General features: G+C 37.0%; 1 protein-coding gene and 1 non-coding gene across 2 annotated transcripts; both read left to right on the top strand.

Annotated features, from left to right (window-relative positions):
• The first annotated feature begins 41334 nt into the window (after positions 1-41334).
• On the top strand, positions 41335-41440 carry LOC145612822 (small nucleolar RNA R71). The gene has a single exon (XR_014106739.1). It is a non-coding gene; the product is annotated as a small nucleolar RNA R71 (small nucleolar RNA).
• Positions 41441-52991: 11551 nt separating this feature from the next.
• LOC145612540 (serine/threonine-protein kinase BSK2-like) lies at positions 52992-60688 on the top strand. Its single transcript, XM_081667892.1, has 10 exons — positions 52992-53268; positions 53563-53795; positions 54792-54927; positions 55142-55275; positions 56788-56893; positions 57880-57965; positions 59071-59259; positions 59373-59531; positions 59999-60112; positions 60242-60688. The coding sequence occupies exons 1-10, from the start codon at positions 53184-53186 to the stop codon at positions 60491-60493; spliced, it is 1494 nt and encodes a 497-aa protein (XP_081524018.1). The 5' UTR covers positions 52992-53183; the 3' UTR covers positions 60494-60688.
• Positions 60689-72089: the final 11401 nt, after the last annotated feature.

Genomic DNA, 72089 nt, shown 5'->3' with positions numbered 1-72089 from the left:
CAAAAATACAAAGTTAGAAAAATTTTTAAAAGTCAAAGTACATGATGGCGTCCGTGTGATTTGGGAAAGGAGCTCCCTTCCAGCATGCGTGAACGGACATAAAGCGTCCGTGCAAACTCAGGAAGTGGGTTCCTCCCAATATAGCAGAACGGACACAGTAAGGAATGGGAAATTCAAAAAATAACCTAAGTGTTTACCTCTTTGATTTGCTCGTACATCTTGAAACGAGCCTTGTATCTGGCCAAGTCCACCTCGGACATCTCAACCTCTGCTTTCTGGGCCGAGTCAAGCATAGCGTACGCCTCCGCTGCAAAAACAAAAAGCAAAAGTGTTAGAATATTTTTCTAAAAACTCTACGTGCGTACAAAAGAGGTTTTATATTTCTAAGTGTCCACCTTGGGGCATGTTCTGGTACAGGCCGTACGCAGACATGAAGATAGGGTCCCTAAGCCAATTGGCAAGAGGAACCCAATGGCTGGGGACACGTTCAGTTTTGTTGCCCCGCTTGACTCGATTAACTTTGAAGTACTCGAGCTGGTGTTCGTGGCTTGGGTGGATGGGCGGCTTGTCAGGCTTGTGGTCTCCGCGTCCGAGTTGAATAGGCTCTGGACGGCACCTGTTCATGCGGAGGTTGAACTCCGCGTCCTGAGTTTTGACACGGTAGAAGCGGTGCTTCCAGTCCCTCCACTTATTGACACGGTCGACCACGACCATATAGTCCCTGGTTGCACTCAAGATGAGCCAACCATCCACATCCTTTTCCAGCCGAGTAAGTGAGTGCATCTCACAAAAGACCGCAAAGTCTGGCGTAAATTTCTTAGCGATGCACGTCACTAAGTACCCAAAAATGTTCAACCAACTGTTTGGCGTCAGTTGGAAGAGGCCGATGTCGTACTCGTCCAGGACAGTCCGGACGAATGGGTGAAGAGGGAAGCGGAGCCCTACATCCAAGGCGGCCCTGTAGACGCAAAACGCCCGTTTGTGCGGCTTCTATTCATCCCAGGTAGCCACAGCAATGGCCTTCCTGGGGACTTGAATTTCGAATCCCTCCCCCAAATGCAGGGACTCCTTGTACTTCTCAAAATCCTTCCTTAAAAACTTCAGGGCTGTCTCCCCAACTGTACAGGTGTACGGGTCCCTGAAGTTATCTATGTTGGCGACAGTTTCTTCGGCCGCCGCCTCGCCTTCGGCCGTCTCACCCACGGCCTCTTTCTCAACTTCTTCTTCTTCCACTTGGTGAGAAGGGGCACTCCCAAATTCAGAAGACAACACTCTGTCCAAATTTGCTGCTTCGGCCGAGCTTCGGCCCCTTGAGCTTTGAGCGTCCATGGAAGAAGGAACGCCCTCCTCATTTAATGGACGCTTGCCTTTATCTTTGGCAGCGTCCGCTTGATTTCTCGAAGGAGGGGCGCTGCGAATAGGTAGAACGGACGGTTCTCTGATTGAGATCCCCGTTAAGGGTCTGCCCGCCCTGCCAAGTGGAAGCGGAGGTTGAGAAGAAGATGGGACGGACGAGCCAAAAGCGTCCGCCCCAGGATTGGAAGGGTTGTCTTTGCAGGCTACCAGCTCGGCCCCATCCATGACCGAACTGGCAAATTGAGGGAACCTAAGTTCCGGAGCAGGAGCGGACGAGGCGCCTTCAGCTTGAAGGCGTTCCTCGAAAGAAAAAGTGACCTCCACGGCCAAGTGATGGGAGCCAGTGGAGGCGGTCGTTGTCTGAGTGGTGGAGTTAGTCTCCACCATAGTGCTTGGATTACTAGGGTCATAGGGGACCCTAGGATGAACCAGACTGCCGTCTGGGTTCCTGGCCGCATGACACTCACGCGTACGCATGGTTCTTGCCATTGCCTGTTGGGACAGAGAAGAATAAGTGGGGGTGAGTATGTACACATCAGACATAGACTCACTCCAAGGAGGAGACAACTCTTCTCCGTCTACTCTAGATTCCTAAGTCCTAGGCGAACGGCCGGCCTCATGAGAAGAGTCGGACGAAGCCGAGTATGGATCCAGAATTGAAGTAAAAGAAAAATAAAACAAGGAAAAAATAAAAGAGGAAATGTAGACGGCTACCTCTGTACGTTCTGAAAACTTTGAAGGTGGTGGTGAAGCTCTTGAAGGTTGACCGGAAAACTCAAATATGCCCGGAAAACTCAAAGGAAATTCAAACTCACGGCGGCGCTCTTGAAGATTAGGGGAAAAATCACTTTCTCTCACTAGAATGCTCTGCCTTCTGTCCAGAATTCACAATTGGGTAAAGTGTGAAAATGAGAATTCACTTCCCATATTTATAGAATGAATTCATGGGGGTAAAATGGTAAAATCATTTTTCCCGCCTAAACATTTAAACGGTAATTTCTTGAGAAATTACTCGAACAAAGGGCCAGGACGACGTTAGGGTTCTGTTAACTTGTGAAAAAGACCAGACGGACAATTAACGGCACGTTAAAGTGAATTGAAATGAGTTAAGTGGAAAATTCAAGAATTTTACACCTTCAACACTTAGTCTCCAAAACTTGAGAAAATCTAAGAGGAAAAACGTCCGCCCAGTTCTCAGACGTTTAGTCTAAAACAGGAACTCAGACGTACGAAGCATGATTAGGAAGCCAGGAAGTACGTCAGAAATCATGGAAGCCCAGATTACCCCAAAGAAAATATGTGGCCGTTCTGGGTAGTTAGGAGATAAGCTCCTCCCAGAATATCAGAACGTCCATTCTCATCTCTGTGGCCGTTCTGGGTAGTTAGGAGATAAGCTCCTCCCAGAGTATCAAAACGTCCATTCTCATCTCTGTGGCCGTTCTAGGTAGTTAGGAGATAAGCTCCTCACAGAGTATCAGAACGTCCATTCTCATCTCTGTGGCCGTTCTGGGTAGTTAGGAGATAAGCTCCTCCCAGAGTATCAGAACGTCAATTCTCATCTCTGTGGCCGTTCTGGGTAGTTAGAAGATCAACTCCTCCCAGAGTATGAGGACGTCCAGCCTGAAAAAAATGGACGACCACATGAATTCAGAGGTTAAGCCTCTCTCAGAGTACGAGAGCGTCCATTACAAAGTATGGACGTCTAGATAAACAAAAAGCCAAGCTCATTCCAGACTACGAGAACGTCCAAGGCAAAATATATTGACGTCCACGTAGCAAAAAGAGCCTTGAATCAAAAGTGTATGGACGCCCATGGCAGATGGGAAGCAAACCCAACCCAGAGTACCAGGACGTTTAGAATGCAAGATCAGAGGTGGCGGCCAGTAAGTGTACGAGCCACCCCCTCTGAGGGGCAAATGTTTAGGGTAAAAATACCCCAGGTACGTGGCCCAATCTCATAGTGACACGTGGCCCAATAAACAGGCGACACGTGGCCCTGTGAGAGTGAGACACGTGTCCACCTGTCATGGTGACACCTGTCAGCCATCTCTAAATGCCCAAATGCTACAATCAGAAAGAGAAAAGGGCTCTGATGACCTCAGGCCCAAATCCCGAGAAAAGCCTTGAAAGCCGTAAAACGGCGCCCCCCACGACACGTGGCGACCTCTGATTGCGCAGCCAATCATGTCACGAGATTTTAGGGCATAAACCCTAGGGGGCACATGCTCCCACCCCTATATATACCCCAATCATTAATGATGGGAGGGGTGGATTTTGATGTGACATTAATACAAGAGCACTAAAACGCTCCAACTTCTCTCTACTTTCTCTCTCTAGCCTTTTCCGTTTCCGTTCACTAACTTGAGCGTCGGAGGCGAATATTCCGATCACCGGAATATTCGTTATTTTGCAGGTGTCCGAGTCTTTGTCAGCAGAGCGCGACTAGTATCCGAGGGAATCACAAAAAACCCCGAAACACAACTCATCGGAAGCGGGTTAAGTATGAAGATCGTTGTTAGGCGATTGGATATGGTTTCATTCCCTTCTCCTTTTCTTCGCTTGGGGAATTAGAGAAAGAGGCTGTTGCGTTACTGAAGCGGATTCAGAGGTTCTCGACGACGCAAGACATTGGGGCTCGTGCTGCAGCTCATATCTTCACCAGGGTAGGATTTAGCTAGAGGAGTGGGGGCCCAGATTGTATCTCGGCTTCCCACTAATTTATTGTAGGTTGTATGACTTTTGTTTTTGAGAAATAATAATAATAATAATAATAATAATAATAATAATAATAATAATAATAATAATAATAATAACATTCTTATTTTAATAAATTTATTTAGTTAGCTAGTTATGACATACTTTGTGTATTTTTGAAAATAAATACAAAGAGACTATATTGAACTATAAGGTTTTATTAGTTACAATTATTCATTTTAATTTTATATTTTATCATTAACACTTATTAAATAAGTTTTATCTTACATATATCTATAACATATGTCATAATTTCAACCTTTTTTTTTTTAATTTCTATAACCATTTGTGAACAAAAAATTATAAGACCACTATACCAAAATAATTTTAGCACAAGTAAATAATAAAAACATAAATTAGTGTTATAAAAAATTAAAACAAAAATTAAGGCCCGTTAGCCCGCGGGCAAGCCCGACCCGTTTAACAAGCGGGCATGGACAAAGTGTTAAGCCCGCATAAAAGGGTTCAGGTTTGCTACATAAAGCCTGTTGGACAAAAAAATATGCATAGGCCCGGCTCGCTACCCGTCCAAGCCCGCAAATGATCACCTCTAATTATTAAGAGTTTTGTTAGAATTAGACTGGGTAAACTTGCGTAGGCTATTTGGTTCTAACATTTGCACGTGAGACCATAAGGTCCACAATAAATTTATTATGGACCAGGTCCACCCAAGAATTTTTGTTTGAGCGGCCACTCATACCTTCTGCCTAGAATTAGAGAAATTGAACGAAATGGAGCGGCCACTTCGTATAAAAGAGCGCCCGCTCTAAAGGGTTTGCGACTTGGGCCTGATTTGTGGTGTGAATTTGTGGGCTGCTTTGTTCGGGCTTTGTGGGCGGTGGTGCATGGTTGTATGGCAAGGCAATGGTGGCGGTTTGCTGAAGTAATTATTGCGGGGTGGTTTGGTGGTTGCTACTTGTGGTTTGGAGTCGCTTTGTGAGGAGGAGATGGTGGCAGAGGTGGTGAGCTGTGAGGATGCGGTAGTTGGTGGTTGTTGCTGGCGGTTTTTGCGGTGGCATGAGGGGGCAGCTCGTGTTGATTGGAGGTGGTTGCTCTTGGGGATTTGTGGGCAGCGTTGGTGCTGTTATTATTGTTGTTGTGGAGTGCGTATGGAGATGGAGTGGTGAAGGATAAAGGGAAGCAACAGCAGCTTGTAAATCTTGTTTGACTCAATTCGAGATTCCGAACTTGATCCAAACTTGAAACTAGATTATCGATCCGAACACTCCTACAACCAAAAACAAACACGAGGGAGAATCGGGACAAAGACTAAAATAATAGAATAAAACGATGTAAAATAAAATAAAATACGAAACTAAAATAAATAGGAAAACGAGATAAAAGAGAAATTATTAAAAACAAAAACTAAGAACTTAGGCTACAAACATTATAAAGTAAGAAAAATAAACAAATCACCAAAATAAACTAAAAATTATTAAAAACTACAAAAATACTCAAATTAAAAGACAGACGGGAATAAGAAAATAAGAGAAATAAAGCCTAATACTAGGAAAATTATTAGAAACTAAACCGAAAAATAAGCATAAAAATACTCTAAAAGTGACATAAAAGTCACTTATCAGCTAGCTAGCACGACCAATATCCCCGGCCAGCGCACATGCGTGGTTGTTGGGCCAGCTGCTGAGGCTAGTCCATGGCTAGCAGCCATGCTAGCTAATGCGCCTAATCATCGATTGGCTCGGCCAATCCGTGGGTAGGTCAATGACTTGTCATATGACTTATTTTCTCGGCTTCTCGATTTTAAAAATTTACTTGACTTGCAACACTTGGTTTCGACGCTCTAAGCTCGGAATCTCACGTCTTAATTTGTTTGTAATAACTCTATTGACTCATTTAATCCTTTGGATTAATTCGTCGTTACAGATCGCTTAATTGCTTGAGTGTGACCCGAAAGGTTCAGTCAAGATTAAGTTGTAGTATTAATTATACATTAATATTACTAATCTGAAGCAGCCTCCAGCTAGGAATTCTGATCAATTGACGTCACTGAATAATTAGTATTCTAATAATTCCGAACCCTCTATCGGAATAATACACTTGTTCGAAAGACACCATTCCTATCACATATAACATGTCGTAGATGGTCATTTTAGAAGGGGGTCACTTTTAAGAAGATTAAGTGAAAAAGTGGGATTAATTTTAGTTATTTAAAAGGTGAGACTTATTTGAAAAGGCCACTTAGAATTGGGTTTTTACGTCAATTTTTCTTATTTTTTGATATTTAACAAGCCGAACCAAACCGAAATAATAAAAAAAACGAATTACTCAGTATTAGTTTGGTTTGATTTTCAATACGATTGGTTTTAAACCGAATTACTCTCACCCCTACCAACCACCCTCTCTCTTGTCTCATCAATAAATCTATAAATTCAATATTATATACTTAAGTAATCACCAGCATTATTGGTAAAGTACACATGTCGCGTTTCCAATATATTTTTTCCCACCACAAAAACCTTTTTTTTTCTTTTTTGATTAACGAACTTTTTTTTTTCTTAAAAAAATAGGATAGCTAATAATAGTAGTAGTAGTAGTAGTAGTAGTAGTAGTAGTAGTAGTAGTAGTACTAGTAATAATAATAATAATGATAATAATAATAATAATGATAATAATAATAATAATAATAATAATAATAATAATAATAATAATAATAATAATAATAATAAAAGAATATGCAGCCTAAACAACCTAAAAAATAGAACAATAACAACTACTTAAACAAATAAATTCATTAATCTCTAAAATGTATATTCCCTTAAATCTTTAATCGTTAATGTATTAAATGTAGTGTTCGTATTCTACTTTTAAAAAGGATTTTAACTTAATTTTAAATACCTTATCTAATCTATAATAATTTGATAATATAAATAGATACTTCGGACAAACTTATAGTAATTTATAAAAATAATATATTCTTGTGAATATCTGAGCGTTGCTCGAGCAAAGAAATAGTATAAATAAAATATTAACCACTCACATCATCACTATACAAGTGTCAACTTCTAATAAAATTTTTTTCCTCTACAGGTTTTGGTAACATCATCATTTTTTTTTAAGATAAAAAAAGATTTGAACTTAGTAGATTAATTGCATGTTTCCTAAATTATTTTATGTAAAATTTGACTAACTATACAACTTTTCTATAAATTAAAAATAAAAATAAAAATTAGTAGCTGGACTATTTAATCTATACTATATATTAAGAGGCGTGTGTCACATGGCACTCTTTAATGTATACGACACTATGTCACAATGCCACGTCACTATTCATGCGACACTTAAGCTTGCAACTCCATTTAACAAAATAAATAAATTATGATTTGATCTAAATTCGAACTCGGAACCTCCAACAAATAAAGGTTAAACACTTATCATCTCAACCACTATTGTTAGTGTTTTAAATTTCACATATTAACATTATATTCCTTTCTAATTAGAGGTTATTTAATTTATTTATTCTTCACAAGATTAGAAAATAAATACATATGATGTTATAACAACCGTAACATCCGAGGCAACACCCGGATCAAACACTAGCTATACAAACAATTGAACATAAGATGATTTATAAAAATATTGCTTTTTCAAAACTTATTTATGATTTTCCGTTGGAATGAAACTTATTTACGAAAATACAGTCCACGTAGGCTCGGGAATTGTAGGCGTCTTTCGAAGCGCACCTACGTTAAGCATGTGTGAATATGCTTGGCACTCTTAGGAAGTGGAAATTAACATTACGATTAGGGACACGATTAGGGACAAAACAAAGTAGGGACCCGCCAACAATTTTTTAGAGAACTTGTAAACCGTTCACAGATCATAAAAGGCAACCACGATTAAAAGGACAACGAATTGAAGGCAACAACGATTGACTTGCTTGTGAAGGTTACACCCCATTCATAATCCATGAGATTACTTACTCCATATGGTTCGGAACCACGAAAGGAGGATCGGGGATGATGGTACTAATTGAGTCATGGAGTCACATTCGCCCTTTGTCCAAATTGATTAAACATTCAATAATATTGTGATCACTTGATTAAACAACAAGATTAAAAAGGAACCTAAACCAGTTGTCCAAATCATCTTATTAGTCGTGATTTTTAATACATATTCCCTTTCAACATGCAATATGGTGATCATAAATATAATAATAGAATAAACATCAATATTGGAAGCAATTCAACCATATCGTTAGTTAAATCAAATCATACTAATCCCTAATCATGATGCTAGGAATAAAAACAATAATAAGAGTAATTAAGTGATTAATTACTCACTTTCCGCATTACCTTGAATTGCTACATCATGAATAAACTGTTAGTAACATCAATAACTAATAACTCAAACTGAAATTAAATTAAATTAAATTAAAAGTAGAGTTGATTTGGTCCAAACTCTCAGTTAATTATACCTTTCACCCCTTGGTTTAAGGACGGATCATCGGGTCAAGTATGGACTCCTTGGAGTGCTTAATGGAAGAATTATGTAAGAATAAGGAGGCTAGTGTTTAGGTTAAGAGGGAGAAGAGAATGATTTTTTGGTGTAGGGAGAGAGAGAATGATTTTTGGTGCCCCGAACTACCGAAATCAGGTCTGTATTTATAGAGAAAATGATCAGGGGGATCACACTGAACCCTAAAAAGAATAAAATCCTAATTTGGGCGCCGTGACACAGTCAATGTCTGCCGTGATACGGTCACAGGGCACCGTGTCAAGGTATTATTTACCATGGCGCGGCATAAAGTTTTGCCCTAATTTACACAGCTAAACTGATAAAGCGCGTGAAGAGCAGTACACGGAGAGTACGCAGAATAATCCTGATAAAGGAAATAATTGTGTCGTTAGACAACTACACTTAAATCAAATACAATTTATAACACTCAACTAACCTAATACGAGTATATAGCAAGAAGAGGGATCGAACTACAGGGAGAAGCACATAAACACACATTCATCACTAGACTTTAAGTTATCTCGAGACAAAGAACGGAGATTAAACTAAGAGTAAAATGAATTAAAAATCAATATAACTAAGCAACAAGGGGAATAGGTAGATGTAGGTGCCATTTGAACATGCAATAACATAAAAGCAAATCGATAGTGAGCTACACATGTATGAATATCGAAGTAAGGTCCAATCTAGCCGCCTTTCGGGGTTAATCAATTTCTCCTAACATAGCCTCTATGTTTCCACACTAGAACCATATATTGGGAGGTGCAATCAAAAAACAATCGATAATAATGAACCCTAACTAAGTCAACTTCCGTTTCATGTTAGCAAAGATTCACCTTTAATCAACCAACAATGTGCACTTGCAAGAAGATTAAAAAATATTAATCATGCAAAGGTTTTATTCACAATCAATCCAATTCCAACACTATAAGCATGAACAAACAACAACTTCATCATCCCCACACCCTTAGCTAAGTGACTACTCACAAATCATGTTGAAAACAATATCAACCATCAAATCAATAAGCATCAACATGATTAATAAGCAAAGAAAGAGAATCAAAATAAGCAAAAAAAATAAAATGCAACAAATTGCTCATTAATTGAAGTTGAAGATCTACAAAAGTTGAACAAGTTCCTTCTTCAAAATCCAAGCTCATCAATGGAGAAATCCACACTTTCTCTCTCTACCAAAGGTAAATTAAGGGGGTTTCTCTCTCTACAAAATGTGGAAAAAAAGTCTAGTACAAAGAAAAACGTCAAACCCCGAAAAAGGAAAAGTCAAGGGGTTTAAATAACAAAAGAAAACAAAGAGGGATGAAGGAGGTGGTGCGTGCGCGCAACAACTACCGTGCGCACGCACAGGTGGGTCTGCACGCACGCACCCCATGCTGCTGCTAGCTCTCCCTTCGAGCCAAAGATGTACGGCTGCTGGTGAGCTCGAGAGCGCTCTCATGCATCATGCTCATACGATGGTGATGAACAAGGCAGCCCAAAAATCTTCACTTTTGCGCACTCGGGACCATGGCATGTGATGATGTTGATGCACGAGAGCGCTAGCCATGAGTGGAAGTTTGCTCCTTGCCTTGAACTGTAGCCAACTAGACATCACGAGGCCATTTCTCGAGCATCCAAAAATCTTGGAGCTCCTTCCAAACTAGATTCCGAGCCACGAACAACACCTACAATAAAAGAGGGTAAAGTGAGTAAAGTGGAAAAGACGAAAATACCCCTAAAATGCAAGAAAACACAAAATGGACTACAAACCTTATTAGCAAGAAAACAATAGAATGAAAGGGAAAAACACGAGAAAAAAAAGCATAAAAAGGACTCTAAACTACTCCCTAAGAGTGACATAAATGTCACTCATCAAATTCCCCCAAGCTAAACCTTTGCTCGTCCTCGAGCAAAGCTAGAGCAAAAGAAAACAAAACGATATTATGGAAAGCAAAAGAAACAAATTAGAAACCAAGAGAAAGAATGTAAACTAACTCACTGGCATAAGAATCACGGTTGTTTTTAGCTATAACAAGCCCTTAAAACCCCATAGTCGCCTATGAGGACGAGTGAGGTCTCGTGAGGGTTTCCTAAGAGCTTAACCCACAACTCTTTACAAAAAAAAAAACCAAGGCAAGACAACAAAAGGAAAATAAAGAGAAACATGAAAAGAGAAAGCAAAACACAAGCTCATATATGGACAAGAGATAGGGACAAGTACTAATGAATGCAAACCTTTCTAAACAGACAAATGTATGCACGTTCCAAGATGTCAATGGTTGATTGAAACATAACACATGCTAAGCATAGAGAACTACTTAGGGCTCAATCCACCCTAGCCCCAACCAATCGGGCCACGTTCTCTCCACTAGCTTCAAATCAACCCTTAAGCTGGCTTCTCAAGGTTCCACGAAGGAACCGGAAAAAGATAAAGAAATGAAAAACTTTGAGAAGGTAATCCCGACGTCTCAACTATGCATACTCTTTCCATAGGTTTGAAGTCTATCTCCCTCTACCATTCTTTTGACCTAACCCACTAGAGTCCAAGGGTTTTTTTATTGGTTGTAACGTAAGGCTAAAGGTTAAGGCGGGGTAAAATTTTGTAATTTGGTGAATTTTCCTAAGTGAAGCAAAAACTGTGGCCAACGCTCAAAAACAAAACTCAAGAAGTCACTAAATATCAAATAAAAATACCAATAATGCCATTCCCCCAAGCTTATTTAACACAAACACACAATATTTCCCGCAAGCTTGAACAAAGCATTGTCCTCAATGCTTAAACTAGGGAAGAAAACGAAACCAATTAAAATGTTTTTGTTGTTTTTGTTTCTTCTCCATTTTTTTTAACTTTATTCATTGTCCTTGTCTTTTTTCAAACTTTGGATGGCTTTTTCTTGAAACTTCATTTGATTTTCATAATTTAGCATCTTTCTTTACAAGCTCAACTCTAACCAAATCTCAAAGTGCTTCTTATTTATGATCAACAACTCAAAACTCAAACATCACATGTCAATGCTTCACTAACTAAAAGGGTTGGTAAACAAAGGCCATTAGGTTTGTAACGTGGTTTAAACAAGAGTGGGAAACATAAGGCTCAAATTGGTTAGCAAATAGGTTTATGCAAAATAGAAAATCAAATTTGTAACAAAACAAAAAGAAAATAAAGAAAAATGAGAAAGGGTGCCCTTTTCCTCCCCTAGAGTGCTTTGGTCACGATCTTGAGAGCCATAAGTCAAAACAAGGATCAAGATATGCATAACTGAGGATCCTAATGCGCCACACAACAAAGTGATGAAGGCTAGAACATTGTTACCTTACAAGGGATTATAACTAAGCAAATACCAACTAAGGGTGCCAAATCCACTATAAAGAGCAACACCATCTTACCACAAACCTGTGAACTAGGGCTTCATGGATTCCTAAAAGTTCTTAACTCGGCTACCTTAGCATGTAATATCCTAGAGTCAACCAATGACACTCTCAAACCGTGCACACATTAACCACTTAGGAAGAAAGACATTCAAGAGTAAACAAATCCACAAGATAAAATGTCCAATCCAAGTTAAAACAAAGACACAACACCTAATTTCCTTGATTAAAATTAAAATCTTTTTTGTATTTTCAAAAAAATGGAGACGCATATACCCAAAGACATTGCAAAATTGAACCAATAGACCATCCAACATGAAATAAACGATCCCCCCTAAGCACGATAAGGCAATACCTTACGTCCAATCAACCACAAAGAATCCAAGGGAAAGGGGAAGGAGAAGTTCAATCCAATAATACCAAAATAAGTCCAACAAGGCATTGCTAGGAGGGAAAGCAAGAAAAGATATTACCGGATGAAGGTTGATGCAAGACTCACAAAAGAGCTAATATAACCTTTCAAACAAATACAATCCCTTCAAGCAATGTCGTATAGCCAAATGCGAGCTATAGTGGATCAAAACTTCGCGATTCAAATGCCGAAGAAAAGGCCAAGCAAGTAAAACAAAAGAAGGAAAATAGAGAAACTATACACAAAAGAAAGTTAGTAACTTCAAGAATAAATAAAGAAACTAAAAAAAAGAAATGAAAATGAAGAAAGAAAAACTATTCCAGAGAATGACAATCATGGGAATCAGGTAGCATAAAACATTGGAAAGATAGCATGAGTGAATCGGAAGCAGAGGATCATCAGAAAGCAATAGAGCAATGATCGAGAGAAACAACCAACGACATAAAGCATCAACAGACAAGCATCAACAAGAAGCCGACATTAACAGCACAGACCGAAAGAAAGTATGAATTAACAATCATCAACACTGATAAAGAAAATAGACCAAGAGTGAACCATAGAAGCAAAGGGGGCAAGTAAAGCGCATAACACCAACAAATAAAACCCCTAAGCCTCAAATGAACTACCCCCTCACTCAAAACCTAACAACCAATAGGCATAAAAAAACAACACCCAAGAAAAAAACCAAGTAGGGGGGTAGCCAAGATGGAATCACTCAACGCTATGGTAAGGGGTAGAATGGGCACTCCCCTCACCGGTCTCCAAAATGTCATCATTAGAGCTAGCTAAATCGCCCACCTCCACGGGAGCCTTACCCTTCAACCTACCCAATCTCCTCGCCTTATCCACCTCGAAAAAATGAGACCAATCATCCATGATTGGTTCTCTCGACAAGCCCCACCTACCAAATGTCTCGGGGTTAGGAAAAGGTGAAGGGTTCGAAGGGTCTTAAGTGTAATCACACCGGCCGGGCGTCCAATAGTCATAAGTGGCCGGGGAGGTGGCCACAATAGCACTAGGAGGGACATGGGGGCCTTCCCAATAAAGGTAACAAAGGCGAGGTCCTATGGAAGGGTCAAAGGTTTCCCATTGAGGGATAGGTCCTTGTTGGACCGGGAGGTAGGGATAGCTAAGGTATGGTTCGATCTCCCCCCTCCTAAAATGCAAATCATACACTTGGCGAGCATGATAGTCATAGCCAAGAACAAAGTCATGCCCCAAAGGCATAGAAGACAAGTGGCTCACATGCATAGAAGACAAAACATTAATAATAGAATCAATCTTGGCATGCAAAGTAGATTGCTCAAGTGAAGAAGAAGAAGTAGAGGAAGGGATAGGAGTACCTCCCCGCTTAACTGGGGGCAAAGCTTGGAAATTTGCTAAAGGGGCATTATCGGAGTTGGCACGTGACCGATTAGTCTTCCGCCGAAGAGAAGGATCAATGTTACACTTTTGGGGCCACCAAATAAGAGTATTGTTCTTCTTCCTTTTCCTTTGGGTGATCTCCTTACTTGGAATGAAACACGATTGACCTTCTATATGGAAAGATCGGGCCTCTTTGTTCGCTCAAGAAACTTTTGATTGACAAGTGCGTACATGTTGAGGGAATGCGAAGGAGACTTTTCCTTTGGGTCCATTATGGGTGAAAGGTCACCAAGAAATGTCTTGTGAGAATCATCTAGGCTCATGGCAAGAATTGATATCATGCCCCCAAGTTGAATGCTTCTCGAGAGCGTAACACCATCTCTAACATCAAGAAAACGGTTTATCAAATGTTGAGTGAAGTCTATCAATTCAAGCTCTCCCTGGTCATGGCTAGCCATCTATAGGCAACACAACTCTTCACGGGAAATAGCACCCAAAGAGTCCTTGGAACAAAGAGCATAAGTGAGGATGCAATTGAAGTAGCGCATGGCCAGATAAACAATGGAAGCGGCCTTGGAATTATGCGGCTCATAGTAATCCTCCTTAGCGATGCTACACCACCACTTTTGCTCGTCATATTGATAAGAATCGCTCATCTTGACATTGGTCGGGTACACATAGTCATCTTCATCCACGCCGGAAGGGAATCGGAAGAAAGCACCAAGTTGAGATTTCAAAATTCGATGATCATTATTGAAGAGTTGAAATGTCAATACCTTCGAATTATCATCATCATCTTCACTATTTTCCCGTTCCACTTTGAGAGAGGAAAGAAATTCAAAGGTCAAACGAGCATATGTGGGCGCATTAAGATCCAAGAAGTCTAAAAGCCCCAAATTCTTGGCAAGAATTCAGACATCTTTGTCAATACCAAGCATTGTAGTTGTTTCTCGATTATAAAATCTTGTAGACTTAAGCTTCCTCTTTGATAGTTGAATGAACCTCACCTAATGGATTTCCTTTGAAAATTCGATTCTATAAGTCTCAACTACCTTGGGAGGCGGAGGGACAACATGCCGGGATTCACTAGTGCTAGGCCTAGCTCTTTTGTTACGACGCGAAGAGGCCATCTACAAGAACAAAGGCCAAGCATGAGCAATTTACCATGAATTTGGTTCACATACAAGTGCACAAGATATAAAAGAAATCACCACCAAATAAAAATAGAGAATTGCTCATGAAATTTCAAGCACAAAATCAATCCCAACAAAGCATAAGCAATTCACCATGAATTTGGTTCACATACAAGTGCACAAGATATAAAAGTAATCATTACCAAATAAAAATAGAGAATTGCTAATGAAATTTCAAGCACAAAGAAAATCCTAACATGAATGAAACAAGGACTTGATACAAAGAACTAATGCCATGAATATAGTAGCAACATAAAAATTTGCAATTTGAATAATGAAGCAACTAATTACAATCAAAGGCAAAAGTCCATTGAAATCATACCTCAATGATGCTTGAAAACACTTGAAATTGGAATAAAAGAATGAAACAAACTAATTAGAACACCAATTTGCAAGCTTCAAGTCCAAATTGCAAAACCCCCCAAATTCGAAATTCAAACCCAAAGTCGAATTTTTTTTTTTTTTTGGGATCCAAAGTCTGCAGATTTTAGGGGGAAATTTGCGATTTTGCTGCTGCTGTAATTCGGTGGAAGGAATGGAGTAATTAAAGGGGAGAAGAAAGAAAAGAAAAGAAAATGGAGGAGAAGATGAAGGGAGGAAGTCGGGGAGAGAGAAAGAAAATGAAATAAGGAAAACAAGAGAGCCAAGACGTGAAAAAGGAGGGGGAATGGCTGCTCCTGCTGTGCGTGAGCACACACCCAACTGTGCGTGGGCACAGCAGGCAGGGGGGAAAGAAAGTGCGTGTTGGGCTAGTTTTGTGACGTACTGCTGCTGTGCTGCTGCGTTCAATTTAATTTTTTTTTATTAGAGAAGTGTGTGAAGTGTGGTGTAGGATAACAGATGGTGGGGTATAGGTTAACAGATGGTATGTGAGGTGAGTGTATTATGGTGCTCTCAATGGCGCTATCGAGCGTCATGCTCGAGTGATGCCCACGAGTAGGACAGACCAAAAACACACTAAATAAAAATTCAAAACTTGTTCAAGATTAAAGTCCATGAGAGCGCAACCACGGGAGCGTCCCTGTTCCACCTTCACTACTCCGCTTGAACTCAATTTCAACCTTTTCAAACTTCAAAAGACAACAAAATGCGTTAAAATAAAAGTCCAAAAGATCCAAGAGTCCCTAAAATCAAAGAAAACAAAGAAAAATAAGAAAAAATCCCAAGAAAATAAAAGAATGGAAAATTAAAAAGGGATAAAAAGAGTTAGAAAACCGGGTTGCCTCCCGGCGTTAGCTCGACGCTCCTCGAACTAATCAAGGAGGATTAAATTGATGATGCACATCAAGAAGAGTTGTAGAAGTTGGCTCATCAATAGGGAATCCTTCATAATAAGGTTTAAGCCGGTGACCGTTGACTTTGAATGGGGAATGCCCATCTTGAGAAATCTCATAAGCGCCATATGGGAAGACCTTCGAAATGATGTGTGGCCCACTCCATCTCGATATAAGCTTGCCCGGGAAAAGCTTTAAGCGGGAGTTGAATAGGAGGACTTTTTGGCCTTTGACAAATTTCTTCTTCATGATTTGAGCAGCATGCCAAGCCTTAGTCCTTGCCTTATACATGCTTGAACTATCATATATAAGCATTCATTCTTAACTCCTCTAGCTCATGTAGCTAGTTCAAGAAGTCTTTGCTCACCCGCACTATGGAGGTCAAAATTAATTTGCTTGATCGCCCAATGATTACGATGTTCCATCTCTACGGGTAAGTGACAATTCTTCCCATAAACAAACTTGTAGGGAGTAGTCCTTATTGGAGTTTTGAAAGCGGTCCTATACGCCCATAAAGAGTCAATGAGCTTAGAAGACCAATCTTTCCTTGTTCTAGCCACCGTCTTCTCCAATATCACTTTGAGCTCCCTATTGGTAATCTCCGCTTGACCACTCGTTTGAGGGTGGTAAGCAAGTCCTCTCTTATGAGATACCCCATATCTATCAAGAAGTCTAACAAAGGTGTGATGCTTGAAATGCGACCCCCCATCACTAATTATAGCCTTTTGAACACCAAATCACGGGAAAATCACCTTGTTAAAAAGATTAACAACCACCTTTGAATCATTTGTAGGGGAGGCCACGGCCTCTGCCCACTTAGAGACATAGTCAACGGCAACCAAAATATACTTGTTCCCATGTGAAGAAATGAAAGGGCCCATGAAATCTATAGCCCACACATCAAAAACTTCAAGCTCAAGGATGGGTTTTTGCGGCGTTTCATGCTTCCTAGAAATATTTCCCATCCGTTGACATCTATCACAAGTCTTGACAAATATCCAAGCATCCTTTAATAGAGAAGGCCAAAAGAGCAAAGATTGTAGAACCTTGGAGGCGGTCTTTTGAGCACTCATATGCCCACCACAAGGAGAAGAGTGGCACATATGGAGAACACTTTGAACCTCGTCGTTGGGGACGCATCTCCTCAACAAACCATCGACCCCTCTCTTCAACAAAATAGGATCATCCCAAATGTATCTCTTGGCCTCATGCTTGAGTCTTCAACGTTGTTGTGAAGTGAAATTCTGGAGGTATGGCACTACAAGCCAAGTAATTCACTATATCCGCATACCACGGCTCCGACTTCACCTCAAGGACATATAGCACATCATCCCTAAGAGCATCCTCTATTGGCAAACTATCGTCTTGAGATCTTGCACCACCTAGCCTTGAAATGTGGTCCGCCACCACATTTTCGGCCCCCTTCTTGTCTCTCATTTCATAGTCAAAATCTTGAAGAACTAAAACCCATCTCAACAATCTTGGTTCAGCTTCCTTCTTGCCTATAAAGTATTTGAGAGCCGAGTGGTCGGTATACACAATTGTCTTGGAACTAATGAGGTAGGTTCTAAACTTCTCAAATGAGTGAATGACCGCTAAGAACTCTTTCTTGGTAATTGTATAGTTCCGTTGAGCATCATTGAGAGTTTTGGACAAATAGTGTATGACATGAAGTTTCCCATCCTTTCGTTGCCCAAGAACCGATCCAATAGCCTCGTCGCTTGCATCGCACATGAGCTCAAATGGAAGAGACCAATGCGGACCTTGGACAATAGGAGCGGTGCAAAGCCCTTCTTTCAACCTACAAAAAGACTCTTGACAAGCATCATCAAACACAAACTCTTTATCTTGTTGCAAGAGAAATGTGAGATGCTTAACAATCAATGAAAAATCTTTTATAAAATGCCAATAGAACCCGACATGGCCAAGAAAGGATCTCACTCCCCTCACATTGATGGGGGGAGGAAGTTTCTCAATGACCTCTACCTTGGCTCTATCCACCTCAATGCCGGCATGGGAGATTTTGCGCCCAAGAACAATTCCACTTTCCACCATAAAATGGCACTTTTCCCAATTTAACACGTGGTTAGCCCTCTCACATCTTTCTAAGAAACGAGATAAATTGGATAGACAATCTTCATAGGTGGCTTCTACAACGGAGAAGTCATCCATGAAGACTTCTATCTCATCCTCAATCATATCACTAAAGATTGACATCATGCAACGTTTGAACGTTGCGGGGGCATTACAAATCCTGAAAAGCATCCTACGATACGCATAAGTACCGTAGGGGCATGTGAAAGTCGTCTTCTCTTGATCCTTGGGGTCAATCGGGATTTCGAAAAATCCCGAGTAACCGTCAAGTAAACAATAGAAGGAATGCTTTGTAAGCCTTTCCAACATTTGATCAATGAACGGTAATGGAAAATGATCTTTGCATGTACTTGCGTTGAGTTGGCGATAGTCAATACACATGCGCCAACCGGTAACAAGCCTAGTAGGAACTAGTTGATCACGATCATTTTTCACTACCGTCATGCCTCCCTTTTTAGGCACAACTTGCATGGGAGATACCCAATCACTATGACCAATTGGGTAAATAATTCCCGCATCAAGAAGCTTAGCCACATCCTTCCGCACAACCTCTTGCATGAAAGGGTTAAGCTTCCTTTGCCTTTGTCTAACGGGTTTAGCATCTCCTTCTAGATCAATTTTGTGCATGCATAAGGATGGACTTATACCTTTGATGTCATCAATGGTATAACCCAAAGCCTTCTTGTGTTTTCTCAAAACATTGATCAAGAGGGGGGTTTGCTCCTCCGTTAGATTAGAATTGACAATCACGGGGAAAGACTCATTGGAGTCAAGATATGCATACCTCTAGTCCAAAGGTAGAGGTTTCAAGTCTACCTTTGGTGCTCCCTTACCATTAGAGCTCGTTTCTCTTTCTTCAACTTGAAAGAGGTCATGAGTAAAAGGAGCCTCTTCCTCTATGCTCGCATCCTTGCACTTCTTTTTGCTTTCCTCCAGCAAATCCTCATAGAATTTTATGTCTTCCTTGTGAGCACCTATCTTGGAATTATCCAATAACACACTTTCGAGAGGATAGTAGCATGCAAATGGGAGCAAGAAAATTCATTAAGTACGGTATCAAGAACATTAACTCTAAAGCATTCACCACTTAAAGAGGGTTGTTGCATGACACTATTCAAATCAAATTCAATGGAATCATTGTCAATTTTAAAGGATATCTTACCCTCCTTCACATCGATGATAGCTCTAGAGGTAGCTAGAAACGGTCTACCCAAAATTATAGGAATCCTCTCATCCTCATCCATCTCTAGCACATAGAAATCCACGGGGAATGTGAACTTTCCCTACCCTAAGGGGAATGTCCTCAACCTTGCCCATGGGGAACTTAATGGAACGGTCCGCTAGTTGGAGAGTAATGTTAGTGGGGGAGAGGGTTCCTACACTAAGCTTTTGGTAGACGGAAAAGGGCATGAGACTTACACTTGCTCTTAAATCACACAAGGCCTTATCAAACTCAATACCATTAATAGAACAAGGGATGGAAAAGTTACACGGATCTTTCAATTTGGTAGGAAGTTTGTTGGAAATAATGGCACTACAATTGGCGGTTAAGTTCACCATTTCACACCCCCTTCTCCCACTCAAAAGGTCTTTCAAGAATTTGGAATAGTGGGGCATTTGCTTCATAGCATCTACAAAAGGAAGGGAAATATGCAAATTCTTTATCACATCCAAAAACTTCCCAAATTGGGTATCAAGCTTAGCTCTCACAAATTGTTGTCGTGGAAAGGGTAGCTTTTCCTCTGTAGGTTGGCGATTTAGGGGCAAGGGGGTATCTTCTTTCTCCTTTGGCACCTCAACATCTTTTTCTTTCTCAACACTCAATGGCTCATTGGTTCTCTCACCCTCATTCTCAAGCTCCACTTCCTCTTGGGGTTCCTCCTCAACTAAAGGGTCACTCCCTACTACCTTCCCACTCCTAGTTGTCCCGGCATACAAAGGTTTGGGGTTGACTCCTTGACTTAGAATGTGAGAAGAAGAAGAAGAAGGGGATGAATTAGATGTAAGTTGAGCAATTTGGGTCTCAAGCATTTTCATGTGAGCATTGGTGCGTTTTTGGACCTCTTCATGTTTCTTTTGGTCCTCCTCACGCATTTTCAATAGAGCATCTAATTTAGCCATCACAGGATCATTTAGAGGGGCTTCAAGTTGAAGAGGTTGTTGAGGTGGTGGATGTTGGGGTTGATGGAAACCTGGAGGCCTATTAGTTTGGGCATAGTTATAGACATATTGACCCCTATTACCTCCAGTGCCTTGGTTAGGAACATTACTTTGTTGATTGTTTCCCATTTTACCTTGATCACCAAAATTTTGATTTTGATGGTCATGGTATCGGGAATTAGGTTGTTGGTTTTGATTACCATACCCCCTTTGGTTAGAGTAGCCTCTTCCATTGAAATTGGAAGAGCCTCCCCCACCATGGTATTGGTTATCATAACCACCACCACTTTGGTTCCAGCCACAGTTTCCACCTTGATTCCAATTCCCCATTTGATTGGACTTTGGCCTCAAGTTCCCTACATTCCCCATTCTAGGAGCAAAATTCATAGCATTGACATCTTCCACATTATCAACATGTTCATGGGGAAGGGGTTGAACTTCACAAGCATATACACAATGGGAGGTATCATGATCATAGGTTTCACAATTAGAACAAAACATGCATCCTTGAGGCATTTTATTGTAAGAAGAGGGGGAAGAAGTGGTCATACCGGCCATTGCCTCCTAAAAGGAATGGTGTCCTTCAAACAACTTTATTATTCTGATAGCGGGTTTAGAATTATTAGAAAGCTAATACATTCAGTAAGGTCAAGTGATCGGTATACCTGGGTGGAGGGCGCTTCTGATCAGTAATATTAATATAATTAATATTACAGCTTAATCTTGATTGAACCCTTCGGTTCACACCCAAGCAAAATATACGAACCGACTCGACGAATTAATTCGGAAGAAATTGATTCGTCGCCCGAGTATTTAATATTTAGACGTCGGAAATTTGAGCTTGGAGCGTCAAAACCGAGCGTCGGAGAATCTAAAATATCGAGCCAAAATTTAGGATTTGGCGAGACGGGAAAATGCTTCAAGTAACAAGGAAAGCATGCCCAATAGGAGCGTGCCACGTGGCAGCACACATGGCAAAAAATGCCATGTGGCAGTACACATGGCAGCCACGTTGGCAGCCGCCACGTTGGTAGCCGACAAGTGTCAGCGTGCCACGTAGGCAGCATGCCACGTGGCAGCGCGCTATGGTGGCGGTGCGCCACGATGGCGTCACAAGTGGCAAGGTGTCGTGGACCCGAGGTGAAGAGTCATGGTCACGGGCCAAAATAAAATGGCCCAACCGAACCCAACTTGGGGCTCAAGGTTGGGTGACACATGGTTAGTTCACATTGCATGTGAAATGCCTTGGGACCAAGTGAGAAAGTGGTCCACTCCTAACCATGTGACACTTGTTAATTGTTCCTTGGTATATTTAACTAAGGGTTGAATTCACCAATCTTTCCATGTGGGATCTTTTTGTGAAAAGTCCCACATTGAAAGATGAGTGGAATCCACAAAGCATACTTCCTTATAAATAGTCATGGCATGGCTTGAGAATTCTTTGCTTGAGTGGGAGTTCGAAAGAGCATTCCATATTTTGGGAAAAACTCTTAAACTCCATTAACACTTGGGTTTTGGTCGGACCTTGCTAACTCCAAGGTAACGGACCTAAAAAGTCGTGTTCGTCCTTTGTGGGTGGATACTGTTGGAGGTACGGCATTTGCGGTGCTCAAGGCTTTCAAGTAAGAGCCCGTCTTGTGAGGGCGAAGCTCGCTTCAAGGGTATGATTCGTTCTTCCTTTTCTTGTGTTTATTTATGCTTTATGGTTTTATTAATTACGAGTGTTTCCTTGGGTCGGGGTCGTTTCCGCGGTGAGTTGGACTCACCAAACCCCAACAGCGGTATCGGAGCCCCGCTCGTTTATTTTTATAATCTTGTTTTTCAAGGTTTATTTTGGATTATTTTTCTGGTTTAAGTTACTAATTAGATTAGTAGCTCGGTGTTATTAATTTTAATCCCGTTTTGTAATGTCGAATTTGGCCCAGAACCTAGATTTTGGCCCAGAACCTAGATTTTGGCCCAAAAGTAGTGAATTTTGGGTGGGAAAGGCGTTCTATAAAGGTTTTTTGTCCCTTGGGACTGTGATTTTAGCCAAATTCTGACCATAAATGCGTTTTTTGAGGGATTTTTCGTTTTTCACGAAAAATTTTAAGTCTTTTCTAACCTTGAAACTAATGGCATAACTTGTTGATTATGTGGTTGATTATTTGCATTATTTTCTGCAATTTTTAGTCCCCTTAAAGCACACTTACTTGGTAGTATTTGATGCTTAAAGGTTGATTTATTTTCACATAATTGCAAACTAATTGCTTTTTAGTGTGAAAATTTTTGTTTTGAGGCTTCCTAAGTGTTAAAGATTCAACCTTTCACTACCACAAAATGGACAATAGAGAACGCCTAAAATGGGCAATAGAGAACGCCTTAGAGGCGTTCTTCTGAGGGGGTGCCCTATAAAGTCTACAGAACGCCTGTTAGAGGCGTTTTATAACTAATAGTATATAGAACGCCTATCTAAGATAGGCGTTTCCAATTCTATGTAAAAAACAATTAAAAAACAAGGAAAACAGAACTGTCATCTTAGGATAGGCGCTCTATATCCAAATAAATAGGGAACGCCTATATAAGATGACAGTTCTCTTTTCCTTACTATGTTTTAAACAAAAAATTATTATTATTATTAATATAATAATAATAATAATAATAATAATAATAATAATAATAATAATAATAATAATAATAATAATAACAACAACAACAATAATAATTCCATAAGAAGTAATACACCATAATTTTATCATTGTATTAATTTAAAAAGAATTACAATACAATATACAATTTCAAAAAAATTACAAGTCAAGAAATAAAAAAAAGTCACAAAATTATCTGCCAGTTTTCATTTTATAAGGCAAATGTTAATTGCTGTCGAATTCCATCCCACCTCCATAGATATTTCTTCACCCTTTCAATACCTAGGGAAAAATTATGAGCAATAATTAATTCCAACATTTGAAACAAAATTCCCCCAAAATAAAAAAGTCAATTCAATTCTATAACATTTCATGACAAATGATTAGAAAAGTAAGACCATAAATTTAGCAACTCTATGAAAATAATACTCACAAGAATTACTGTATCTTCTAACTATTTCATACTCTCAAAGTATTGATTTACCAGCAACAATGAAAATAAGAATTTTTCCTTAAAAAAAAATTGAAAATTAGAGTTTTAGATCGAAATTAAAAATCAGAAATTTTAGATCTAAAATAATGATGAACAATTTTAGATATATTATAATTGAATTTACAACCAAATCTAAAGATTAATATCAGAAATTTGAGATCTAAATAGATTGAGAATTAAACACAAACTAGTTGTTGCTAGTTCATTCATTTGGAAGTGGTAGACGGTGGTTGAATTGTGGGTGGTTGACAAGGGAATAAACGCGTCGTCAATTGTCTATCCCTAGATCAAATACAATTTATACAACCTAAACAAACCTAATACGAGTATAAGGCAAGTATAGGGGTCGAACCACAGAGAACGGTTAAACACCACCAAATGTTATCGACAATTAAGCTAGTCCGGAATAGGAGATAAATAAACTAAAGTCTAAAAATGCTAAAACAAGAAATAAAACATTAAGGGAAATGGTTTAGGTATAGCATTCACTTGAACATAAACAAATGCATAGAAATTGAATTAATTATGAACTAAACATGCTCAAATATCGAAATAAAGAGTCCAATCTAGCCGCCTTCCGGGGTCAATTGGCTTCTCCCAACATAGCCTCTATGTTTCCACATTAGAACCATATACTAGGAGGTACTATTAAATAACAATCGATAATAATGAACCTTAACTAAGTCAACTTTCGTTCCTTGTTAGCAAAGATTCACCTTTAATCAACCAACAATGTGCACTTGCAAGAAGATTAAAGAATATCAAGCATATAAAGACTTTAATCACAAATAAATCAACTCTAAACCTAGAACATGCTCAAGATCCAACTACACCACAACCATCCCCTTAATGGGGAAATTACTCACTAATCATGATAATAACATGATTAATTATATTAACAAATAACCAAGAATCAACATGATTAACAAGTAATACCAACAACTAAAACAATAATAAAAATAAAGCAATAAAAATAGAGGAGAGAGAGTTAGAGATTCTCATTGATTGAAGATGTAAATCAATAGATAAGGTGATCAATTTCTTCTTCAAAATCCAAGCTCAACAATGGTGAAAACCCTCACTTTCTCTCTCTAAACTACCCTAATCCTAAGCTAACCCTAGAGAGAGAAGCTCTCCTAAAACTAAATTAGAGAGTAGAATAAAATTATTGGTGATTGAAAGTTCTTTCTAATTACCCCAAAAATGGGTATAAATACTAAGCTAAGAAAATAAGAAAAATAAATAAAGAAAATAAAAAGAAATAAAAAGAAAAATAAAAGAGAAAGGAAAAAGGAAATAAAAATAAAAAGAAAAGAAAATAATTAAAACCCAAATCCCCCCAAAAACATCAGACCCCCCTCCTTCTTCGATTCTTTAGCTGCTCAAATGGGGTTTGATCCCCTGCTTCACGCCTCACTAATTCCATCATCAATCATCATCATCAAATCAACATCAACGGCCATAATCACCCATTCAAGAACCATCATCACCGATCTCACCGTTGATTTAAGTGGGTTAATCGCAGCCGTCCAACTTCATTAATCCGTACGATTAAACTCGATAAAAATGGAGCGGCCGCTCATACCCATTGGAGCGTCCACTCTGAGCTTCTGCCTCAAATTGGAGAAATTGAACGAAATGGAGCGGCCGCTTCGGTGGAGTGAGTGCCCGCTCCAAAGGGTATCGAGAATTGAGATGAATTGGAGCTATGGGTTGCGGGCTGCTTTGATTTGGCGCTGCTGCTGTGTGCGGCGGCTTTGATTGGTGGCTGCGGTGCTGTTAGTGTGGTGATGTGTGGTGGTTGCGAGTGTTTTGGTGGTGGGAGTGCGTGAGTGGTGTTAATGGTGGTATTGTGAGTGGAGTCGTGTTTGTGAGGTGAGGGAACAGGGGAATTGACGAGTTGTTGTTGTTGTTGTTGCATATTGCAGTTCGTGAAAAGGGGAAGCAGGGATGTTGCGAGGTGGTGTGGCTGTTTAGTTGCTGTTAGTGAATTGTGGCTTGCGTGAGGTGGATGAAGGTATTTTGGTGGTTTATTGGTTGTTTGATAAGCGTAGGCTGGCACAGGGGAAGAGCAGGGAGTGTGATGCGTAAGAACAGGGGAGTGTGGTGTGTGTGTGGTGGTGTTGCTGAGTGGTGATGTGTGTAGTGGAGGATAAGGTGGGATGTGGGGTGAAGGTTAAGGGGCAGCAGCAAGTTTGGGGCTTGAAAGCTTCATGGATTGACACCTTTGACTCGAACCTCCGATCTCCGAGCACGATCCTACACAACCAAATAAACACAAGGGAGAATCGGGACAAAGATAAAATAAAATAAAATGAAAATAAACAAAGGATGAAATAAAACAAAACCACGACAAATAAAATAAAATATAATAAAATAGAAGTAAATAAAATAAAATAAAATAGGAAAATAAACTAAAACTAATAAAATAAAGAAAATAAACTAAAACACTCCAAAATTACCAAAATAACTAGAAGCTTTAATAAAGAGAAAACAAGAGAATAAAAGGTAAAATAAGGGAAAATAAACACGAAAATAACCTAAACACTACCCCTAGGAGTGACATAAATGTCACTTATCAGTGGTGAACCCAGAAACTCAAAAAGCCCCACTTAACATATAATCACCAATTGATAAAATCGTATAAAAAGAGAAATAAAGTAGAAAAAAAAACCTGAAGATAATTTGACCATAGATCATCTTCATCGTCGGCGGAAGCTTCATCGGGATCCAACTCCTTTTTCGTCAATTGATTGCGCTTGGTGTTAAACTCCGACTTTAAAACTCAGTAAATAACTCCATTTTGCATGTGTTTGTCTGGTGCTGTGGGATGGAGCGCGAAGGAGAAGCGGTGGGTTATGCCGCTGCTAGAGTTGGTTGTGGTTGTAGGCGTAGGGTTGGTGGTTGTTGTAGTTTGCTGGCGTTAGGCTAGTGATTGCTAGCGATCTGAGGTGGTGATTAATGTTGAAGGTGGTGATTGAGGGAATGAAGGTGGTGATCTGAGGGAATGCAATGAGAAAGGAAATTAGAGTTGAGGAATTGAGGGGAATGAAACGGCTGGAGAAGAAATAGGAGTTAGGGTTTGAGGGTTTTATTTATTTATTTTTTGTTATTTGTATGTAAAGTTTTTTTTTTTTTTAATTTTAATTTTTTTTATTTTTACATGATATAGATCGGTTAACAAATAGAGGCGTTCTATATTGTATAGTGTTATATTTGGATATGTCAAATAGAGCTGTTAACTTAGATAGGCGTTCTATAGGTTTCAAGATACAAAATGCTTATCATACATAGGCGTTCTATATTATTCTAGAGATCGCCTTTGTAACTTGACAGTTATATATTGCGTGTTGCTTATTCCACTTTTTGTGGTAGTGTTTATTTGTGATAAGTGATTGAAACTTTAAAAACCACTATATTCCATGTTATTTTGTGTTAAACTTTGTTGTTTTGATCATTTTGAGTTGATTGGAAACATAAAGTTTCAATTTTTGTGATAGAAATTTGGTTATCTTCATGTTGGAAGATATAATTTTCAAGGATTCACAAAATTTAGATGTTGGAATTTTCATTTGAACATTAAAGTTCATATTTTTCCAACTTCCCCTTACTTTGTCAAATTCTCAAGTTTAATTTAAATTGATTAAATTAAAAGTGAGAAATTGCTCAACTTTGTTATTGCACCAAGCAAAACCAATTTAATTAAGAATGGTTCTTGGAATTATTTTGGTTATTTGCACTTTGAAATTTTATTAAGTTGGACTTGTTTAAAAATTTTCATTTTTGCTCATTAAGTTAGTTCTAAAATTAATTTAGAATTAATTAATTATGTCTCGCGAAATGGGATCAAAATCCCGAGGCCATGGCACGCAAAACGAGGCAAAAACCACACTTAGCTAGCCGAGTTCATGTTATTGTAGTTAACTTAGCAATTCGTTATCTTCACAAGTATCGGATACTGCTTGAAGTTAAGCTAAGTTATCGACTTACAAGCTTAAAATGAAGCAAGAAGAGCTACATCAGTTGTAAGGTCGTATGTTTTGTTTAAAGACCTTTTAAGCCAAAGGCTGGAACAAGTAATGGTTATTATGTTTCATAATCAGCAATTGATCCGTTTACACACGGAAAGACTCACATTCAAAGTAATGAGCAATAGTTGCAAGATTTATTTGAATGGCATGGTTATCCAAGCGTTGAGTCAAGAATGCTTGATTATAAACAAACATTTCCTTAACATGATAAACTCACTAAGTCTAAGTCATGGGCTTGATTTGCATTCCAAACATCTTTAGCAATGTCACGTCGACAAGAACGATAGTTGCTCGAATTGGAATCATTCTAAGACAAGCAAGTCTTACTTGTTGAAACCGACAAAGCAGAGAGCTATTGTTCTTTGTATAGACAATTGACTCCAAAGGCTAAAGAGGATTCTATTACTTCAATGTTTCACAAAGAATTTGAAAGGATATGGCTATAATGTGAACAAACTTGACCTGAGTAGCTCAAGAGTCCAGTGAAGTACAGAATCGACTTGGCAAGATATCAAAACGTCTAGATTAGATCGAGAAATGTTTGCTTGAGCCAAGCGTGACCATCTCAAAGTTATGAATGGAAATTTTCATTAAGAACTCCACAAAGAACATAGTGTGTCCTCACGGAGACCTCGATGTCATTTGAAAATGACTCGAACGATGATGGTTCACAACCCTTCCTATAAAGTTCTTAAAGATTTGCACAAATGACTAATGTTACGCTAAACAATATATCGAAGCTAAGAAAGGATGCCATATTCAGTTATGGATAGAAATAACTTCTAAAAGTCTTTTCAAGTATATGTCTAAGGCTCTTAGTCTCAGTGGGAGTTCACTAGCTCAGTGTGAGCTAAGTGGCTCAGTGGGAGCTAGGTGGCTCAGTGGGAGCTGAATGGCTCAATAAAGACTAAGATAGCTCAAGTGGGAGCTAACTGTTTGTTTCACAACAAACTTTTACCCAAAGATAATATACATGTCTCTTTGTAAGCATTCAAGTGAGACTACGGGCATTACCTCCACAACCTAATTGAGAACAAAAATATTTGTTGCTCTAAGTAGTGTCTTTCTGGAAAGTAACATGTTTCCAAAACGACAAGTGGGAGGAAAATGAACTCGATGACCATCGAGCTTAGCAACAAACTGGAACTAAGAATCTTGGAAGACCTTAAAGGACTTCATGAGAATGCTTTATCAAGAATACTCAAAAGGACTTTACAAGTGCCTTAAAAGAGAATTCATTACTCACAAAACATTAAAAATGTTGGAGTAAGATCAACATAATAAAGGGCTTTGAAAGCGCCTTAAAACTCAGTGTTTGATGCAATTACCCCGTATAGGTATAGAATTCACCAAAGGCTTGGATTGAATCCTATAAATTTTCTATTAAGTTAGAAATAAACCTAAGACTTACAAGAAAAGGAATAATGTCTTGTAAGATAGCTACGACAAATCCAAATTCCGAATGATGTTTAAAGGCCATGAAAATCCGAAATAGACTCCATGTTTGAAAATCATGTTCGAAACTTGATTAATTTGCATGAAGGATGAAAGATCCATCGATTGCAAATAACTTTTCAAGGAGAAAACTAACAGATGTGGAAATGTATATGCATACATAGCTAGATTGGTTGAAAAGGAGATTTTATTAATTTCAAGGAGTTGATTTTAATAAAAACATATTCACCAATCGGAATGCTTAAGTCTTTTCGAGATTGATCTAGCAAAATTGCACATATGAAATATGGCAAAATAGATACCAAAACCGCCTACCCAAAATAGGATTTTGGAAGTGACTATGGAATAGTCTAAGGGTTTTGTAAATCTAAATAATGCTAGATTTGAAAGTAATTAAGCACATGGAATCCGTCATGGGATTAAAGGAAGCATTGCATGAAGGAATTGGAACGTGTTTTCTCATAAAGTTAATAAGAGGATTGACTTATGGAGAAACATAGAAATTCTGATGAACAAGAAGTTTAATGGGAGCAAAAGTAATGGTCCAACAAGAAGTTTACGAACTCTGTTGTGAAACAAATATCAAATGCTAAATGCTTAGATTTGAAAGTATTTTTGACAATGGACCGAGCTAAAGACGATACTTAGTACATGTTGGGAATTAAGTACTATGGTATAGACTTAATTAAATGTTTAAATGAGTAAAAGAAATTACCATGTTAAACATGAAGGACTTTGAAAGGCTTTCGACCTATATGTATGAAGCTAAGTAAATAATTGAACTAAGTATAAGCTAGGCTAAGTACTAAGTCAAACAAGAAAGACTCTAGTAAGAGACTTTCAACCATATCATATAGCGAACAATTTGGCAAGACTCAGTGTAACTGTATGAGCTAAATGTCACATGGATGGAATAAAATTGAGAATCATTCTAGCATTAAATCCATCATGTAAAGCTATGATATGGAATCGTCAGATGACTTACATGCTTATAGCATGTGAAGTACGTATATAATACCAATCGGCATTAATCTAAGTATTAGATCAATATATTATAGTCAAGAACATCCATAGAACTTAGATAAGTAGTTGGATGAGTTCTTGACGCATGGAAACAAATATAATTTGAGTTTTGATGTTGCAAACACAAACCTTAACAAGGATTAGATCCTTAGCAAGGAAACCATTTATAAGAACGAGGCAAGAAGTGTCGTGGCTTGAGAATGGTAACATGGATATACATCCATGTATAATGTGCGGAAATTTAAGATAAATTTCCATGATCGCAAGTGATTAGAGTATTCCAAATCATTGTGAGTCGTTTGGAGTGAAATCCATGCAAGGTATCATCAAAGAGTCTACTAAAACATATGTAGAGAATATTGTTGCCTTAAAGGCAATAATAAGATAGATGTTAAATGGAAAAGTTCGTTTTTGAACGTTGATGATTGTAGGTTGTCAAGTAGAAGGTCTCAAATCATAAAAATGAGTGGGAGCCATTGCTTGGACAATAAATCCTGAATCACATGTAATCCATTAACACTCTCAAAATTTTATCATCTTATTATGGAAATGGTGGATAATGAAGATGCTAATGTTTGCAAAGTAATTATAACTAAACCTATGCAATAAGTGAACAACAACATTCATAATTTCATGAAAGAAATCAAGCATATCAAATATGAGTGTGATTTCTATGAATGTTTTATGAAGAGTACTACTCTTAAAACATTTGGGAAAAACCATTTATCATAAGATGAAACATTGTGAAGTTTCATAGTGGAATAAAATATTTCTAAATATTCCACAAAACTATTTAATTGTGGTTTAGAATTAAATAATGAGTCCATTCGATTTTAATAAATATTCAAAATACGGTATCAAGTCAATGGCTTGGATAAAGAAACACCTATTAAGTGAACATTGAATATTTTAATCGAAAATTATCCCTAATCAAGGTCATTTATTTGTGGACGATTAATGACCATTAGAGATTAGTTTGTAGTATGATTTATAGCACTGTTTCTTGTGCTATGAGGATATAAATCATTTGCACAGGTATTGGTTTAGAACCATACTGGATCGACCTATGAGAATACTTTAAGAGATTTAAAAATCGTCATAAGTATTTTTCTCATTATTACTATCGAAACTCTTTTCCTCGACCATGAGTAGTGGGAGGTCTCTTGTTTGAGTACTAGTCCGTTTTTGGTATCCGTCAAACGTCTGCCGTATCTGGAGATTATAACGACATATATTGGGCGGCTAGGTCCTCTTAGCAAGAGAACCTACATTACAAGACAGGAAATGTCCCCCTACTAATAATAGGGAACATGTCTTGTTATTTACAAGGCCTCTTGAAGAGCGAGACTATGAAAATGCATGGCCGTGCTCGGATGGATTTTAGAAATCATCTGCTTATTGACAATCAAACTCGGATTTCGAGAAACACTTCTGGACGTAACAGAGATGACGAGTAATCTTACTCTGTAGTTCATGAAGAGACATAGGAAAGGGGCTATACACTAAATGCACAAGTGGGAGATTGAATGGAATGGTGTCCTTTGAACAAGTGTATTATTCTGATAGCGGGTTCAGAATTATTAGAAAGCTAATACATTCAGTAAGGTCAAGTGATCGGAATGCCTGGGTAGAGGCCGCTTCCAATAAGTAATATTAATATAATTAATATTACAGCTTAATCTTGACTGAACCCTTCGGGTCACACCCAAGCAAAATATACGAACCGACTCGACGAATTAATTCGGAAAAAATTAATTCGTCGCCCGGGTATCAAATATTTAGACGTCGGAAATTTGAGCATGGAGCGTCGAAACCGAGCGTCGGAGAATCTCAAATGTCGAGCCAACATTTAGGATTTGGCGAGACAGGAAAATGCTTCAAGTAACAAGGAAAGTGTGCCCAATAGTAGCGTGCCACGTGGCAGCACACATGGCAAAACGCCATGTGGCAGCACACGTGGCATCACGCATGGCAGCCACGTTAGCAGTCGCCATGTGGCAGCCGCCACGTTGGCAGCCACCAAGTGGCAGCGTGCCACGTAGGCAGCATGCCACGTGGTAGCGCGCCATGGTGGCGGTGCGCCACGGTGGCGTCACAAGTGGCAAGGGGCCGTGGACCCGGGGTGAAGGGTCATGGTCACGGGCCAAAATAAAATGGCCTCATCGAACCCAACTTGGGGCTCAAGGTTGGGTGACACATGGTTAGTTCACATTGCATGTGAAATGCCTTGGGGACCAAGTGAGAAAGTGGCCCACTCCTAACCATGTGACACTTGTTACTTGTTCCTTGGTTTATTTAACTAAGGGTTGAATTCACCTATCTTTCCATGTGGGATCTTTTTGTGAAAAGTTGCACATTGAAAGATGAGTGGAATTCACAAAGCATACTTCCTTATAAATAGTCATGGCATGGCTTGAGAATTCTTTGCTTGAGTGGGAGTTAGAAAGAGCATTCCGTATTTTGGGAAAAACTCTTAAACTCCATTAACACTTGGGTTTATGTCGGACCTTGCTAACTCCAAAGTAACGGACCTAAAAAGTCGTGTTCGTCCTTTGTGGGTGGATACCGTTGGAGGCACGGCATTTGCGGTGCTCAAGGCTTTCAAGTAAGAGCCCGTTTTGTGAGGGCAAAGCTCGCTTCAAGGGTATGATTCGTTCTTCCTTTTCTTGTGTTTATTTATGCTTTATGGTTTTATTAAATACGAGTGGTTCCTTGGGTCGGGGTCGTTTCCGCGGTGAGTTGGACTCACCAAACCCCAACAGCGGTATCGGAGCCCCGCTCGTTTATTTTTATAATCTTGTTTTTCAAGGTTTATTTTGGCTTATTTTTCTGGTTTAAGTTACTAATTAGATTAGTAGCTCGGTGTTATTAATTTTAATCCCGTTTTGTAATGTCGAATTTGGCCCAGAACCTAGATTTTGGCCCAAAAGTAGTGAATTTTGGGTAGGAAAGGCGTTCTATTAAGGTTTTTTGTCCCTTGGGACTGTGATTTTAGCCAAATTCTGACCATTAATGCCTTTTTCGAGGGATTTTTCATTTTTCACGAAAAATTTTAAGTCTTTTATAACCTTGAAACTAATGGCATAACTTGTTGATTATGTGGTTGATTATTTGCATTATTTTCTGCAATTTTTAGTCTCCTTAAAGCACACTTACTTGGTAGTATTTGATGCTTAAAGGTTGATTTATTTTCACACAATTGCAAACTAATTTCTTTTTAGTGTGAAAATTTTTGTTTTGAGGCTTCCTAAGTGTTAAAGATTCAATCTTTCACTACCACAAAATGGACAATAGAGAACGCCTAAAATGGGCAATAGAGAACGCCTTAGAGGCGTTCTTCTGAGGGGGTGCCCTATAAAGTCTACAGAACGCCTGTTAGAGGCGTTTTATAACTAATAGTATATAGAACGCCTATCTAAGATAGGCGTTTCCAATTCTATGTAAAAAACAATTAAAAAACAAGAAAAACAGAACTGTCATCTTAGGATAGGCGCTCTATATCCAAATAAATAGAGAACGCCTATATAAGATGACAGTTCTCTTTTCCTTACTATTTTTTAAAAAAAAAAATTATTATTATTATTAATATAATAATAATAATAATAATAATAATAATAACAACAAAAATAATAATTCCATAAGAAGTAATACACCATAATTTTATCATTGTATTAATTTAAAAATAATTACAATACAATATACAATTTCAAAAAAATTACAAGTCAAGAAATAAAAAAAGTCACAAAATTATCTGCCAGTTTTCATTTTATAAGGCAAATGTTAATTGCTGTCGAATTCCATCCCACCTCCATAGATATTTCTTCACCCTTTCAATACCTGCGGAAAAATTATGAGCAATAATTAATTCCAACATTTGAAACAAAATTCCCCCAAAATAAAAAAGTCAATTCAATTCTATAACATTTCATGACAAATGATTAGAAAAGTAAGACCATAAATTTAGCAACTCTATGAAAATAATACTCACAAGAATCACTGTATCTTCTAACTATTTCATACTCTCATAGTATTGATTTACCAGCAACAATGAAAATAAGAATTTTTCCTTAAAAAAAAATTGAAAATTAGAGTTTTAGATCGAAATTAAAAATCAGAAATTTTAGATCTAAAATAATGACGAACAATTTTAGATATATTATAATTGAATTTACAACCAAATCTAAAGATTAATATCAGAAATTTTAGATCTAAATAGATTGAGAATTAAACACAAACTAGTTGTTGCTAGTTCATTCATTTTGGAAGTGGTAGACGGTGGTTGAATTGTGGGTGGTGAACCCAGAAACTCAAAAAGCCCCACTTAACATATAATCACCAATTGATAAAATCGTATAAAAAGAGAAATAAAGTAGAAAAAAAAACCTGAAGATAATTTGACCATAGATCATCTTCATCGTCGGCGGAAGCTTCATCGGGATCCAACTCCGTTTTCGTCGATTGATTGCGCTTGGTGTTAAACTCCGACTTTAAAACTCAGTAAATAACTCCATTTTGCATGTGTTTGTCAGGTGCTGTGGGATGGAGCGCGAAGGAGAAACGGCGGGTTATGCCGCTGCTAGAATTGGTTGTGGTTGTAGGCGTAGGGTTGGTGGTTGTTGTAGTTTGCAGGCGTTAGGCTAGTGATTGCTAGCGATCTGAGGTGGTGATTAATGTTGAAGGTGGTGATTGAGGGAATGAAGGTGGTGATCTGAGGGAATGCAATGAGAGAGGAAATTAGAGTTGAGGAATTGAGGGGAATGAAACGGCTGGAGAAGAAATAGGAGTTAGGGTTTGAGGGTTTTATTTATTTATTTTTTGTTATTTGTATGTAAAGTTTTTTTTTTTTAATTTTAATTTTTTTTTATTTTTACATGATATAGATCGGTTAACAAATAGAGGCGTTCTATATTGTATAGTGTTATATTTGGATATGTCAAATAGAGCTGTTAACTTAGATAGGCGTTCTATAGGTTTCAAGATACAAAATGCTTATCATACATAGGCGTTCTATATTATTCTAGAGATCGCCTTTGTAACTTGACAGTTATATATTGCGTGTTGCTTATTCCACTTTTTGTGGTAGTGTTTATTTGTGATAAGTGATTGAAACTTTAAAAACCACTATATTCCATGTTATTTTGTGTTAAACTTTGTTGTTTTGATCATTTTGAGTTGATTGGAAACATAAAGTTTCAATTTTTGTGATAGAAATTTGGTTATCTTCATGTTGGAAGATATAATTTTCAAGGATTCACAAAATTTAGATGTTGGAATTTTCATTTGAACATTAAAGTTCATATTTTTCCAACTTCCCCTTACTTTGTCAAATTCTCAAGTTTAATTTAAATTGATTAAATTAAAAGTGAGAAATTGCCTCAACTTTGTTATTGCACCAAGCAAAACCAATTTAATTAAGAATGGTTCTTGGAATTATTTTGGTTATTTGCACTTTGAAATTTTATTAAGTTGGACTTGTTTAAAAATTTTCATTTTTGCTCATTAAGTTAGTTCTAAAATTAATTTAGAATTAATTAATTATGTCTCGCGAAATGGGATCAAAATCCCGAGGCCATGGCACGCAAAACGAGGCAAAAACCACACTTAGCTAGCCGAGTTCATGTTATTGTAGTTAACTTAGCAATTCGTTATCTTCACAAGTATCGGATACTGCTTGAAGTTAAGCTAAGTTATCGACTTACAAGCTTAAAATGAAGCAAGAAGAGCTACATCAGTTGTAAGGTCGTATGATTTGTTTAAAGACCTTTTAAGCCAAAGGCTGGAACAAGTAATGGTTATTATGTTCCATAATCAGCAATTGATCCGTTTACACACGGAAAGACTCACATTCAAAGTAATGAGCAATAGTTGCAAGATTTATTTGAATGGCATGGTTATCCAAGCGTTGAGTCAAGAATGCTTGATTATAAACAAACATTTCCTTAACATGATAAACTCACTAAGTCTAAGTCATGGGCTTGATTTGCATTCCAAACATCTTTAGCAATGTCACGTCGACAAGAACGATAGTTGCTCGAATTGGAATCATTCTAAGACAAGCAAGTCTTACTTGTTGAAACCGACAAAGCAGAGAGCTATTGTTCTTTGTATAGACAATTGACTCCAAAGGTTAAAGAAGATTCTATTACTTCAATGTTTCACAAAGAATTTGAAAGGATATGGCTATAATGTGAACAAACTTGACCTGAGTAGCTCAAGAGTCCAGTGAAGTACAGAATCGACTTGGCAAGATATCAAAACGTCTAGATTAGATCGAGAAATGTTTGCTTGAGCCAAGCGTGACCATCTCAAAGTTATGAATGGAAATTTTCATTAAGAACTCCACAAAGAACATAGTGTGTCCTCACGGAGACCTCGATGTCATTTGAAAATGACTCGAACGATGATGGTTCACAACCCTTCCTATAAAGTTCTTAAAGATTTGCACAAATGACTAATGTTACGCTAAACAATATATCGAAGCTAAGAAAGGATGCCATATTCAGTTATGGATAGAAATAACTTCTAAAAGTCTTTTCAAGTATATGTCTAAGGCTCTTAGTCTCAGTGGGAGTTCACTAGCTCAGTGTGAGTTAAGTGGCTCAGTGGGAGCTAGGTGGCTCAGTGGGAGCTGAATGGCTCAATAAAGACTAAGATAGCTCAAGTGGGAGCTAACTGTTTGTTTCACAACGAACTTTTACCCAAAGATAATATACATGTCTCTTTGTAAGCATTCAAGTGAGACTACGGGCATTACCTCCACAACCTAATTGAGAACAAAAATATTTGTTGCTCTAAGTAGTGTCTTTCTGGAAAGTAACATGTTTCCAAAACGACAAGTGGGAGGAAAATGAACTCGATGACCATCGAGCTTAGCAACAAACTAGAACTAAGAATCTTGGAAGACCTTAAAGGACTTCATGAGAATGCTTGATCAAGAATACTCAAAAGGACTTTACAAGTGCCTTAAAAGAGAATTCATTACTCACAAAACATTAAAAATGTTGGAGTAAGATCAACATAATAAAGGGCTTTGAAAGCGCCTTAAAACTCAGTGTTTGATGCAATTACCCCGTATAGGTATAGAATTCACCAAAGGCTTGGATTGAATCCTATAAATTTTCTATTAAGTTAGAAATAAACCTAAGACTTACAAGAAAAGGAATAATGTCTTGTAAGATAGCTACGACAAATCCAAATTCCGAATGATGGTTAAAGGCCATGAAAATCCGAAATAGACTCCATGTTTGAAAATCATGTTCGAAACTTAATTAATTTGCATGAAGGATGAAAGATCCATCGATTGCAAATAACTTTTCAAGGAGAAAACTAACAGATGTGGAAATGTATATGCATACATAGCTAGATTGGTTGAAAAGGAGATTTTATTAATTTCAAGGAGTTGATTTTAATAAAAACATATTCACCAATCGGAATGCTTAAGTCTTTTCGTGATTGATCTAGCAAAATTGCACATATGAAATATGGCAAAATAGATACCAAAACCGCCTACCCAAAATAGGATTTTGGAAGTGACTATGGAATAGTCTAAGGGTTTTGTAAATCTAAATAATGCTAGATTTGAAAGTAATTAAGCACATGGAATCCGTCATGGGATTAAAGGAAGCATTGCATGAAGGAATTGGAACGTGTTTTCTCATAAAGTTAATAAGAGGATTGACTTATGGAGAAACATAGAAATTCTGATGAACAAGAAGTTTAATGGGAGCAAAAGTAATGGTCCAACAAGAAGTTTACGAACTCTGTTGTGAAACAAATATCAAATGCTAAATGCTTAGATTTGAAAGTATTTTTGACAATGGACCGAGCTAAAGACGATACTTAGTACATGTTGGGAATTAAGTACTATGGTATAGACTTAATTAAATGTTTAAATGAGTAAAAGAAATTACCATGTTAAACATGAAGGACTTTGAAAGGCTTTCGACCCATATGTATGAAGCTAAGTAAATAATTGAACTAAGTATAAGCTAGGCTAAGTACTAAGTCAAACAAGAAAGACTCTAGTAAGAGACTTTCAACCATATCATATAGTGAACAATTTGGCAAGACTCAGTGTAACTGTATGAGCTAAATGTCACATGGGTGGAATAAAATTGAGAATCATTCTAGCATTAAATCCATCATGTAAAGCTATGATATGGAATCGTCAGATGACTTACATGCTTATAGCATGTGAAGTACGTATATAATACCAATCGGCATTAATCTAAGTATTAGATCAATATATTATAGTCAAGAACATCCATAGAACTTAGATAAGTAGTTGGATGAGTTCTTGACGCATGGAAACAAATATAATTTGAGTTTTGATGTTGCAAACACAAACCTTAACAAGGATTAGATCCTTAGCAAGGAAACCATTTATAAGCACGAGGCAAGAAGTGTCGTGGCTTGAGAATGGTAACATGGATATGCATCCATGTATAATGTGCGGAAATTTAAGATAAATTTCCATGATCGCAAGTGATTAGAGTATTCCAAATCATTGTGAGGTCGTTTGGAGTGAAATCCATGCAAGGTATCATCAAAGAGTCTACTAAAACATATGTAGAGAATATTGTTGCCTTAAAGGCAATAATAAGATAGATGTTAAATGGAAAAGTTCGTTGTTGAACGTTGATGATTGTAGGTTGTCAAGTAGAAGGTCTCAAATCATAAAAATGAGTGGGAGCCATTGCTTGGACAATAAATCCTAAATCACATGTAATCCATTAACACTCTCAAAATTTTATCATCTTATTATGGAAATGGTGGATAATGAAGATGCTAATGTTTGCAAAGTAATTATAACTAAACCTATGCAATAAGTGAACAACAACATTCATAATTGCATGAAAGAAATCAAGCATATCAAATATGAGTGTGATTTCTATGAATGTTTTATGAAGAGTACTACTCTTAAAACATTTGGGAAAAACCATTTATCATAAGATGAAACATTGTGAAGTTTCATAGTGGAATAAAATATTTCTAAATATTCCACAAAACTATTTAATTGTGGTTTAGAATTAAATAATGAGTCCATTCGATTTTAATAAATATTCAAAATACGGTATCAAGTCAATGGCTTGGATAAAGAAACACCTATTAAGTGAACATTGAATATTTTAATCGAAAATTATCCCTAAACAAGGTCATTTATTTGTGGACGATTAATGACCATTAGAGATTAGTGTGTAGTATGATTTATAGCACTGTTTCTTGTGCTATGAGGATATAAATCATTTGCACAGGTATTGGTTTAGAACCATACTGGATCGACCTATGAGAATACTTTAAGAGATTTAAAAATCGTCATAAGTATTTTTCTCATTATTACTATCGGAACTCTTTTCCTCGACCATGAGTAGTGGGAGGTCTCTTGTTTGAGTACTAGTCCGTTTTTGGTATCCGTCAAACGTCTGCCGTAACTGGAGATTATAACGACATATATTGGGCGGCTAGGTCCTCTTAGCAAGAGAACCTACATTACAAGACTGGAAATGTCCCCCTACTAATAATAGGGAACATGTCTTGTTATTTACAAGGCCTCTTGAAGAGCGAGACTATGAAAATGCATGGCCGTGCTCGGATGGATTTTAGAAATCATCTGCTTATTGACAATCAAACTCGGATTTCGAGAAACACTTCTGGACGTAACAGAGATGACGAGTAATCTTACTCTGTAGTTCATGAAGAGACATAGGAAAGGGGCTATACACTAAATGCACACTTGTCTGGAAGGATAAGTTGGAGATTGAATGGAATGGTGTCCTTTGAACAAGTGTATTATTCTGATAGCGGGTTCAGAATTATTAGAAAGCTAATACATTCAGTAAGGTCAAGTGATCGGAATGCCTGGGTAGAGGCCGCTTCCAATAAGTAAAATTAATATAATTAATATTACAGCTTAATCTTGACTGAACCCTTCGGGTCACACCCAAGCAAAATATACGGGTATTAAATATTTAGACGCCGGAAATTTGAGCATGGAGCGTCGAAACCGAGCGTCGAAGAATCTCAAATGTCGAGCCAACATTTAGGATTTGGCGAGACGGGAAAATGCTTCAAGTAACAAGGAAAGTGTGCCTAATAGTAGCGTGCCACGTGGCAGCACACATGGCAAAACGCCATGTGGCAGCACACGTGGCAGCACGCATGGCAGCCACATTAGTAGTCGCCATGTGGCAGCCGCCACGTTGGCAGCCACCTAGTGACAGCCACCAAGTGGCAGCGTGCCACGTAGGCAGCATGCCACGTGGTAGCGCGCCATGGTGGCGGTGCGCCACGGTGGCGTCACAAGTGGCAAGGGGCCGTGGACCCGGGGTGAAGGGTCATGGTCACGGGCCAAAATAAAATGGCCTCATCGAACCCAACTTGGGGCTCAAGGGTCGGTGACACATGGTTAGTTCACATTGCATGTGAAATGCCTTGGGGACCAAGTGAGAAAGTGGTCCACTCCTAACCATGTGACACTTGTTACTTGTTCCTTGGTTTATTTAACTATGGGTTGAATTCACCTATCTTTCCATGTGGGATCTTTTTGTGAAAAGTCGCACATTGAAAGATGAGTGGAATTCACAAAGCATACTTCCTTATAAATAGTCATGGCATGGCTTGAGAATTCTTTGCTTGAGTGGGAGTTAGAAAGAGCATTCCGTATTTTGGGAAAAACTCTTAAACTCCATTAACACTTGGGTTTATGTCGGACCTTGCTAACTCCAAGGTAACGGACCTAAAAAGTCGTGTTCGTCCTTTGTGGGTGGATACCGTTGGAGGCACGGCATTTGCGGTGCTCAAGGCTTTCAAGTAAGAGCCCGTTTTGTGAGGGCGAAGCTCGCTTCAAGGGTATGATTCGTTCTTCCTTTTCTTGTGTTTATTTATGCTTTATGGTTTTATTACTTATGAGTGGTTCCTTGTGTCGGGGTCGTTTCTGCGATGAGTTGGACTAACCATACCCCAACACCTCCCTTGGTTGAAGGGGAGGTATTACCATGAGGATTGGACTTTTCTTTCATCAACTCGTCCCTTTGGTTGATTGCGTTGCCTTGCTCCAATGCATAAACACCCTTACTAGAAGCAGCATCCCTTCTCCTTTATAACAATCATCATAGTGCTTTGCGGCCTCCTCTATGATGCACTCCACTTCATTCTCTCCTTTGTTCATGATAGGACCGCCGGCCGCGGCGTCTAGGCTTGTTCTCCCTTGAGGTGTGAGACCTACATAGAAAGTGTGAATGAGTTGATACTTGGGTATCCCATGGTGTGGGCATTGACGTTGAAGTTCTTTGTATCGTTCCCATGCCGCACTTAGAGACTCACCACTCTTTTGGTGAAAACCTTGGATCAAAGACCGAGCCTCGGCAGTCTTCCTATCGTTATAAAATCTCCTCAAGAAAGCTGTAGTCACTTGGTCCCATGTTGTGAGAGAGTTAGGGGGCACCTCATTCTCTAACCATTGTAGACCTCTCCCAATTAAAGAAAATGGAAACATCTTGAGGTGAATATATTCTTGAGTCACTCCATTGGCCTTTATTGTGTCACAATATTTCTCAAACTTTTTTTAATGTTCATGAGGACTCTCAAACTTTCTACCCTAGAATTGTTTCCTCTCAATCAAAGCAATCAAATTGGGCTTGATCTCGAAATTGTTGGCTTGAGTAGTAGGAGTTAAGATCCCACTTTGCGCTCTAAAGGCTTTGGGAGCCCCAAGACGACTCAATGGTGTATTCTCTACCATTTTAGGACCTTCTTCACTCTCGAACTTAAAGGTTGAGAAAGGGTTGATTTCCGGACTTGATGATAAATTAGGGCTATCTAATTCTTCACTTGATGGTGAAGAGGGTGGAGTAACTTCTAATTCTCTTACTCCTTCTTTCGTCGGGGTGTTTTCTACTCCTTGCTCTCGCTTCTCTTTGAAGTAAAGATAAAGACCTCTCTAGCTATGGATCGATGGGAATCAAAGACCTTGAGCGGGTTCGTCCTCTGTTCATACAACAAAGCTAAGGAGAACGTAAGCACTGACAAGTAAAAAAGTAGCAAACACTAACAATTAAAAGACGAGATAGCCTCAAATAAGCAATGAAATAGCAATGGAAGCCGTCTCCCCGACAACGGCGCCAATTTGATAAAGGAAATAATTCCGCCATTAGACAACTACACCTAAATCAAATACAATTTATAACACTCAACTAACCTAATACGAGTATATGGCAAGAAGAGGGATCGAACCACAGGGAGAAGCACATAAACACCGCATTCATCACTAGACTTTAAGCTATCTCGAGACTAAGAACGGGAATAACTAAGAGATTAACCTAAGAGTAAAATGAATTAAAATCAATATAACTAAGCACCAAGGGGAATGGGTAAATGTAGGTGTCATTTGAACATGCAATAACATAGAAGCAAATCGATAGTGAGCTAAACATACATGAATATCAAAGTAAGGTCCCATCTAGCCACCTTCCGGGGTTAATCGGTTTCTTCTAACATAGCCTCTATGTTTCCTTAATAGAACCATATATTGGGATGTGCAATCAAAGAACAATCGATAATAATGAACCCTAACTAAGTCAACTTCCGTTTCATGTTAGCAAAGATTCACCTTTAATCAACTAACAATGTGCACTTGCAAGAAGATTAAAGAATATCAAGCATGCAAAGGTTTTGATCACATTCAATTCAATTCCAACACTATAAGCATGAACAAACAACAACTACATCATCCCCACACCCTTGGCTAAGTGACTACTCACAAATCATATTGAAACAATATCAATCATCAAGCATCAACATGATTAATAAGCAAAGAAAGAGAATCAAAATAAGCAAACAAAATAAAATGCAAAGGTAAAGAGAAAGAGTAAGAAATTGCTCATTAATTGAAGTTGACGATCTGCAAAGGTTGAACAAGTTCCTTCTTCCAAATCCAAGCTCATCAATGGAGAAATCCACACTTTCTCTCTCTACCAAAGGTAAACTAAGGGTGTTTCTCTCTCTACAAAATGGGGAAAAATAGTCTTGTGCAAAGAAAAACATCACACCCCGAAAAAGGAAAAGTCAAGGGGTTTAAATAACAAAACAAAACAAAGAGGGACGGAGGAGGTGGTGCGTGTGCACAACAACTCCCGTGCGCACGCACAGAGAGGCCTGCGCGCACGCACAGGTAGGTCTGCGCGCACGCACCCCATGCTGCTGCTGCTAGCGATCCCCTCGAGCCAAAGATGCACGGTTGCTGGTGAGCTCAAGTGCGCTCTCGAGCATCATGCTCGTACGATGGTGATGAAAAAGGTAGCCCAAAAATCTTCACTTTTGCGCACTCGGGACCATGGCATGTGATGATGGTGATGCACGAGAGCGCTAGCCATGAGTGGAAGTTTGTTCCTTGCCTTGAACTTGATGAGTGACATTTATGGCACTCATTTGGTCCCTTTTTGGATGAATTTCATTCCATTTTATTACTCCTTTCTTTAGTTTTCCTTAGTTTTATTCTTGTTTTCTTCATTTTATGCTTTTTGTAGTTAGTTTCTCTATTTTATGCCTTTTCTAGTTTACTTGTTATTTTTCTATTTTACTTGCTTTTTATCCTTTGTTTGTAGGTTGTGATTGATTGTCCAAGAATTCCCGAGCTTCCTCTACATGATCTTTCATTGTTTTCATGCCTAAAGCTTGTGCAAGAAGTTTCAAGTCAAAGAGGGGATCCAAGGGGCATGCTTCAAGGCCTTGTATATGCCTTTCTCATGGCTCATTTTCTTCAAGATTTCCAAGGAAGTTTCTTCCTACTTTTTCCTCCATCATCATCATCTAGGATGTGTGCACCGCATGAGCTAGGACGAAGAAGAAGAAAGGAGGCTGCCAGTTATGTGCGGGCGCACTCGGGGAGTGTGCGGCCGCACATATGTCGTGTGCGGCCGCACATGAGGTGTGTGCGGGCGCACCTTTCTAGGTGTGTCCCGTGCGCACTGCTCTCTCTCCTCCGAGCGCCCGCACCGGCGTGGGTCTATTCTTGGCCGTCAAAACCGACCTTCTCCTTTGTATATATAGTTATTTCCTTCTATTTTTGTAGTAAGAAGTTTCATAATAGAATTAGATCATATTCTTAGCTTAGTGGAGAGCTTCTCTCTCTAGATTTAGGGTTTAGTTTTAGGAGTAGATTTTAGAGAGAGAAAGTGAAGAATTTTAATGGTGATTGAGAGATTGAAGATCCAATGGTGACAATTGTATTGGAGATCTACTCTATTATCAATGAGCATTTCTAAACTCTATCTCATTTATTGTTTTGTTTAGTATTCATATTTGGATTGTTTGATTTTGATTAGAATTTGATGATTTGATGATTGATGTTTGATTACAGTAATTGTTCTTCTTTGATTGTTGATTTCTTTAGTTGATTGGTTGAATTGATGATGTTGCTAGAGTAGTTGTTTGGTTAGGGATTTGGTGAAGCTTATATTATGTAATGGATTGATGTAGCTTGGGGATTTTGATGGAGTTAATGATGTGATTAAATTGGTTAATTGATTATGTGCATGTGTGTGTTTGATTTAGGCTTGATCACCCTAGTTATTCATACTAGATTGCATTGTAAGTTCACATTGATACGGACCATTGATTTGTGGCTTGCATTTACACGATTGAGGTGTCTTGTGATGTTTCCTAGCTAGAGTTTATCGTAGTTGACGCTAGTTAGACCTCTAGGAGAATAGCTTGATATGCTCTTTTGGTTGCATAATTAATCATCCCTCACATTGCTTGACTTAGTCAACTTCCTAAACCAATTTGCATTGTTCATTTCTAATATAAGTGAATCCTAATCCCTAGTATTTTATTTGTTTGATTTCTTTGTCTTAGTAGTTGTTAGTGTCCTCTTTTACCCTTCGTCTTCGACCTAGCTTAGGCACATAATTGAAAGCACTTAGACATTACCGTTCCTTTGGGTTCGACCCTTGACTTACTTCTATACTTGTATTTTGGTTTGTTGAGTGTTTAAAAATTTTGTTTGGCTTAGGAGGATTAGTTCAACAACCTAATTTTCCCACGTCAAAATGGCGCCGTTGCCGGGGAACGGTGTCTATGTTTGAGTGTTTTTGATTGCTTGAGTCTAGGTCTTTGTGTATACTTTTCTTTTATTTGATTTTTGCTTGTTTTGTATAAAAATGGAAAATACCTCGTTTCCTCAATTTGAGAATGAGTCATTTTGGGTGTACTTTAATAGATTAGAGGACTTCATTAGTTACCATGGTTATGATCTTTGGGAGGCTTGTGAGATTTGTTATCATAATTTAACTAAGCAAACTAGAGACATTGTTGAAAGCATGTTTAATGGTAGATTTCGGGCATTGTCAATTGATGATGCTTGGGATTTTTATGTATGGTTTGCTAGAGATAGTTATAATCGTGGTCATGGTTGTTCAAATGCTTCTATTGATGATTGTTATGGTACATGTTCCATAAATAATGAATCTTGCATGCCTTCTTGTGCCCCCATCCCCCATGTTAATGATGCCACTCATATCTCTAGTGTTGATCCTCATCACATGCTTTCTCATAATTCTTTTCCTCATTATGTTCCTCAACTCTCTTCACCTTTGACAACCTTGGAGCCTAGCATTGAGTCTTCTTATAATCAAATTGGTGGTTCTTTGAGAAAATTGGAGATGAATTCTAATTTGAACCAAATGAGATGAGATATTTAAAGATTGTAAGAAGCCAAATGGAATTGTTGAAAAAGTTGGAAGAGAGCAATGAGGTTGTTTTTAGAAAGGATGAGGAGATGGAGAGTCAATTGTCATCAATATTGAATGTAAATGAAGTTTCTACTACTTTGGTAGATGTGGAACATGATGATGATGATTGTTTTGAGAGGCCTAAGGTGTGTGACGAGGACATTAGAAAGCCTATGAGTGAGGAAAAGGGTGTAGAGATGGATGTTCCAAAAGAGAGTTTGCATTTTGAACCTCCTTCCCAATTTGAATTTTGTTCCATTGACCCTTTACATGGAGTTGAAGAGAAACTAAAATGGTTGACTTCTCTTAATTTTGAGGAAACATTAATTAAAGTTAAGAAGGATGGGACATTGCAATTTTTGAAGCGTGGAGAAGTTGTGAGGAGAGAGAGTGAGGATGAGAAGGATGAAGTAGTCTCCATGGGAGATTGGATGGTTGAGGGTAATGAGAACCAAGAGGTTTTGAGTGTTAAAAAACCAATTGAAGAGTCCATTTCCCCACCCACCTCCCTTGATTGCAATTTCATTCCCCCATTCCTCAATTTTGAAGACCAACCTTCTTCCACCCCATCTCCTTTGTATGATGACCATGGTTTCTTGGAGGGTGAGACCTTGAGCTTAGATGATTTTTATGAAGAAGAGGTTCCATGTGATAAGGTTGAGGAGGTAGAACCTACTTTAGATGATTATGAAGATGAGAGTGAAGTGTTTGGTGAGGTTGAATCTCCAACTCCTATCTCAAATTTTCAACCATTGCCCTCCTCTTTCACCTTTGATGACCCTTTCTCTTCTACATTTTCCACCATTGAGATGGATGAGGCCTTTTTAGAGGGAGATTGTACTTCTCATGATTATTTTGAGCTACCTCCCAAGTTTGACCCTCAACCCTTTGATGAGCTTCCTTTGAACCTTGATCATGATTTAAAGCTTTTGAGAGCTCTCTTAGGGTGTGAAGTTTGTGAGGAGGATGTAATTGAGAATGAGCTTGATTTGAATGATGATGAGTTGGAGGAGAGCCCTTTGGATGTAAGTTCATTGGATGAGAGAGCTTGTGTTTCAATGGATAGTGGTGTAAGTGAGCAACCAATTCCTATTCCTTCACCTTACACCTCATTTTCAAGAAAGCTTGATCCTGTTCCCTCTTATCCTATGTCATTACCTTCTTTTCTCATATCCCCTCCTCTTGAAAAGCCTTTAGTCCCTCAAGTGCCTCATTTGATGACTTTTGAGGGTGATGGTGGGATTTTCAACCAAAAATATTTTGTTGGGAAGAGTATGCCTTCTTCTTTTTCTTTAATTTCTCTTCCTTTTTCTTATATCCTTGTTTTTCCATTCTCTCCTTCTTCTTCTTGACATACTTCTTCTCAACACCATAGGTGTGCAATATGCTTGTTGCATGCCTTATTTTTGTCATGTGCATACTTGCTCTCATATGAAATGTGTAGTAGTGCATTTGACAAGCTCTTGCGATCGTTGCAATATTATTTTACTAGAGCGGTCAAGCTTGGACCTTAAGCAAGCCTTTCTCGGGAAGTAACCCGTGTTTTAGATTAGATTTTCCTTTTCTTTTTAGAATAGATTTTTCTCTCATGGAAATTTTTGTGTGCCTTTTGCTAGGTACATGACTTGATATACTTTGGTGCTTCGATTTGGATCAAGAATCAAGGAAGGTTGACTCCTATTTTTGCTAGCACATGGAAACAAGGTTCAATTCTTGAGAAATTAGCTATGAAAGGTTTAATTGGGTCATTTGCGGGTATTTACACCCACCTAATATCCGGTAATATCCTTCCTTGCTCTTTCTCTAGTGGATGATGCCATGTTGGACATATGTTGGTTTGTTGGATTAATCTCCTTGTTTTCCCCACCCATGGATTATGTGATTTATGTTTGAGTGTATTGTCTCATTCAAGCTTGGGGGAGGGTATTCTATCATGTTTGGTGGGATTTTGATTCATATATGCTTTGCACCTTTGTATATGATTTTCCATGTTTCTTATATTTTGAAAACTCCAAAAAGATTTTTGTTTCTATCAAGGCAAATTTGCAATGTGTTTTGTTTTGTTCTTGTTTTGGACATAATAACATTTGGACTTGTATAATTGAATGCTTTTCTTCCTAAATGGTAACGGTGTGCACGGTTTGAGAGTACGCTTGGTTGATTCTAGGATAAAGCATGCTAAGGTAGTTGGTTAGAACTAGTGGGAACATGAAGCCGGATTCTACTTGTTTATGGCCCGTTTGGTAGTTGCTTCCTATATATAGTCGATTTGACACCAATAGTGAGTTTTTGCTACAACCATGTGAGTTCTATGTTTTTCAAGCCTTCTACCTTACTTGTATGAGCGGCATGGATCCTTGACTTTTTGCAAACCTAATCTTGAAACTTGACTCATAGATCTTGAATCCGAGACCGAACCATTTAGGGAGGAAAAAGGCACCTTTTTCGGGGAGGTATTTTTCATTTTTAGGATAGTTTATTTCATTCTTTATTTTTGGGTTTACATTTGCCTTCTTGCAACCATTTGAGCCTTATACCTTCTTTTCAAGCCACATCTTTAGATCTTTGGCCTTTTGTTTCATTCTCTTTCTTTTCTTGGTTTTTGTGAAGCAATTGATCATTCTTGATGGAGTTTGTGGTGGAGAAGTTGGAATGTTTGGTTCTTATGAAAGCAAGATTGTGTTATGATTTCTTTATGAAGGAAAATGAGTATGAGTAAAAGCCGTCCTTCATTATAAAAGGCATGGACAAATAATAAGTGCAAAAGTTGAAAAAGCCGTCCAAAGTTACAAGAGGCGAGCACAAAGCACTATCAAAATAAAAAAGAAAAAAAAAAGTGAAAAATGAAAAAAATTATTTTGATGTCAGTTTTCTCCCTTTTTGAGCATTGAGGACAATGCTCCATTTAAGCTTGGGGGGAAGCGTTCTCACGCTTTTTGTGTATACCTTTGTGATTTATAGCTTTGAATAAGCTTGGGGGTGTTAGTTTGTTTTTGTTTGGTGACTACTTGATTGTGATTCTAAGAAAGGGCCCGTTCTTTGCTTCACTATTAGGAACCACCAAATTTTAAATTTTAGCCTACCTTCACCCTTATTGCCTTACGTTACAACCTTGGGGAAAGACCTTTTGACCTAAATGGTTGAGTCATTCATCGGTGGAGAGGAATGTGAGTTTTAGGAATAGGGAGAGGGGATGCAAAAGTCAAGATGTCGAGTAGCCTAAAAATTCTCTTTTTCCGGTTCCTTCGTGGAATCATTGGGATGCTCACTTGAGGTCAATTTGAAGCTATTAGGAAGAACACGGTAAGATCGTTTGGGATGAAAGTGGATTGTGAAAGCTAGTTCCTATGCTTAGCATATTTATGTTTCAATCAACCTTGGGTATCTTGGAACGTGCTCTCCCTTACTTGTTTAGAAAGATTTGCATCCACTTGTGCTTGTACATTTGCAAAAGTCCTTTCATGAACATTTGTTTGCTTTTCTTGTATTTTGTTTTCTTTTTCATGCTTTCCCTTGTTTGTATTATTATGAGAGTTATGGGTCAAACTCTTAGGATACCCTTACGAGACCTCACTCGTCCTCATAGGCGACTTTGGGGTTTAAAGGGCTTGTTGTAGCTAAAAACAACCGTGATTCCTACGACAGTGAGTCTTAGTGTATATTCTTATCTTGAGTCTTTCTTTTTATTTTTCAATAAATTCTTCATCCTTGATCTTTCTTGCTTTGTTTTGCTCGAGGACGAGCAAAAGTTTAGCTTGGGGGAATTTGATGAGTGACATTTATGGCACTCATTTGGTCCCTTTTTGGATGAATTTCATTCCATTTTATTACTCCTTTCTTTAGTTTTCCTTAGTTTTATTCTTGTTTTCTTCATTTTATGCTTTTTGTAGTTAGTTTCTCTATTTTATGCCTTTTCTAGTTTACTTGTTATTTTTCTATTTTACTTGCTTTTTATCCTTTGTTTGTAGGTTGTGATTGATTGTCCAAGAATTCCCGAGCTTCCTCTCCATGATCTTTCATTGTTTTCATGCCTAAAGCTTGTGCAAGAAGTTTCAAGTCAAAGAGGGGATCCAAGGGGCATGCTTCAAGGCCTTGTATATGCCTTTCTCATGGCTCATTTTCTTCAAGATTTCCAAGGAAGTTTCTGCCTACTTTGTCCTCCATCATCATCATCTAGGATGTGTGCACCGCATGAGCTAGGACGAAGAAGAAGAAAGGAGGCTGCCAGTTATGTGCGGGCGCACTCGGGGAGTTTTAGGAGTAGATTTTAGAGAGAGAAAGTGAAGAATTTCAATGGTGATTGAGAGATTGAAGATCCAATGGTGACAATTGTATTGGAGATCTACTCTATTATCAATGAGCATTTCTAAACTCTATCTCATTTATTGTTTTGTTTAGTATTCATATTTGGATTGTTTGATTTTGATTAGAATTTGATGATTTGATGATTGATGTTTGATTAGAGTAATTGTTCTTCTTTGATTGTTGATTGTTGATTTCTTTAGTTGATTGGTTGAATTAATGATGTTGCTAGAGTAGTTGTTTGATTAGGGATTTGGTGAAGTTTATATTATGTAATGGATTGATGTAGCTTGGGGATTTTGATGGAGTTGATGATGTGATTAAATTGGTTAATTGATTATGTGCATGTGTGTGTTTGATTTAGGCTTGATCACTCTAGTTATTCACACTAGATTGCATTGTAGGTTCACATTGATACGGACCATTGATTTGTGGCTTGCATTTACACGATTGAGGTGTCTTGTGATGTTTCCTAGCTAGAGTTTATCGTAGTTGACGCTAGTTAGACCTCTAGGAGAATAGCTTGATATGCTCTTTTGGTTGCATAATTAATCATCCCTCACATTGCTTGACTTAGTCAACTTCCTAAACCAATTTGCATTGTTCATTGCTAATATAAGTGAATCCTAATCCCTAGCATTTTATTTGTTTGATTTCTTTGTCTTAGTAGTTGTTAGTGTCCTCTTTTACCCTTCGTTTTCGACCTAGCTTAGGCACATAATTGAAAGCACTTATACATTACCGTTCCTTTGGGTTCGACCCTTGACTTACCTCTATACTTGTATTTAGGTTTGTTGAGTGTTTAAAAATTTTGTTTGGCTTAGGAGGATTAGTTCAACGACCTAATTTTCCCACGTCAGAACTCTAGCCAACCAAATGACACGAGGCCATTTCTCGAGCATCCAAAACACTTGGAGGTCCTTCCAAACTAGATTCCGAGCCTCGAACAACACCTACAATAAAAGAGGGTAAAGCGAGTAAAGTGGAAAAGATGAAAATACCCCTAAAATGCAAGAAAACACAAAATGGACTACATACCTTACTAGCAAGAAAACAAGAGAATAAAAGGGAAAAACACGAGAAAGAAAGCATAAGAAGGACTCTACACTACTCCCTAAAAGTGACATAAATGTCACTCATCAAATCCCATGTCACGGTGTCTGTTGTGACACAGTCAGTGTCCATCGTGACACGGTATATCACACCGTGTCGCAGTGTATAGTTTGCCTAAAAATGCATATAGGTTCATAAGCGCGTGATAAAAAACGCGGAATAGAAACGAAAAAGTACGTGTCACGATATATGTACCGCGACATGGTACAGAATACCGTGTCACGGTAACAGGCATCGTGACACGTCAACAATTGCGCAATTTAGTTGTTGCACGATAATTCCAGTTTTTTACGCGTTTTTAAAACTATGATGACTTTTTATTGGTAACTCGGAATAAGGTATATAATATATCATTGGAAAGATTATCAAGTCTACTTTTTAACACAATTAGAATTAGGTCAACATCATTTTTAGATTTCAATATATGGACATTTTAGTGAAAGGGTGCCGGTTTTGGGCAAGTTTAGTGTATGGTTCATATCTTCTTCGTTTTAAATCGGAATTGGGCTTATGATACACTGTTGTAAAGCTTATTGAAAGGCCTATCCAATTAAATAATAATTGGATCAAAATTATAGGGCTACAAAATCAGATTCTCTCAGTTTTGTGATGTGGATACGATAAGAGGAAAATAAGCTATAGTTTGGGGAAATGAGCTAAGAATTGAGTTGGTTTATGAAATGTATTGAATGGAAATATGGATTAAGCACTTCAAAGATTAGATACTCAACGCGATCAATAATGGTGGTGAAAGGTTGTTAATCATCGGGTTTGGTTTTGGGGAGACATTATTAGGTGTCTATAGAAATACATTTGGAGTAATTTTTAATTTCTATAGCCGCTATATAAGGTAGCGGTTTGTCTTTTGTACTAAAAGTAAAGATATGGAGTAGCAATTTATAAAGGGTAAAACCGCTACATAAACCGTTACTTGAGGTAACGGTTTTACTCTGAAAAAAAAAACACAAAAATAAACTTATCCGAGCCTACGTGGATAACAGTTCCATAATTAAGTTTCATTCCGAAGCAAAAGTGTAAATAAGTTTTCAAGTAACCATACTTTTGTAAATTATCCTATAATAATTAAATTAAAGAAGTAAAAGATACAAATTAGCAATCGAGGCATCGCCAAGGACACACACTAGTTATTGTTTAAATCGTGCATCCACAAAGGACTAACCTAATCTATATCTATATCTATATCTATATCTATATCTATACTTAGTATTTTAAAAAGCAAACCAAAATAAACATGTGTCATCATTTTATTACACTTCCCTATCTTCTTCTTCAACTCAACGTGTCACATGTCGTTTTACATTTTTTATTTTTGATTATACAATTGTTCTTAACTCTTTCATTAAACACTTAATCTTCATCTCCCCTCTTTAATTCAACCTTTTTAATTACTCTCTTTGATTTTAGTCTCTCCATCTTCTTTCTATTAATTCTCATTTTAAATTAAAGTCCCAAAATTTTTATTTCTTTAATTATGTTTTTATTTACCTATTACAATCATAATTATTTATTGGTATTTTTTTACTCATCTCTCAATTTAATTTTCTATGAACAAGCCGTACATTGTACGGGCCAGAAGGCTAGTTATTTTTCCAAAGAAATTTCCACAACTTCCACAACTTTAAATGCTTGGTTTCATTCACTCTGCTAAGTTCGATTTCCCTCCCCAATCTCCTCATTCCCCTAGCACGTGCTCCATCATGCTCTTATCATGTGACTTTCTTCCCCACTTCTCATTTTTTTTCTCTCTCCTATTTTACTCTCACTTGTCACAAATTTACTTCTTTCCTCACTCACTCACGGTCTTTTCTCTCTGCAAATTTCTTCTTTACTTCAAAATTACTTGAAATTTGAAACAATCCTTCAATTTTCAGTTGAATTTCGATCTAATTAATCAATTATTTGCATAATTTTTTCTTTATTTGATAATGTGAAAAGAAGTTATGGGCTGCATACAGTCCAAAACGACACACCTTACTTCTCCAAACGAAGCCACTCCTCTCCCTGAATCCGACAAGCAAATCTCGGGTCTTTCCTTCTTTTCTTTGATTTTCTCACTTTTATTTCTCCATTGAATTTTCTGGGTGTTGCTTTAATTTTTCCGGGTTTGTTCAATTTAGTTGATTTCAAATTATTATTTACAGAGTATTTTTTTTGACCTTTTGGTCTGACTAGTTCATTATTCAACCAATTGTATATAGTCTATGAAATCTTGTTATTATTCTGTGATTTATATTTCTGGGAATTGCTTTAATATTGATGAATTTGCTGTTTTTTATACTGATTATTGCTATTATGGGGTAATACAAATGTGTAATGCAGCAGTTGGAGAAGTAGGAGATGGGGATAATCAGCAGCAAAAAGTAGCAGCATTTAGAGAGTACAATTTGAGTGAGCTTAGAAAAGCAACAAATGGGTTTAGCACAGAATGTATAGTTTCTGAAAGTGGAGAAAAAGCTCCTAATGTTGTGTATAAAGGAAGACTTGAAACTAATCGTTTCATTGCTGTTAAACGCTTTTCTAAGCAATCTTGGCCTGATGCCCAGCAATTTCTGGTTTGATTTCTCATCTTTTACCAAAATTTATAAGTACTATTGTTACAATTTCAATTTTGAAATATTTGATTCTCAGTGGTTTTATTTGGTTTTTTTTTTTTTTTTTTACAAGGTCTGGAAGAGTATAGATTAATGTATTATCTTGTGTCATGATACCTGATTGCTGGCCGCGTAGTATACCTGGGTGTGTGTCAATATTTTTTTGTTTTTGGTTCTCTATGAACACTCCCGAATGAAGGCTAATGTGGTGTAAATGTTGAATTTAAGCTGGATTTGTTGGGAGGGAAAGTAGGGTATTTATGAAGATAAAAGTGAAATAATGGAAAGTGTACCAGCTTTTTCCTTTCTGGGGTTGAGTCTTTTTCTTATTGAGTTTGTGAGTTTGTACTATTTTGTCATTATACAGTTGTTTGTTTCCTTTGGTCAAGCATTTTGCAATTCTTTGACAATAATTGTTCACTTTATAGAACCCAAGGTTTCCTTTTTTCATTGGTTTCAATTGCAAACCATGGAATTTTTTTCTTTTGAATTATATAGCATATTGGAAATCATAGAAGTAAAGGGCTTTTGATTGACTCGTTGATATCTTTTTTGCGATGACATTAGCTTCTAGTAACGTTCATTTTCCTTAATGGCCTTTATTAATTTCTTTTCTTGTTAGGGGTGGTTGAGAGTGGATTGGGGTGGCATTGTTGGACTTTTATAATACTAGTAACAAATGGAACTCCTTAGTAGCCTTTTTTTTTTTTTTTTTTTTTTTTTTTTTTTTTTTTTTTTTTATTGTAGTAGCATTTTGTTGATCTGTAATAACCTAGTGACATCTTAGAAGTGTTCTCTACTGTATTCCTTCGATCAGGTTTTTTAATCCTTATAATTTGATTGTGTTGAACTTTCCTGAACTTATATCCAATATGCTTGCCTTAGAATTTATAACTTAAAAATTTCTTGCTAATCTTTCACTTTTGCCTTGAACTAATAAAATGCTAAATATCATAGGAAGAAGCAGCTGGTGTTGGGAAGGTCAGACATAAAAGGCTGGCTAATCTCATTGGATGTTGTGCAGAGGGGGATGAGAGATTGTTGGTGGCTGAATACATGCCCCATGATACTCTATCAAAGCATCTTTTCCATTGTGAGCTTCAAGTCTCGTGCTATGTTCACTCGTATTCTGTTACTCACTCACTTATGTTTGGTTGGCTAAATAGGCTACATAAAGAATAAATTGTGTTTGCTATTTCTTATGTGTATATAGTTGTGTAGACAAGGTGGTTCTATGCCTTTGATGATCTTGATGTGCTGTGCATGATAACTACTTCTTTGATTCTGGTCTTTATTTGGTTTTGTAGATGATAAACAGCCTCTTCTTTGGGAAATGCGTGTGCGAGTAGCCTATTATATTGCATTGGCTCTTGATCACTGCAATGCAGAAAATCGGAAAATTTATCACGATTTAAATGCATATAGAGTGCTTTTTGATGAGGTATATTCTGTTATTTTGCGAATCTACTGTTCTGAGCTTGTGGCACTTTCTTAGATGTCTTCTGTTGTGCTTTACTTTTCATTCTCTACTTTGGTGTGAGTAGATAATAATGTTGGTATATATAGGTCGCAAGTATTTTATGAGTATAAACTATTAAGTGATTAAAGTCTAAAGCTACGTAGGTATTTACATGTAAGAAACAGCCAAAGTCCGAAGAGCATAATGTGTTTCTACTTCTGGGGAGAATGCAGACGTGACGGATCTTAGAGGTCATATTTTCTGTTGGAAACTATTTTCCATAATCTTTATGTATGTCATTTTATGACTTTCAACAGGGCAACAGGCTATGCAATACTAAAATGTGTTGATCTTGGATGAACACTGTGCCAGAATTTTAGCCATGGTATTGGAATTTTACAGACATGCACTGATATTTAGCTTTCTTTGGAAAGATAGCTAATTGGTGCTTTTAATATTATTACGTACTTGTGGTGGAATTGTGGATCTTCTATTGCTTACTTATACCCTTTTCCGTATCCTGTATAAATAAGCTGCATATCAAATGCTACACGCATGCTGTTGGCATTTAAAGGAATACTCCCTCCATTTTTCAATTTAGTTGTTACTCTTACTACAATTATTATTTTTCCTTATTATTTTGGTCATTTCAAATTAATGGTTGAACTTTGCCATTTTCAAATTTTAGACATGTTGCCTACAATTTTCTATTAAATTCCTACACTTTTTTACATATAGTTTTTTTATGGGCCCACTAACTGTTTTTATGTTAATGCTGCTTCTTTTAAAATTTCACTTTTTTCCATATTTCTCTTAATCATTTCCTTGATTTTGATGAAAAGTGTTGCCATTGATTTGCAACAAAGGTAGTACTCCCTCCGTTTTAAAATACTTGCTCCACTTTTTTTTTTTCGGCCATTTTTAAATACTTGCTCTATTTCCTTATCTGGAAAGCTTTTACAATATTTAATTCATTTCTCTCACCTAGTGGACCCAACATAAATCATATTTTATTAATTTCATGCTCTCTCCATTAATTTTCTCCACTACTTTTGCTTTTTATAATTTTTTATTCTTCCACTTACCCCACTACCTCCATATTTTATTACTTTCTCCAATTTCTCCTAAAACTCCGCGCATGGAGAAATTTAAAAACGGAGGGAGTATTAGTTTTTATGTGGTTTTTTTTCTTTTAATTTAGGATGTTCAATTTCCAATACACCTATTTGCTTAAATGATGTTGTGAACTTCATGAAGTTTGATTTTCTTTTTCTTCAAGGCATCATTACTACTCTTGGCTGGAGATAATATTTGTTTGCTTATTGTGGATGCTTGTTGTTTCGATCTTGGTATGGCAGAAACTGATTTTTGCTGAGATGTTTGCTTGTTCAACTAATCTGCCTTTTGTTTTGATTGCTTCTTTTGATTAGCATTTATCCTGTGCGACAATTACGGCTGTCTAAAACCTTACAAAATTGGCTCTTTTTTTTATAGGAAGGTGATCCACGTTTATCCACTTTTGGCCTAATGAAAAACAGCAGGGACGGTAAAAGCTACAGCACAAACTTGGCCTACACACCACCTGAGTTTATGCGGACAGGTAATTTGTTTGTCAGATTTTTCCCATATCTCCTATCATGTTAAAGGGGAAGATGGTTTTAAAATTATTTACTTTTTGCTCAAACCAGCACTCTGATGCAAAATAACTCTAAGATTACCCTTATTCAACCAAACTATAAACAATTTGCTAATTTTCTTCTTGCTGTGACCACCTGTCCACCCCTATTATACAAAATAACTCTCGGATCACCCATATTCAACAAATTGCACACTGTGGATACTGGAAGTGTATAATTCCCCACCCCCCCCCCCCCCCCAATCCAAATTATAATGCCAAAGTCTGTCAACATCTTGAGCTAGCGGACTTCCTTGGATGTGGCGTAAATTCAGTGTTAGGTCGCCCATATATATTATTCTGTGCTAAATTTCTTATAGAATAGAACTATAGAAGAGATGACAGAACTCAGAAGAGTAAAATTGTGTCTCAATGAACTTGTTCTTAAAGGTTAACTGACAATAGTAAAACAATAATTCTTCTTATTTTTATTCTGTTAATTAATCTGTTATAACTACTTATAAGTATGTCAATATCTATCCATATATGTCATCTTTGAATTTACGTATTTTTGGACGCATCTCTTACATATTCCATAACAGAGCCTTTGTTTTTCATCTACTGTCTTCTTTTTCTGCTTGAATGCCTTAATCCCATTAGTGGAGTCAGCTACATGAACCAACATGAGGACATTTGATTTTTAAATCTTAATGCTAGCAAGTCACGTAAGTCAAAGTGGAAACTAGGAAGGTATATATATATTTTAGTATATAATTTTTTTTCTCAGTTGCCAATTTCAATATCCAAGATTACCATGAATAATATTAATAGCTTATATCTTAGAATACTCCTAGCCATCCACTTCACCTGTAATTCCTTATCTTGTTTTTCCTTTCTTCATGATTGTTGGAAACTAGTATCATTTAAAACTTGATGCATCACTTAACTATTTAGCTGCCAAAACTCTGCAGGAAGGGTTATTCCTGAGAGTGTCATCTACAGTTATGGCACCATTCTACTTGACCTTTTAAGTGGGAAGCATATACCTCCTAGTCATGTATGTAATCTTGGTGCCCTTTATTTATATATCTCTTTATTATATATATATATATATTTTTTGAAAGTCTGGTTTATGCTTTCCTTGTTACCTGCGTTCTGAGTATTTCCTTATTACTATGTTTGGATAATAATAGTGAAGGGAAAGGGAGGGGAAGGAAAAAGAGGGAAGGGAAAGGGAGGTGAGGGGAGGGGAGGGGAGGGAGAAGGAGACCTTCCATTTTCCTTCCAAATCTCTCCAACAATGGAGGGATTTGATTTATTAAAAGTGGAAGGAAAGTGGATCCCTTCAATTCTCTCCCCTTCCCTCCTTACATTAGATATCCAAACAAGGGAGGATGCATCCCTTCATTTCTCTTCTCTTCCTTTCCTTCCATTTATCTCTATCTAAACATAGCATAAGGTAGAAGTAATTTGTTGTGTCAAGATCTTTAGTTGTAATATATGACAGGAGGGCTGAAGTTATCTTGGCTAATTCTTTACTGTAACTAGAAGCAGCTAGAATTTCTATCCAAACTCCAAAGTGTTAATGGATCACTTTCATTTGTCACTAGTTAATGATGAATTTGTTGCATCTAGAAATTTACTCATCTATCATTAATTTCACTCTTAACAATTTATTCCATGAATTCTGGAACTGAATCAAATTTGTTTGTCATTTTCTGAGTCCAGCCCTAACTTGAGCTGAAGGCCAAACTGTTAGTAGGTTTATCTCAACTGGGGCTCTTGTCAAGTTTCTGTATTGAGTATAAATCACTTTCCGCTTAGTTATTGGTAGGTATTCTTTTTTGTGAAGATAATTCAAGTGTTGAATACATAAAGTGCTTGTTGCAATCCATATCTTTGTACTCTGCTTCAAACAAGTACATCATTTAGGGCAATGTCTTAGAAGTTTTTGCTAGTTGGACATAGTTGTTTTTTAAGTTGGGGAATTCCTGTACCTGCTGCCTGTCTTCATTTACATTAAAATATGATGTAGTTTGGATTTTTTATTTTTTTCCATGTGAATGTAATCTAGGTTTTCTATCAGTATTGGTTCAATGTGGATTTTTTTTCTTGTATTGATTTAATTGTTGGAATATGCTGATTAAATGGCCACTGCTCAGGCATTGGACATAATAAGGGGAAAGAGCGCATTGGTATTAATGGACTCATCATTGGAAGGACAATATGTAAATGAGGATGCGGCTACAATGATTGAATTAGCATCAAAATGCCTACAATATGAAGCTAGGGATCGACCTGATATCAAATTCCTTCTTGCAGCAGTAGATCCCCTGCAAAAACAGAAAGAGGTATACTTATTTTTCTGTGGTTTTAAATATAAGTTATTACAGTTATACATGTTTTGATTTTTAGCTATTACATTACTTATAGATTCAGAATTGATGGAAATAATTGATTTTAGGTTATGTCTCTTAATCTGATGGGGCTGGCCAAGGCTGCAGTAGTGGTTCCAATAATGCTTTCTCCCTTAGGAAAGGCTTGTGAAAGGTTGGACCTCACAGCTGTGCATGACATATTACTTAAAACTGGTTATAGAGATGAAGAGGGTGCTGATAATGAGGTACATCTGACTTTTACCCCACTGGTCGGATACTTATGCTGATTTGGTTTCTTTTGTTTGAAGTCTTGACTCTATATCAGTGAAAATCAAATATGTCACACCTTGACAGGAAGAGTAGGATAAATTGAGTTGCATTTCCAAGCATGTTCCGTACTTCTGATTATCTCCTTGATGCTGACTAGAGCAGTTTCTTCCTCGCTTTTGGTTATTTTGTTCAAATGTCGCTCTTTTTGCACTTTAATAGGCAACAACTGGTTTAACTAAACATCCATGAATTAATAATAATGTTGTTAGCCGACTCAAACAATCAATACATATTGCCCAATGGTAGTAGTTGGTTGAACAAAAATGATTTTTTATTTATGGGTATTTTTAAAATTCCTGGTTATTTTCCCTTATCTACACTAAATTGGATACAGATGGTTTGCCATCTTTTTATGTTTCTCTGATAGTGATCCTCTATGCAGCTCTCATTTCAAGAATGGACACAGCAAGTTCAAGACATGTTGAATACAAAGAAATTCGGAGATATTGCATTCAGGGATAAGGATTTTAAGAATGCTGTAGAAAACTATTCAAAGGTACTGATTTGCCAGCCTCAATAGAGTCATAGACACTTTTCCTGTAAATTATGTCAAGAAATCAAGACTGTGCATTAAGAGATTATACATGTTCCTGAAACTCATGCTTGTGTTTTTCAAACAATACAGCTGGTGGCTATGATGCCTGCACCTTCAGCTACTGTGTTTGCAAGGAGGACCCTCTGTTACTTGATGATTGGGCAACCCGAGCTTGCCCTTAGGGATGCTATGCAGGCCCAGGTATGCATACCAGAGTGGCCAACGGCATTTTATTTACAGGCCCTTGCGCTCTCCAAGCTAGGGATGGAAGCTGATGCCCAGGATATGCTAAATGATGGTGCTGCCTTTGAAGCCAAGAGGCAAAGTAGCTGGCGGGGCTGAAATTAATTTTTCATTAAACCTCGTAATATTGCTGTAGAATATGGACATGAGAGGAGAGGTTATGGAGAAGATAGCTGGGATTGAGCAGTAGTTGGATCAATTTTTTCTCTTTAGCTTGAGGTGTTGGTTTTAATCATATACATATGATACAATATGTCAACGTTTATTAGAGATAAGATAACTAAATTAGTTCTAGCTACTATTGTGAATTTGTGATCCTTCGTCATTTCTATTGGAGCCATTCAAAACTCCCATCGTAATTTTGTGTTCTTAGAGGCACAGGGGTACCTCGAGCCCATACAAGAAGAGTGTGATGAAACATGCATGTCTCTTATTACGAATTCAATTCAGACAGTGCCTAAAAATAATCATTAATCAATCAATATACTCCTTCCGTTCCATATTGATCTTATTTGAAATCTTTTACGTAAATTAAGGAAAAGGGATATACTTAAGTATGCTCTTATCTCTGACCAGGGCTGGGATCTTCATAATCTCTCCTTTTCCCTACCCCTTGATATCATCTCTAAAATCCTCTATATTCCCATCTTTCCTGATAAAGAAGACTCCCCCTTCTCCCAACTTGGAAAAGGTTTATTCTTTGACTGTAAGCTGGCATACTCTCACCTGTGGTTGAATAGTCACCCTCTCCACATCTCTGATAGTATATGGAGCATAATATGGAGACTTGACTGCCTTCCAGCCAACAAATTTTTTCTATGGCAAGTGGCTTGGGGTAGGCTTCCTACTTCTATGCTGCTTTTCTCCAAACACATTATCAGCTCCCCATTCTGCACCTTCTGCCCATCAGTTCATGAATCTATCTTGCATGTCATAAGGGATTGTCCCAGAGCACTTGAGCTGTGGCAAACTCTGTCACCTCCTCCCTCCTTCTCTCAAAGTGATACCTTAGCTTGGTTGAAAGAAAACCTGACTTCTACCTCAGTTCATCCTTTTCTACAGCAGCCTTGGTGCTTCACCTTTGCCCTTTGTGCCTAGAAGATTTGGCACAGAAGAAACAAGTGGCTTTTCCAGAAAAATTCTATCTCCATTGCCTCTCTCTCCATCTCTCTTAAAAGGCTATATTTCGAATTTGTTTTCCTGTCAGATCAGATTGCTCATAGCCCCCCCCCCCTGCCTTGTTCCCCCTCCTATAGCTAACCATATCATTATGGTGGATGCGTCTTTCTCTAGTACCTCCCTTTCTGCTGGTGCTGCTTGCTTATGTATGGACTCAACTGGTAATTGGCTTGGTGGATTATCTAGACATTTATCTGCTCCTCCTGCTCTCATTGCCGAAACTCTGGCAATTATGGCAGGCCTGCATTTGATGAAGCTGTGGTGTACTCTGACTGTCAAAGAGCAGTTTATGGTATTAATAACCATAACACTCCCTCTGATGAAGCCTATTATTTATTCATATCCTGCAGGGACCTTCTTTAATTGTGCGAAGATTCAACTCTGGTGTATGTTCCAAGGACAAGACTGAAGCTGGTGGATTCTATGGGCAGGAGAGCTAAGTTTGAGCTACCTCTCACTCCTAACACTATCATACCTGATCGAGATTGGCTACAACACTTTAATGTCTTACTTAGTTCCTGTAATATTTTGTCTGCTGATGACTCTAATCTAGACTTTTGTATTGACCCCAAGTGGCCCTCTAATTTCGGTGGCATGTCACCTAATTAACGTGGTTTGTATGAACCTTAACGTTTTTATTTTAATCTAATCTAGTTCCTTCCCACCAAAATAAAATAAATTGAATTCACTCTAATATGACCACTTTTCTTTTGCGACTATATTTTATTGCTAGCTTTATTTTGTTTTTTTGGAATTTTTTAACAATATTTTACAAGTTTCCACCCCACTAGTAGTTACCCTTTTATCATATTTGATTTTTTTTCATAATCTTTTCCCTCCCAACTTATACTCAGTTTTTGTTATAAAATAAACTGAAAATATGAGAGATTGAGAGAAAATCAATCTATATGTTCTACTTGTATTTCATATAATGGAGGTATAGATATATATAGATACAATACAATTGATAGGGTTTGCTTGGAGAATAATAAACCCTAAAATCTAGAAAGTTCTAGAATGATACAAGGGTATTATGGGCATCCACAAATATATATTTCATAACACTCCCCCTTGGATGTCCATTATCTAAGAATGTGCCTCGTTAAAATCCTATTAGGAAAAACCCTATGGGATAAAAACCTAATGAAGGAAAAAGAGTACAACATTCTTCGTAATACGCTTGGGATGCTGCCTCGTTAAAAACATTATCAGGAAAACCCAATGTGGGACAAAACCATGTTAAGGGAAAAAGAGTGCAGCTCGTATTTGCTCCCCCTGATGAATGCATAACGTATTAACGTGAAATCTTTCAGTGCAATAAATCCCATGCGATATGGTTGGGTAACTTCTTCCATGTAGAAGAACACCATTTCTTGATGATTGATCCTTTTAAATTGAACTTGAATCTTCAAATCTTCACATGGACTTATTGAGGTGTCTTCATTTCTTCGTACTTGTGGAAATAATACAAGTGTTTACCACTATTTCATTCGATAGTTTTGTTTTGAATTATCATAACAATTAGATGTATGCCTTCTTCTTGAGGTCATATATACTAAAAGATAATGATCAATAATTGATCACATTATCCAAATATAATTTCATGGCAACACTTATTGTCATCATATATATTTCATTTTCCAGTATCATAAGAATTAAGAAATAAAACTAATTACATATTTTGCTCATGGCTCTTCAGGACTATAAGAATATTATTCTCACTCAATGGTATCTCAACTCTATTCTTTAATTAGACATTTCATTTTTTTTATATGAGAATTTGCCAATGAATACAAAGACTTCTTGAATCTCACATACTCAAACTTCTGGTTGAGATATCGATGATGTAGTCATATTGACTTTTCATGAGTTTGATAATAATTGCAATATTCAAGATATAAAATATGTAAGGTTATGTATTTAAATACGTCGTATATAAGTTCTTCAGGAACTCTTCTTACATGAATCATAACAAGCTACTATTAAATCGATGTCACTAATAACTTCATCACTAGTGTAAGCCCATTGGAATATAAATATTTCTTTGTAAGTTCCCATCAATGTTGTATATAGTTGGATAGACATTCACACATACCACAATTATTATATAGAAACTAACTAGTGCATGAAATATGAGATATAAGAATCACAATAAGATATTGAACAGAATATATATACAATGAGTAATGCATCTAACAACTTCCTAAACATGCAATAAGCAATCCATTAACCTATGACTCACGCATGCACATGAGTATAAGACTCAAATTAATGTAAGACACTGTACAGTGTGGATTTAAAAATCCATATTTCATTGGACTTCTGGTCCATGGTAAACTTTTGATGATTATCATTATGTCGACATCATAATGAACATATGTTTTAGATCCCTTATTGAATAGTCCATTCCATCATGCATATGCATATTATTCATCGGTTTCATTGTGTACCGATATCATAAAATTATTTTAATGTACATTTTGCATGCTATTTTATAATGATATCTGAATACATTTCTCATTGTTGGTACCATCATAACATTTCTTACATAATAGGCCATCTTTTATAATAATTCAGATATCTATACAACCTATCAAGGGTATCTCTCACACTATGGTATTAATATACTAATATTATATTTTATCAACTGCACTATCTTGTTATATATCACATATTTATATTGGAACCGATCATACAAACTACACTTCATGTGTAGTGATTTAAAGAATAATTGGCAAGATCTATCTTAATGTATGCACATAATATCATTATCACCGTAATCAAAATATATCTCTTTATTCCTCTAGATGGGTCATAACGGTATACAAATCAAATCATAGATGTGCAACATATATTGATACAAAAGTTGGCATGTAACTTTACAAAGTATCATTAGAGGGATCAACTATTTATAGTGTTATAATTTTGCCAACTTACTTCAATTCTTCCCCCTAAGTTGGTAAAATATCTCAAATATTGGGGCAATTCTTCACCAACTTAGAATATAATTTCATGTGCATCAAATTTCATCTCGTAGGATAATCATATATATTCAATAGAGTTCTATCTCATCTGGAGAGTGATGAAATTTTGTTCTCTTGTAGAGATCAATATTAATAGGGGGTAATAAATTGTGTAGTTACCAATTTCTTATTTTATTCCTTATGTGCTGACATACAATAGCCCCAATCAAGAGAATTGTTATACAAATATAAATTTTCTTGTAATTTCACTAGGTGGTGATCTTCGGGATCACTAGAAACATTGATAGTATGATAGTAGTTACTTAAAATTTACACATATAACTTGTACGTGGTGAGCTTCTGGTCACCTAATATTTGTCATCATATAAATTATTCTAGTGCACTTCTAGTCTCCATTCATTCAGAAAAACCAATATATTATCTCTTGAAACTTTTCTTTTAACACAAACTATTAAAAATCACAATCTAAATATGGCTCTATCTCAATGTTATGTCTTGCCATTCAATTTATTTCATATGTTTAACATGAGAGAGCGTCAGCACATTATTTGTTTCTTATCAAATGAAACTTCAGGTTTTCATAACGGGAATTTATTAAACCTCGGATGACCTAATTATTAATTATCACATCCAATCACTTTTCCTTTAGTATTTAAATTATGGTCAGTTTTATAATATTGGTGATCACCTTAGTAGAGATACTTTAAGCATGGCCATGAATATGATGTGATATAAGTACACCAATGTGTTTCTTTCTACAATTGGCAAGACAATTAACTAATACTCATACTCCACTATAGCATTGATTGTAATCTTGATACATGCTAATCTTGTTGGACAACATTTTATATTCTTCAAGAGTACATTATATAACCATAACACATTTTAATGTACTAGAAATGATCTCTTCAGGAGATGCATCAAAATGTGTCACTTTCTCAAATTTGTCATTGTCAATTATTGCTCTTTTCCTCTTCCAAGGATTCTTATTGTTGTAACCATTTGGATTACTATACTTCAGGTGTGCTAGTTTCAATAGCAACTGATCTTGTCCTTCTAGGATATCAACTTAATATGTACATTTATAGCTAGTAGATAAGTAATGAAATTTATTCATATCTTCAAGATGGTATCATTCTAAATATTTGATTATCATGTGGCCACCTCTATTAAATAAATCATTGATATAGACTAGTGTATGTACCAAATTGACCATCAATATATTTAATTATTCATGTGCAAGGATTACATAAAAACAATGTAATAAACACTATCTCCCCCTAATCCTTGCATATGGGGGTATAAAAATAGTCCAACAATCTTTAAATCCATTCTCTTTTTAAGCCATAAATTTTTAGCAATGCATGTATCAAACAAAACAAAGTTATTATTTTCCTCTTGCCCAATTATAAGAATCGTTATATTGAAAATTCTCAATAGTGTGTCATGCTCATTATCTTAAAATTCATAAAATTATTTCTTACTAAACTGAATATTATGTAATCATGCATGTTTACATTTCTTATGAATTTTTCCATTATATATGATCAATAAAACATCATGCAAATTCTTTTTCACTTCTGGGAGTGAGTTAATCTAGTATCACTTATTCTCACCCAATGTTTGGTATATAGATTACTATGCAAAATCTTTTGTACATAAATTCATTCGTATACTCTAGAAACTATTAGAAATTTCTAAGTCAAATACGTACCTTCTTATTTCTTCAATTAATATCATTATGACCCTTTATAAATTTAAGGAATTTCAAGTTCATATGTATGAGTATTTTATGTTCAATCTACTCATCATCATTCAAATAATTCAACTTAATGTAGGCATAGAGTATCATTACTATCATATATATGATCGAATCCTATCGCACATTAATCAACATCATAACATTGATCCTAAATAATGAGAATAATATGAGAGTAACTTAAAATATGGGTTGATCCTAAATGGGTGAGTTAATCCAGAATATATACAACAAACTTGGCACTCAATTACGTACTATTCTACACAAAATTACATATATAGACTAACATTATATTGTTGTATATTGCATTATTAACAATGATAACCCAATGCAAATCATGTTAAGGCCGATTGATACGAGGAAAGGTTAAGATTAGTCAAAACTGCTATATAACTTCACACCCATACAACATAATGGAATGTAATCAAGATTGTTGTAAATTACTATTAGTTATTCTCATAGAGTTTGTTTTATCCTTATCCATTGATGTGTAAATATCAAGGATTTATAGTCATAAATCATCCAGATACGCATATTACTAGTATTAGACTATTAAGTATCATACAAATTTCATTCCTCAATCAAACCAATAAAGATTATTAGTAATAAAAGTGTAAATGCATATATAGTTTAAGAGTAGAGAAGACTCGAATTATTCTATTAATAAGTATGTGGCCTTAAATAGGCTTACAAGAGTATAAAAAAAACTAAGGAAAAAATAAATCATTAAATATATATAGGGTGAGTTAGGGCCTGTTCACATTTACTGAACTGAGCTGAACTGATTGGAGCTGAACTAAACTGAACTGAACTGATTGAAGCTAAACTGAACTGAACTGAACTGAACTGAACTGAAATGAATATTTTATGAGAGAAGGAAATTAGGAGCTGAACTGAACTGATTGGAGCTGAACTGAACTGAACTGATTGGAGCTGAACTGAAATTAAGTAAATATGAACAGGCCCTTAGTCATGGATGAATTATACTTTTGGGGATCTTAGTTCTAAGAATGTGTAGTACTAGGTCGATGTAAATATTTAATGGGGGAAATACAAGTACATCAGCCTGATTGGCAAATAATGTCAATCAAGGGGTAGTATTGTCAATTTGCTATTAAAGGTAAGGGTAAACACGTAAAATTAGCGAGACGTTAATGTTTGCTGATAAATGTTGACTAACGTCTTCCATAGTCAAAGCGTTAACATCGTTAACATCACTTTCCCAATTTTGAAGAGCCCTTATTTTTCTACTGGAGAAACATCTTCCCCGAGACCAAGAACACCCTGAATTACCATCTTCTACCCGAAGCCATTATATTCTACAAAATGCCAAAATTGGATAATTGTATTGAAAATAAGGTAGCTAATCATGGGTAGTAGCTAAAATTAACAATCATATACTTTTGAATTAAACAAATCAATCTGCTCGAAACACACCACACCCAAAAATAGATCTAACCAGTACATTCAAACCGGTATCAAAAAATCGAATTGAAAAAACCTGGAATCACGGGTAAGCACTTTAATTGAGAAGATCGACAACCTTTCCACTATGTCATAATCCGAACCCACGACTGATCTTCCAACGGATCTGAAAGATAGCAATTTGGATGACAATGTGACAGGCTAAAGTCGTATCACCTAATCAAAAATAATTACCTAAGTCCACTAGCTTATGTAGATAGGGAAGTAGGGTCGAATCCACAGGGAAACAAGTCTTTCTACTCCTAATTAATTATTATAATCTAAATTATTAAAGTAACCAATATTTGTTGTGATTATAAACTATACTACGAAGATTATGAGTAAGGAGAATAATTAAGGAAGAAATCAATAATAATAAAGCCTAGGGCATAGGTTCACTAATAAACAATATTCCAGGGTAAAACACAATAATCAATCATCAATGCATTAATTAATCAGATCATAAAGGGCTTTCGCTACGTATTACAATCACAGAATTAATTTACCGGTATTAAATCTCATCTCTCGAATCTCGACCTAACCATTTATAAATTAATCTGCCTATTGAAACTAAGCCTAAACATCAATTCTCATCTCTCGAATCTCGAATCAATATTGCTAAACTCATACAATTAAACCTGGCCAAATCTAATTGCATAGCATTAAAACAATCAATAGGAAATCAATTAAGCATTAATAATCAACAATCATAAAATTACCCTTTCATATTATTTATCAGATCCCCAAAAACCCTAGAAGGAAAACTACTCAGACATAATTAAAACTAAGCAAAACATAATATTTAAACAAGACATGAAAGAAAAATAGAATGAATAAAATACTGAGATTAATTAAGAGAGAAATCGTACCAAGACGGCGGAATTACAATAGAGTTGAGGAACAAGAAAGAAAATAAAGTCTAGAGAGAGAAAGTTGAGTAGAGAGAAGGAAGAGAATAAAAACTAGAGTAAGAATAATGAAGAAGACCCCTAATCTTGCCTAATAATAACACATTAATACTAAGCAAGACAATCACCGCTAAACAAAACAAATCGGATATCAAAACTCCCTAATTCTACACGCGCCCGGTCGGGCAAGGGCTCGCCGACCGGGCCCGCCTTTTTCCTCTCAAATGCTTTCTCGCGCCCGGCCGGGCAGTGACTCGCCCGACCGGGCCCGCCTTTTTTTGCCTCTGATGATTTCTCGCGCCCGGCCGGGCGCGTGCACCGGGCGCGTGTTGATCTGGCCCGCCCGGCCGGGCGCGCCTCCGGGCGGAGAAGGTAGTCTTGGGCGAGGCTTTTGGGCCTCGAAACCTCCAACTCTTGGGCCTCCGAACTTGGCCCAAGTCCTCAAATCTTCATAACCGAGCCCTTAATCACCGATTTGATCCCTCCAATCGGCCTTGGGCTATCGAACGCGGTCGCGGTCTACCAATACTTGTAGATGCTCCTCGAAAAACCCGGGAAAATGCTCCAAGTACACAAATTCCTACAAAACTCAAGCAAAACTACCAAAGCACTGGAAAACACAAATTAGTAATAAAAGTGGCTCGTAGGAGCCAAAAACACTACTAATTACGACCAAGGGACGGGGATAAAAATATATATAAAATGAACACATCACAATGGCGATCCAAGATAGAGGGTCGAACTTTTAAAATTAATTATTTCCTGTTTGAGTTTGATGGCAACGACATTACTTGCTACGTTAAAGGACCAAAGTAACGGCATAAATCCATCCTTAACGACAAAAACTACAGAAGAATATAAAAATATTATGAAGTACGCTGTGGGGCCCACGAAAAGCGCTGATTTACAAAATTTTGTAAATCAGGCTGATTACCTGGGTGTGGCTCTAATTAATGGGGTGATAGTCTGCAATATTTCGATTGTAATTATGCCTTCTCAAATCAATTTTCTTTGTATAAATTAATGATTCTTGATGTAATTACTTTTATGGCGTTAGCCTTTTAATATAATTATCTTTTTCGTTGCGTATAAGGAAAAAAACAAATTGTAAAGATGATTTACACAGTCAGTGCTAGATATTAGAGATAAATACAAGCTATATTTATCTATTCCTAGCTGCTACCCAACAAACCAAGAAAATAGGAAGTCTAACCACCTTGACTGGTTAAGGGTTCGTTTGGCATCACTGTGGTTTTTTGTTTTTTGGTTTTTTGTTTTTTAAAAGTATATTATATATGTCACACAATGAATCAAAAATTATTTAGACTTATTAAAATCATGATAATTTTGAAAACTGACAACAGAAAAGTGAAAACACCTTTTTCTTGTTTCTGTTTTTGGTTTTTAGTTTTAAAAAAAAAACAAGAAAATGAAAACAAAAAATGATTCCAAACAAGCCCTAAGCAATTAGCTTTTTGTTTGTCATCGTAAAAATAAACAATTGGTCAATATTAAGGATGCAAATTAGAATTGATTTCCTAGTCATAATTTTTTGGGCTTTGGGTTGAATTAACGTTTATTAGGAGTATTGCCTGATTGCCTCACATAAAAAGAAACCTTTTACTTAATCTTAACAATGTAATTCTATAATATTGTTGCATAACAAATTAAATATATAGTTAACTTTATCAATTCTTATCTCAAATAAACAAGAGGCTAACTTTCATTAAATTCTTGTACAATAATATCAACCATAACCTAATAAAGCTTATATAATGATCTATAACCCATATAAAAGTTCAAGAGGGAATCACTGTAGCTTAGTAACAGTGTTCCCTTATGAACAGTGAAATCTGGCACTATTACTCCTTTACCCTCAATATCAATGCATTGCCAAGTCTGCCCTTGCTTGGTTTGACTGGATTTACTTGCATAGATGGATTTCCTTTTTTGCTCGCGGAGGTGGATTTCTTGAAACACTGTTGTACTTACTGCCAGCTAAGATGGTAATTCGGTTTGATTTTGATAATTCATATCATTATTATTTGTTCAGAGGTGAAAAGGGCTGGATTTACTTGCATAGATGGATTTCCTTTTTTGCTTGCGGAGGTGGATTTCCTGAAACACTGTTGTACTTACTGCCAGCTAAGATGGTAATTTGGTTTGATTTTTGATAATTCATATCATTATTATTTGTTCAAAGGTGAAAAGGGATGACATGTGTGATTTTGAGATTAATTTGTGTTTTACTTTGGCGATGCTAATGTAATTTGGAAATAGGAGTGGGTGATTGAGGATTGAGTTGTTGCACCGTACAGTACTGGTCACTGTTTGTTTACTTAGGTCGGTGTTCATCAGCTTCACAAATGTTGCCTATTCTTAAGACATCATATATATATATACATACACATTCATTCGTGTGGGGTGCGTCCGTGTGTGTGCTCTTCCCTTTGTATGTCTATTTTCGTTATGTTGTTCTTAGTATTGTTGTTTTTTTGTATTATTCTTAGTTTAATTGTTGATCCTTTTCTGTATTTTGTTTACTGTATTGTAATTTGTTTGTTATTCATTGATGTTGCATGATTCCTTATTGTTTTTGCTTTGGTTATATATAAATTTTGTATCAAAATGCTTAGTTGTCGTCTGTTTTTTTTTTTTATGGGCTGTAAAGTGCTTTGACATACTATTGTTGCTTTTCAAGTGTGAATTGGTTAATTTAACTGTCTATAAATTTATGTATTTTTGGGTTGCGTCCTATACTGTACTATACAATTGAAGTGTTTTTTTTTCGGTGTATCGGCCAGCTTCGCTGTTAACTCCTTTTTTGTTTGGTTGTTTGGGTTGTATGGTGCTTAGAGATGCAATTGTTTCTTATTTCAATGTGAGTTTGTATGAATATATACTGTTTTTCTATGTGTTAGTCAGTTTAGTTTTTTAAATTTTGTTTTTTTGGGTTCACCATTGCACATTTTGCATATAATTAAGCCATGTTTTCTGGGGGTGTGCTCATTATTTATGTGTCAGTTTCAGGAGACTTTTCAAGTGCTGGTTTGTTGCTTCTTTGCAAGGGTTTTGCTGTTGAATGGTATGTACCTTTGCAATTCTTTCTTGTGTGGCTTGCTCTGGGTATGCATGTTTTAGTTATGATTTTTTTTTTGGGTTGGTTTCTTATTTGATGAGGGTGTGGTGTTTAGTATGTACGGGTGTCATCAAGCAGGGTATGTTGTTTGTATATTCTGTTTGGTTCATTATGCTGTTTTTTGGGCTGTTAGTGGTGGGGCTTTTTGTTGTTTGAGTGTTAGTTAACAGTCTTCAGGTGAGTGAGTGTGGGTTCTTGTGTTGGAGAGATGAGGGGATATGAGGTTTCATATTGTTCAAACAAAGATGTTGAAGGTCTGGTT

The sequence above is a fragment of the Chenopodium album genome, chromosome 24 (genome assembly GCF_948465745.1).
Source record: "Chenopodium album chromosome 24, dcCheAlbu1.1, whole genome shotgun sequence".
NCBI lineage: Eukaryota > Viridiplantae > Streptophyta > Magnoliopsida > Caryophyllales > Amaranthaceae > Chenopodium > Chenopodium album.
The sequence above is the reverse complement of the archived record's forward strand: the minus strand, read 5'-3'. Positions and strand labels throughout refer to the sequence as shown.

What these genes read in the sequence shown, in the direction of transcription:
- LOC145612540 (XM_081667892.1), top strand. Translation starts at nt 53,184, where the DNA reads ATGGGCTGCATACAGTCCAAAACGACACACCTTACTTCTCCAAACGAA. An exon ending in CTGATGCCCAGCAATTTCTG is followed by an intron (nt 53,796 to 54,791) that starts GTTTGATTTCTC and finishes TAAATATCATAG; the next exon opens with GAAGAAGCAGCTGGTGTTGG. An exon ending in ATAGAGTGCTTTTTGATGAG is followed by an intron (nt 55,276 to 56,787) that starts GTATATTCTGTT and finishes TTTTTTTTATAG; the next exon opens with GAAGGTGATCCACGTTTATC.